The 60,948-nt window shown below is 42.1% G+C and overlaps 8 protein-coding genes and 1 long non-coding RNA gene across 12 annotated transcripts; 4 read left to right on the forward strand and 5 right to left on the reverse strand.

Annotated features, from left to right (window-relative positions):
- Positions 1 to 2,351: 2,351 nt before the first annotated feature.
- On the reverse strand, positions 2,352 to 4,601 carry LOC148883842 (thyroxine 5-deiodinase-like). Its single transcript, XM_089021386.1, has one exon. The coding sequence runs from the start codon at positions 4,437 to 4,439 to the stop codon at positions 3,642 to 3,644; it is 798 nt and encodes a 265-aa protein (XP_088877512.1). The 5' UTR covers positions 4,440 to 4,601; the 3' UTR covers positions 2,352 to 3,641.
- Positions 4,602 to 21,808: 17,207 nt separating this feature from the next.
- Positions 21,809 to 24,671, forward strand: LOC148883843 (uncharacterized). Of its 2 annotated transcripts, none has more exons than XR_016118376.1 (4): positions 21,809 to 21,906; positions 22,105 to 22,314; positions 22,403 to 22,461; positions 24,536 to 24,671. It is a non-coding gene; the product is annotated as an uncharacterized LOC148883843 (long non-coding RNA). The 2 variants fall into 2 exon arrangements; XR_016118375.1 differs by having other exon boundaries at positions 21,852 to 21,917.
- Positions 22,731 to 27,384, reverse strand: LOC148883844 (solute carrier family 25 member 47-A-like). Of its 2 annotated transcripts, XM_089021388.1 has the most exons (6): positions 27,245 to 27,384; positions 26,949 to 27,137; positions 25,668 to 25,711; positions 25,512 to 25,583; positions 24,230 to 24,485; positions 22,731 to 24,150 (listed from the first exon to the last, which is right to left on the reverse strand). In XM_089021388.1, the coding sequence occupies exons 2-6, from the start codon at positions 26,983 to 26,985 to the stop codon at positions 23,837 to 23,839; spliced, it is 723 nt and encodes a 240-aa protein (XP_088877514.1). In that variant the 5' UTR covers positions 26,986 to 27,137; positions 27,245 to 27,384; the 3' UTR covers positions 22,731 to 23,836. The 2 variants fall into 2 exon arrangements, with proteins under 2 accessions (XP_088877514.1, XP_088877513.1); XM_089021387.1 differs by having other exon boundaries at positions 26,949 to 27,278.
- Positions 25,197 to 36,403, forward strand: LOC148883845 (mitochondrial basic amino acids transporter-like). 2 transcript variants are annotated; one of them, XM_089021384.1, is made up of 4 exons: positions 25,197 to 25,300; positions 31,593 to 31,636; positions 32,586 to 32,669; positions 33,022 to 36,403. In XM_089021384.1, the coding sequence occupies exons 1-4, from the start codon at positions 25,234 to 25,236 to the stop codon at positions 33,775 to 33,777; spliced, it is 951 nt and encodes a 316-aa protein (XP_088877510.1). In that variant the 5' UTR covers positions 25,197 to 25,233; the 3' UTR covers positions 33,778 to 36,403. The 2 variants fall into 2 exon arrangements, with proteins under 2 accessions (XP_088877510.1, XP_088877511.1); XM_089021385.1 differs by lacking the exon at positions 25,197 to 25,300 and adding an exon at positions 27,531 to 27,873.
- Positions 36,404 to 36,838: 435 nt separating this feature from the next.
- On the reverse strand, positions 36,839 to 38,995 carry sod2 (superoxide dismutase 2, mitochondrial). The gene is made up of 5 exons (XM_089021389.1): positions 38,861 to 38,995; positions 37,848 to 38,047; positions 37,656 to 37,772; positions 37,333 to 37,512; positions 36,839 to 37,268 (listed from the first exon to the last, which is right to left on the reverse strand). Exons 1-5 carry the CDS (start codon positions 38,887 to 38,889, stop codon positions 37,123 to 37,125), a joined length of 672 nt encoding a protein of 223 aa, XP_088877515.1. The 5' UTR covers positions 38,890 to 38,995; the 3' UTR covers positions 36,839 to 37,122.
- Positions 38,996 to 39,715: 720 nt separating this feature from the next.
- On the forward strand, positions 39,716 to 44,477 carry wtap (WT1 associated protein). The gene is made up of 8 exons (XM_089022479.1): positions 39,716 to 39,880; positions 40,329 to 40,366; positions 40,450 to 40,505; positions 40,999 to 41,057; positions 41,179 to 41,297; positions 41,413 to 41,591; positions 43,122 to 43,276; positions 43,543 to 44,477. The coding sequence occupies exons 2-8, from the start codon at positions 40,337 to 40,339 to the stop codon at positions 44,148 to 44,150; spliced, it is 1,206 nt and encodes a 401-aa protein (XP_088878605.1). The 5' UTR covers positions 39,716 to 39,880; positions 40,329 to 40,336; the 3' UTR covers positions 44,151 to 44,477.
- Positions 44,478 to 44,856: 379 nt separating this feature from the next.
- acat2 (acetyl-CoA acetyltransferase 2) lies at positions 44,857 to 48,571 on the forward strand. Its single transcript, XM_089022104.1, has 9 exons — positions 44,857 to 45,014; positions 45,732 to 45,866; positions 45,938 to 46,119; positions 46,217 to 46,334; positions 47,223 to 47,366; positions 47,525 to 47,647; positions 47,721 to 47,875; positions 47,980 to 48,090; positions 48,149 to 48,571. Exons 1-9 carry the CDS (start codon positions 44,966 to 44,968, stop codon positions 48,317 to 48,319), a joined length of 1,188 nt encoding a protein of 395 aa, XP_088878230.1. The 5' UTR covers positions 44,857 to 44,965; the 3' UTR covers positions 48,320 to 48,571.
- On the reverse strand, positions 48,539 to 49,712 carry LOC148883849 (enhancer of rudimentary homolog). The gene is made up of 4 exons (XM_089022107.1): positions 49,575 to 49,712; positions 49,282 to 49,369; positions 49,033 to 49,153; positions 48,539 to 48,948 (listed from the first exon to the last, which is right to left on the reverse strand). The coding sequence occupies exons 1-4, from the start codon at positions 49,575 to 49,577 to the stop codon at positions 48,846 to 48,848; spliced, it is 315 nt and encodes a 104-aa protein (XP_088878233.1). The 5' UTR covers positions 49,578 to 49,712; the 3' UTR covers positions 48,539 to 48,845.
- Positions 49,713 to 49,842: 130 nt separating this feature from the next.
- LOC148883850 (uncharacterized) lies at positions 49,843 to 53,488 on the reverse strand. The gene is made up of 2 exons (XM_089022105.1): positions 53,422 to 53,488; positions 49,843 to 52,387 (listed from the first exon to the last, which is right to left on the reverse strand). The coding sequence occupies exon 2, from the start codon at positions 52,360 to 52,362 to the stop codon at positions 51,898 to 51,900; it is 465 nt and encodes a 154-aa protein (XP_088878231.1). The 5' UTR covers positions 52,363 to 52,387; positions 53,422 to 53,488; the 3' UTR covers positions 49,843 to 51,897.
- Between the last annotated feature and the right edge of the window lie 7,460 nt (positions 53,489 to 60,948).

A 60,948-nucleotide genomic window follows, 5' to 3' on the forward strand; every position in this document is an offset into this window, starting at 1 on the left:
CACACAGTAAAGTCTCGTTATATCGATATTCAAGGGAGTCCGAAAAAATATCGATATAACGGGACTATCGATATATCCGACCCTGTTTGCATGTAATTTTCTCCGTGCGTGCATAGAAATGGTATCGATATAACCGGGACTATCGATATATCCGATATCGATATAACGAGACTTTACTGTGTGTGTGTGTGTGTATATATATATATATATATATATATATATATATATATATATATATATATATATATATATTTTTTTTTTTTGGGGGGGGGGTCAACAAACAAAATTGACCTGTCAGCGAATTCGACAACAACCTTCAGTCTTTAGATTGCCCTTTCTCATGCGTTCACATGCATTTTGTTAATTTTTACCTCTGTTTATGGATTTATAGATCCCTGCCCCCCACCTATCCCACCGCCCCTTCCAACATGTCCAAAACAAACTATTGAACTTTCAGCAGGTGACTGAGTGGAGGGGCTGCGCAACTTGTCAAAGGTCAACTCGAAAGTGTGATTTTTGAAGCGTAAACAGAGAAGGATTGAACTATTTGCACTGTTGCGAAATTGATTGGAACTAGTCCATTGCAAACCCCCCCCTCCCAACCTTCCCATTATTTCTCTCAGGCCAAATGAAAGCACCGTGTAAAATGCTATTGTGTTACTTCTATTCAATTTTTTCTTCTTTTTTTTAACTCATTCACTGCCATTCACAAATTTATTCAGGAATTGAAAATATGACAGACACTCCCTAATTTGTTCGGGTTTTTTTTTTTCATGCTTGGGTGCCGAAATAGCGCTGTCCATGGCCTTTGGCAATGTTTTTTCCTTTCCTAAGGTGTCAGCATTTCCCTTTTTTTCCACGTTAGCGCTTTGTTTCACCTTCAGCTGTTGTTAAAGCGCGATATGAACCAATATGCATGTATTGCATTGTATTTTAGACAGCCACCCTCATTTCAAGCTCATATCACTCCAGACCCATATAATTTAAGAATTAACTCTTTTTTTATGATGATAGAATAGAGTCTAAGTTTTCTTACACTGCATTGAATGTTTATGTACGTAGTCCTAAAAGTCAATATTCCGTGGGTCCTGGAATTCGAGTGACAATGACAAAAACCCTGGCATTGGAGTGGACGCATTTTTGCACATCGTCTGCGCAGTGAATGAGTTAATTGAGCTGACCTTAATTTCGAACAATCAGCAAAAAGCAACGTAAACAACACTGTCTGTACGCGGCCTGTCTACTCTTTGGTCACACAGACATTATCAATAACGTCCCTTTTTTTGTTTTTACATCGCATTTTTTTTTTGTTGGCCGTTATTCATTAAAATGAATTGCTAGCATGTGTAGATGTTTATCTTTTCTGTGATTGTTCTTTTGTGTTGGTGTGTGGTTTTGGTCCCCCCCGCCGCCACCCCCTATCCTCGTTTGCCCGGCCTTGACAGGACAAGCCTAATGTGTGCAACAACGGGGGAGAAGAGGAATATCCAGGACGGTAGGCGAAGGCGTTTCAAAACCGAACCACCTGGGACCGATGTGAATCAAAAGAGCTCGGTAATCCCTAATCCTCTGTGCGGGTGTGTGTCATATAACATACACTGTATAAGGATTTGTATGGAGGGAGGGGGTGGGGGTTGTCGATGTATTTATTTCTGTTCATTTATCTCAAGAGTCCAAATTAACTCATTCACTGCCAGGCGTGCCAGAATGTGTCCACTCCAGTGCCAGGGTTTTTGTCATTTTTCACTCAAATTGCAGGACCTACAGAACATTGAGTTTTAGGACTACTTAAACATTTTCTGCAGCGTAAGAAACCTTAGACTATCCTCTTTCCTCAGAAAAAAATGAGTTAATTCCTAAGTTATATGGGTCTGAAGTTATTTATGCTTGAAATGGTGCCAGCTGAATAAAAGGCAAATGCTATTGGTTTATATCGTGCTTTAACAATAGCTGAAGCTGGAACAAAGCGCAAACATGGAAAAAAGGGAAATGCTGCCCCTGTGTGAAAGAGAAAAAAAAAACATTGCCAGAGGCCACGGTCAGTGCTTTATCACCACCCAAACGAAGAAAACAAACCCGAACAAATTTGGGAATGGCGCTCTGTCATATTTTCAATTCCTGAATAAATTTGTGAATGAGTTAACAGCGCTCTCCAAACATGATTGCGTGACCGTCGAGCATTTTGGGCCACTTTAATGTAAACTTTTTCAATTCCCTCAGCTCTCAATTTTAAAATAAATTTTCAAACTCAATTCACCTTTTATGCCGCTTTGAGCGGTTACCTAACCTCAATGTGACCCATACATCACACATGGTGAGAAACAAGAAAAACAGCATCATGATGTCATCACTTAAAATGGTTGAGTGTCCTTTGTTTATTTTATACCAAAAAAGTTTTGTTCATTTACACATCATGTCATCGTCGTCATTTACCCCTCCCTCATTTCTACTGTCATCCTGGCGCCCATGGGGACAACCACCCACCAACTAACTGAGGTGTCACAAACATCAGTATCAGTTCTGTGGCCAGGCCGTTGGAGAACTGAACTTCACACAGACACCCCAAGTTTACCACCCCCGCAACCCAACATCAACTTAATATAGAATCAGCTTTCTAGATTAGTGGTTCTCAAACTGGGGTCCCCGGACCCTCTGGTGATCTGTCAGGTTTGTACTGGCCCAAAATTAATTAGCAATCGGATGTTGTTTAAATAAATAAAACATATTACATGCTTTATTGAAGGACATTAGTGCCCCCCCAACCCCCCAAAAAACAGTTCCTCCTCCCTCATCAGGCTTTGGGCCAATTAAAATCTCATCTTTGATTGGGACATAACACTTTTAATCTGACATCACTATGTGAAAATGGCCGATCATTGTTTTAAGTATTTAAAAAAAGGGCATTGTTACACAAAGTAATATTTTTCAAGAACACAATCGTATTTTACGCCTGAGTTTTTCCAGGAAGAAAACAAGGCTTACTATTGCCACAATGCGATTGCATAATTGTTGTTGTTGGAAATGTTAAAGTGGGACTGTCTTCTGTCCAACTTTGACATTTTAATAAGCTGTGTTACTATTTTAGGGGGAAATAATAACATGACCATGACTGGCATTGTCTAGATGATGTGAGAATTTGGTTAAAATTTCTTTGTTTGTTCAGTTTTGACTTTAATACGATTATATTTCATTCTCATAACACTGCAACATTTCTTTTGTTTCAATATAAAAAAATGGGTGGGGGGCTGGTAATTTTTATTCCCAAATGGGCAACGTTTCTATTCACTCCTGAAACTGCTAAATCAAAAATAATCCTTTTTTTTTTTTAAAGACAACTTGGGTCACTTTGATGTATTTTGTTTTTGTTTTGTCCAAAACCATTTTTTGTATGACACAATTCTCCCAAATTGTATTATATATATTCTGTTTTTGTTCTGAAACACACCGTGTTTTTCCGGACCGAAATGAAGTTATTTTTGAAGCAGCAGTTTTCAAAGTCTTTTTTTGGAAGGTCCTTGTACCCCAAAAGTCTGAGAATCCCTGATTTTGCACATTCATCTTATACGTAACGCACAAAAACACTCTACATGTGCAGGCAAACTCAGTTTTTGTTTGTGTTTTTTTTAAAGGCTGCTCCTGGGTTATGCTTGCAGCACCGGACACGCGCTCATGTCCCTCCGGTACTGTTCCAGCCACTTCCTGAGTTCCGAGATTCGGTAGCCCTCCGGTCCTCGCCCTCCCTGGTAGACCACCCTTTGGTCGCGCACGATGTAAAGTCTCTCGAAGTAAGCTCCATAGGCGGCATTGGACGAGTTGTCCATGTTGTCCACCACCACACTGCTGCCGCGCACCCGCGTCAGCATCAGGCGCGCTGCGCTCATGCGGTCCTCCAGGCAGCGGTGCTTTAGAATCTGGTAGGGGGCGTCCGAGCTGACCCAACCGTCGGCCGGGTGCGCCTCCTCGATGTAAACCACCACGAAGTCGGCGATGTCGGCGTATTGGCTGACGACGCGCTGGAAGGCGGCCAGGCGCGTCATGAAGGGTGGTCAGGAACAGCTGCCGAAGTTGAGCACCAGCGGCCGCGTGCCGCGCATGCAGTCCAGGATGCGCAGCGGGCGCCGCTCGGGCACCAGTACCACCTCCGTGTTGGGTGCTGCGCGTCCCAGCCGCGCCGACTTGAGCAGGTCCAGCTTCTGGCCGTACCACACGGCCCGCAAGGACTCCAGCGTGAACATGCGATTGGAGTCGGACACGCATAGCGGCGGGTCGTCGGCGCTGTGCGGCCGCGCGCCCATCTGGAGTAGCACCTTGCGTCGGATGCACAGGAAGTCCAGGAGCCAAAGCGTCACCGCCGCGGCCAGGAAGCGAGGCACCAGCAGCAGGAAGAGAGCGGCGAGCTTCAGCGCCCGAGTCAGCTGCACGCCGCCGGAGTCGTGCATCGTGCGGCGGGCGTGGAAAACCCACAGCACGGGACCGGACGGGACGGTATGTCCAAGCCGGTCGTCAGTCGCTTCGACACATTGGGAACGGAACTCTCCCGACGTGCGCGCTCCCTCCTTTTATAGGGCCGGCACCGTTTGAGTCATCACCGCCTACCCTACTCACATGGTGGGGGATTACCTCCTCTCACCTCCTTTCACAGTCACCTTCACCCCCTCCCCCTTTGAAGTTGCATATTGGTTACATTCTGTTCTCTTTCTCCAGCGGAAGATGTGGGAACAAGCCAAGGGAGGGGGAAAAGTTTTTGACGTCAACATCAGCTGGGAACTCCTGGAAGCAAGTGCAGGGACGTTTCCCAACGCTGGACGGCGCCGGTTTGCCGCACAAAGTAGGAGCGGAGGTGAGTGGAACCGGGATGCGATTGGGTGGGTGACTCATTCACCATTTGGATGGCTCATTATCAAACAGCATGCAATTTTGTCTGGGTGCATTCATATTTTTTGGGGGGAATTTTAAGAGCTTTGATTGAATAAAAGGCGCACTGCTTCAAATTCAATTGTACTTCACTGTTGCAATTTATGACATTACTTGTTTTCATACATGGTACCAGGATTTCTTTTTTCAACCTGTTGGGGAGGGGGCTTACTTGGAGGGGTTTAGTGCCATGGATGCTTTTGATTCATTTCAGGACGGGGGGGGGGGGGGGTATTTTGCAATTTGCTGATGAAAAAAATGCTATCCTGCATATATGAAATGTTGACATAGGAATTTTTGTCCCGACAGGAACAAAATGTTCATAAAATGATAGATTTAATCCACTTCATTTAAAATAAACAAAAAATAACTTCTTTGTCCAGTTACAATAATTATTTGAATGTTTTGCAATGTTTAAAATACACTAGTTGGAAATGTATTACTTGCCCCCAGTGTTTAGTTTTAATCAAATGAATCAACTTTAATTGTGTGTGTCTTCCAACATATTCAATGTAGATGTTTGTTTTTAAAATGTATTAACTTGAGCGAAATTGTCTACATTTGACCCATTATTTCCATTGTTAGGGGGTAAGAAACAACTGAAAACAATTTACTGGAGATGCATTTTTGACCCCCCCCCCCATCCCTCACCCGCTTGCTTTTTATACACAACGTATAGAAGCACGAAACGTAATGACAGTTCTGATGCATTGCTCACGATTGTCATTCAGACTGTCGCCTGGCCAGACCCCCACGAAAACCCACTCACCCCAGCCCTGCCCATATGTTATGTGACGTCACCGCGCTCATCATTATGCCCCCCACCTCCCAACCTCGCTCCCACTCTCTCTTTTTCTTTCCTCCCTTCCTCGCTCACCACATGTGAGCTGGATGCGTCACCCGTTCGCCTCCTCCGCTTGAGCAGATGGAAGCACAAATGTTGGTTCCATGAGCGCCAGTTAAAAGGCTTGTCGAGAAATGCCGCTTGAGAAAAAATAAAATGAGCATGATTGGTGATGTGCGGGATGATACAGCCACTTAAATACAGTGTACGTGAAAAAAGGAAGATATTCAACCCATTGAGCAGCTCTTGTGGCACTTTGTCTTTTCTCGGAGGATGCGGTTTGTTGTTCTTTCAATAGCAGTCTGCAGCGTGTGAAACGACACAGCTTTTTTTATCGTTATAATTATGATGATTGACGTGTATCGAGAAGTGCTTTTTAGACTAGATGTTTATCTAAAATTAAATGATGAGGAGGTGATGATTGTTCTTGTCTGTCGGTGGCAATTGGCCTATTGTTCTGTGGTGACATGTACAGACGTGTTTATATTTTTTATACTAGTACTACGACTAATAATAATTAAAAAAAATAAAATAATACATTTCATTTATAAGCGCCTTTAAAAACCCTCAAGGACACTTTACAGTCACATGTTAAGTTTTTCTGTGGGTGAGCAGTGGCAGCCAAATGCGCCAGTGTTCACTCGGAAATAACAAACACACACACACACACACACACACACACACACACACACACACACACACACACACACACACACACACACACACACACACACACACACACACACACACACACACACACACACACACACACACACACACACACATTTTTGACCAATAATGGGGACTAGATGTACGAAGGATTTGCCCCATGGGAACTCAATTTCAAACATGAAAAAATGTCTTAAACTTAAAAATGTTATTTTAAGTCACATTTTTTAGCCTGTGTACACCCAGAAATCCCTTTGAAATGGCATATTTCTTGTTTTAATGTTTCCAGTTTTTGTACCTCGTGGGGACTTAATGAATCATGTCAGACCAAAACCAGACCTTGAGTCTTGAAAGGCACTTATTAATGAAATTTATTATTATTATTATTATTATAAAACCTGATGAGAATGAAGTTGTCGTTTACTTTTAGGGAAAAAGTTGGAATCTGAGGAGCTAAAGCAAATCTGCAAAACACCTGCCAAGACATAAAACATGGTCTTAAAAAATCTCAAGTTGTAAAAATGACAACAAACATCTTTGTTTTGTTTATACATTTCTCTCTCTCCGTCACTCTTCCTTAAAATGGATCGAACAAAATATAAACACAGACACGCAATATATATGAACTGAATGCCTCGATCGATACTCTATCCAACCACATATTACTTTTATACCCCAAATAAAAAGCAGCTACGATTAAAAGTAAACATAAAATGAACTCGGCTCCACACAAGTTCTCTGAGGGAACCAATAGATTTGAAACGGCTGTCATTTTGTAGCACAACATCAACACCAACACACACCAAGCACAACTCTAAACATCACACAATGAAGTCTATGTTATACAGGGTGTCACGTATTATTCCAATCCTAAAATGTAAAATACGATGGATTAACTATAAAGTAAAGCATTTTACGACACGATGTATAATTGAAACACACACAGGCTATTCTTAACTCCCTCACTGCCATTCCCAAATTTATTTGGCAATTGAAAATATGACGTAGCGTGCCATTCCCGAATTTTTTGGGGGTTTTGTTTTTTATTTCTGGGGTGCCGATAAAGCGCTGGCCAGACCTCTGGCAATGTTTTTTTTTCCTTCCACAAGGGGCAGCATTCACCCTTTTTTCATGTTAGCGCTTTGTTCCAGCTTCAGCTGTTGTTAAAGGTCTGCATATTTTCACCTCCGCAATATCAATCGTCTCCGTCCCTCTCTCACCCCTCACACCACTGCTATCCTCGTCCACAGTCTTGTCACCTCCCGTATCGATTATTGTAATTCACTTCTTTTCGGGGTCAATCAAAAATGTCTCCATAAACTCCAACTAGTCCAAAATTCCTCAGCCCGGATCATCACAAAAACACCCTCCTTTCACCACATCACTCCTGTCCTCCAACAGCTCCACTGGCTCCCTGTTAAACTCCGAATTGAATTCAAGATACTTCTGTTTACATTTAAAGCCATCCATAACCTTGCCCCCCCCTATCTGTCTGACCTAATTCAAATCTCCGTTCCTACTCGGGCCCTCAGATCCTCTTCCTCCCTCCACCTCTACACGCCCTCTGCCCGTCTCACAACGATGGGGTGCAGAGCTTTCAGCCGCTCCGCTCCTAAACTCTGGAACTCACTTCCACCCAACATCCGCAACATTGACTCCCTTCCTACTTTCAAATCTCACCTGAAAACCCACCTCTTTAAACTTGCTTACATGGTCTAATTTATTATGCTGTTTTATTATTTATTGCTTTATGCATGATTTTACTGTTTTGTGTGTTGTCTTTGTTGTAAAGTGTCCTTGAGTGTTCAGAAAGGCGCTTGTAAATTAAATGTATTATTATTATTATTATTAAAGTCCTCTATAATGCAATATGTATGTATTGCATTGTAATTTGGACAGCCACCCTCATTTCAAGCTCGTATAACTCCAGACCTAAATCATTTAGGAATTAACTCTTTTTTTCTGATGAAAGAAGAGAGTCTAAGGTTTCTCACGCTGAAGTGAATTTTTATGCAGTCTGAAAACTCAATATTCTGTGGGTCCTGGAATTTGAATGAAAATGACAAAACGCCTGGCACTGGAGTGAACACATTTTTGCATGTCTGGCAGTGAATGAGTTAAAAGTCGATTGTTTCTCCATAAACATCCAGTTTGTTGGCCATGTTTCGAACCCTGACTTAGTTTCCTCATGACTTGACTGAACGAGCGCGGCTTTGTGAACGAACACTCGACTTTTTTTCGTCCCTTTTTTTTGTCTCTTTCATATAAACCGTTGGAGGGCTTCTTTCATGAGTCAGTCTCGATGCTGGCACGAGACATTGGTTCATGTGAGGACATCCCAGAATAGGAAAGGCAGTCTGGAAAGAGCCGCCAGCAAAGCACAAAGTGTGGCAGGGATCCAGCTGAAACCACGAGTTGTATGACTGTATTGTGATTACTACATGTGTTGAATGTGGCGCTTGTGCACGCATGATGTGTGTGTCAAGGTGTGCCGTGATAGCCGGGTGAGTCGAGACTTCAACTTGTGCCTATTCAAGGCCCGTCTGCTCACCAGGCAGCGTTTGAGTGGGTTTGTAGTTGCTAGGCAACCATCCACATACTCCTTCTTGGCCTAATCCTTCCTGACCGCCATGGCTGCTGGGTATGCATCGGCGGGCTGTACCCACGGACCCCTCAGTAATCCACCCCAAACTACGTTGCGTGTCTTCTGACTCTCTTAGCGTTGAAGGTTGCATGAAGTTGGTGTCTTGTGCCTCTCTTCCAATGGGACAATAGAGACACTGGTTCTGTCCAAGTGTCTCGTGCTTTGATCAGTGATGGGCCGTGAATGTCACTGCTAGGCCTTCACTAGTGCTATTTCTTAATCACTCCACAGCTGCGACTGTGGTGTGATTTACTAGATGTCCACTACAGGGTGCCGTTAGCCAGGAAATAACTTGTGACTTGAAGAAACTTAAGAAATACTGTCATTAAACGGTTCAAATTTTTGCTATGAACGTAAAAGTCCGTCTTGAAAATAACTTCAACAGTAAGTCTCCAGCCAAATCCATTTCTTCTCCTTCTGCCATTGTGGGTTGACAAAACCGCTATTACATTAACACAACAATATATTTGCTAATGCCGCTCATTGCACTGTGCTAGCGCTGGCCAGTATGCTCTTGTCACTAGCAGCTAGTGATAATATCATTGGCTAATGACTAGCCAATCATACTTTGCGAAAACTCTGACTTATGCCAACGCCTTCCAGCAGGCCTTGAGTTGCCAACTCGAACGCTGATTGGTTAAAGCAACAGTTTCATCGACACTTATTTTATGCCCCACGATCAGCAGAACTGATTGTGACGGCGTCCAGGTAGAATTCGGACCCTGGTAACAAATGATGGCTGAAATGTGATTGGTTAAATGCTCAAATAAGAAAACACACATCTGGAAGCAGCACAACGGGAAAACAAATGAAAGGGAGCTGAAAGTCACTTTGGAATTATTTAATAAGAATATATGGACAAAATATAATTTAGATAAGTCTGTGATTCAGATACTTTAGGCCAGCAGAGAAGGCCTTGCAGGCCCTGACCCACCACCACTGGCTTTGTTTAGCATCCAGACGATTTGGAGACAAAAAGCCTTGCTCAAAATATTCCAAAATGGTGTCAGCCAAGTGGAAATAAAGCTACTTGCATGTTATTAGGATTGTATAATGTCATTTTTGCACTTTTCTTGATGGGTATCAACGTTTGCCAGTTTCAGTGAATGCATCAGTCTAGCAGAATTGTGCTTTTATTGTATTGATGGCACATTTTGGCTTCACGGGTGTATCCAGTTCGGAGTTCAGCCTTCAGTGGATTTTGCTTTTCCAAATGTGGGGAATTGCATCATAAAGTTCCTCGTGTTCTTGACGGCAGCATTCTTGACATTTACAATGGCTGCTACTTTTGTTGTGCGCTTGTCAGGTTTTGGCATTTCGGTGTCCGTCCCTTTTCAAATTTGACCTTAAGGGAATTTTTCGTTTAACTTTGCCGAGCGTTCACGTTTTTGTTCACACTGTTTGCTTTGGATGTCATTCACTTATTCTGTTTGGTGTGTTTTTTTTCTAAGCTAATACCACCTCGCTAGTGCGGGTTCAAACAGAGGGTGATGTGTATTAACACACAAGAGAGTGAGCAGCTTTCCCACATGAGGGGTGAGTGGTGTTGTGTGTGGGGGGGGGGGGGGGGGGGTGTTGAGGGGAATGGGGCATGTCAGAGTGTGATGAACGGTTAAACTGTGTGCCGCTTCAAGAGTTGACTCATGCTCATCAACAGCTCGTGGGGTGGGGGTGTCGAACGCAGAAAGAGGGAAAGGCGTGAACCATCCTAGATGTAATCACAGTCCAAAATTCCGGCCTCCTTTTGCAATGACGCACTCGCTGACCGATGATGTTTTCGAATGAATTCGTTTATCCAAAATGCGCAGGAACAGTTTTATCACGTAAGGTACAGGGTGACCCAAAAAGATGCGTACCCATGAAAACTTTAATTGTGGCTTTGTTTAAAAAGCTATTTATTTCAGATTACAAGCACAAATTCTTCAGTTTATGGAAGACCATTCACCAGAGTTTCAGCTATTTCGGGCAATTTTTAGTCAATTTATGGTTTTCCCAAGATGTGTTCCAATGTCCACCATTTCGTTGCAAGCAAAACTGTACTTGTCTGACAAAGTTGTCAATCACTTTTTCACACTCCTCTTTCGGGAGGAGTTGCAGGAAGGACTCAGTAGGACGCATCTTTTTGGGTCACCCTGTACACCCATGCGATTCAACGTTATACTTCCTCAAATGCATACGCTTGCCGATTAGATTAGTCACGGATGCACTTTTTAAGTTATTTGAAGAGCAGTCAAAACAGTTAGCACTTCGTCTTGAATCTGCTGCCGGTCACAACTCGCGCGCACACGAGGCCCCGCCTATTAAAGGCACATATTTTGTACCTTTTTGTCGTATGATATATATACAGTAAAGTCTCGTTATATCGATATTCAAGGGAGTCCGAAAAAATATCGATATAACAGGGACTATCGATATATCCGACCCTGTTTGCATGTAATTTTCTCCGTGCGTGCATAGAAATAGTATCGATATAACCGGGACTATCGATATATCCGATATCGATATAACGAGACTTTACTGTATATATATATATATATATATATATATATATATATATATATATATATAGTTATTGATATTGTATATTTTGTACAACATTTTTTTGCATGTAAAAAAACTTGATAGGAAATGTCAAAGTTCGATTATCGGATTCACGACCAATCCATTTCAATGTGAAAACATTCGAAGAACGTTCTTTTTGGTCAACTGTCCGCGTCATTAGCGGCGAGGCGCTAAGTGGTATGTTCGCGTTTAAGGCGGCGGAAGTAACACGTTTTTTTATCAGCCTCTCGAGTAAATACGAGCACGTGGGGACGCATTCTGCTAGAGCTCTGTCAGCGCGTGCTTGGATCATGCGAGGACACTCACACACACACTCACACACGCACTCACGTCTGCTTGGGACTCGCCAAAGTGATGCTTTCACAGTCGGTCGTGCGTGATGTGACCCGCACTTTGTTGTTGTACTGCTTTGCTCACTTTGTGTTCCTTCAAACGGAGACGCTGTGACGTCATTCGGGAAAAAAAGAAAGTGTAGTGTTGGTTGTTTGTGTGTGAGCGAAGGGTCAAACGTCATGCAGATAAGAATCAATAGATTTTTCGGGCATGTTTGATAAGTGTTGTTTTTGACTGTTGAACTTATTCACTGTGATTCACGAAATTATCCGGGTATTGAAAATACAGTGCATGACTCGGAGCGCCATTCCCGAATTGGTTTGGGTTTTGTTTTTTTCTTGTTTGGGTGCCGATAAAGCGCTGGCTATGGCCTCTGGCAAAGTTTTCCCCTTCCACAAGGGGGCGCCATTTCCTTTTTTTCCATGTTACCACTTTGTTCCAGCTTCAGCTGTTGTTAAAGCGCTATATAAACCAATATGTATGCATTGCATTGTATTTTGAACAGGTGCCCTCATTTAAAGCTCATATAACTCCAGACTCATATCATTTAGGAATTAACTCTTTTTTTTCTGATTAAAGAAGAGAGTCTATGGTTTCTTCCGCTGCATTGAATGTCTATGTAGTCCTAAAACGCAATATTCTGTGGGTCCTGGAATTTGATTGAAAAAACCCTGCCACTGAACTGGACACATTTTTGCATGTCTGGCAGTGAATGAGTTAACAGCTTATATGGTGCAGGGGCAAAAAAAGCGCTATTTATTTATTTACTGTTTGTTTGTTTGTTGTTATTATTGAAGCCTGACCTTAAATGCTCCGTGTTATTTGTGACAGGCAGCCACAATTTTCATAGTCCTGCCGTCAATAGTCCCGCACAGTGTGCACGCCTGTGCCCTTTTGCTCCTCGCGCATCTGAGAATCCAGCCTGTGTATTTTCTTCGCATGTTGACGTGATGCAAGCGTTATCAGCCGCTAAGTGGCGAAGGCAGCGAAATGCTCCTTCTAAAGTTTCCTTGCCGTTAGAGTGCCTCATCGTTGGCCCAGAGTATGCCTCTGTCACAGAGAGAAGGTGTAAATATACTTTAAACACCCAACCACATACGAGCTTGTCAAAGTTGGAATTTTACAGTGCCGTATTACACAATGTAAATTTACAGGGCTTTAAAGGTTAGCGTTACACAATTTAGGAAAACGGTTTGCCTTAACATGTCGATTTATGGTCACCACCTGCGCAGTTAAGGGAAATGTTGACACTTAGTTTTCCACCTGCAACTAGTGTGTGCGTGTGTGTGTGTGTGTGTGTGTGTGTGTGTGTGTGTGTGTGTGTGTGTGTGTGTGTGTGTGTGTGTGTGTGTGTGTGTGTGTGTGTGTGTGTGTGTGTGTGTGTGTGTGTGTGTGTGTGTGTGTGTAGTACTTTTCCAGCTGTGAGCAGCAGGTGCTTTTCAAAGTGTGACTCATTCGATGAGCACGCACGCCTTTGCAACACTTCTTCTACTCTCCTTCCCGCTGCCGTCAAGTTTACGGGAGCGCCGTGTCCTAGTTTTCGGAAGTGGGGGGTTGACGTTGCCGGTTTCCATTGTTGCGCCACATGACCCGGTGTTTGTGTACCACCCGCTTTGTAAACCCCCATCGTCTCTCATCGTCCCGCGTCAGACAAGTAGGAGCCTCTTGTAAAAAAAGTTGTTGAGTGAAAGCGGGATATTGGATCTTGGTCAGCTTTTTCTAGAAGTCATCCTTTGAGATGTTTCCACGAATGCTCTTCTAGGATTTGACTGTGTATCGATCTATCTATCGATCTATTGATCTATTGCTCGATCGATCGCTCGATCTATCGGCCGTGCGTGATGTGATCCAATAGATCTATCGCTCGATCGATCTATCACTCGATCTATCCATCACTCTATCTACCGCTCGAGCTATCGATCGCTCGCTCTATCTTTCGCTCTAGCGCTCTCTCTCTCTCCCTTTCTCTCTCTTTATACAGTATATATATATATATATATATATATATATATATATATATATATATATATATATATATATATATATATATATATATATATATATATATATGCTAGCTATCTTCTAGCTAGCAGCTTCGTGTTTGCTTTCAACATTTAGCTTGTCGTAGACGTGCACGTTGCACCATGATGTCCCTGATCCACTGCTGAAAAGGATGCTTTGATCTTCTCCTCTCTGTGTCTTTGTGTTGTCATATTATTATTATTTTATTTATTTTTTGTTTCCTTTCTTTCCTTTCCTCTTCCTTTCATAACTTTGCTGCTGTTTTACTTCCGGATAGAGTGAACGCTGGCCCGAATGGCTGCCGCGAATGGCTGCCGCTGCTCACCTGCACAAAAAAAAATCCAGTGACTGTATAGTGTCCTTGAGAGTTTTGAAAGGCGCTTAGAAATTAAATGTATTATTATTATTATTATTATTATATATTAGTCAAGCAAACATTTCACTGCAGTGTTTCTGTACTGATGTAACCGCACAAAAAATACGATCAAGCACTCATTTTGGACGTCGGCCATAGAGCAAACGTTCCCTTTCCTCTTCCTCCTCAATGTTTTTCTTTTTTTGATCTCCAATCTCATTTCTTTTTTTTTAGCTTCTTCGCCTTGCCAATATCATGTCTGTCCTCTTGTGCACTCTCTACTTTTCATATCCTGTCCTTGTTTCACCTTCCCGCCTCCCCTAAATCCCCGCCTCTTGGCGCACCAAACACTCTCATAACTCACCGACGCGCCGTGTTTGGTTCGGCATGAGCGCTAAAGCTATGCGAATCATTTTATCGCGGTATCTGTCTCATGAATTATTCGCAAAAGATTGCACTTTCGACCGCACTAACAGACACTGACTTCAACGACGTTTTATCCAATCCGACGCCATCATCAGTTACCATCCTTTGACGTACAACAAATGTATATCATTTGATGAATAAAATTAAAGATTCTTCCTCACTGAAAAATTAAGTACAGTAAAGTCTCGTTATATCGATATCGGATATATCGATAGTCTCGGTTATATCGATGCCATTTCTATGCACGCACGGAGAAAATTACATGCAAACAGGGTCGGATATATCGATAGTCCTGGTTATATCGATATTTTTTTCGGACTCCCTTGAATATCGATATAACGAGACTTTACTGTATTTGATGATATATTACTGATTGGGGGAAATGCTGCTTTAATAGTACTGGTCAATAGTACTTTAATAGTACTGGTCAATAGCGAAGATGAATCAGTCATGGCTTGATCTTAGTTTTATTCCGTGGTGCTTTCTACAGATCTTTGTGACTGCTTTATTTCCTGTATATGATAGTTGTCCATGTTAAGTGCTTTGTTATAGCTTCTGCTTTTGTTAAAGCGCTATATAAATCAATATGTATTGTATTTATATATCCTGAATTCTTTCAGAGATCGCCAAAACTTTGTCTTACAGATTCTGTAATTGTACGTGAATAATATTAATAATAATACATCTTTTTATTTATAATATGCAAATGACACAAACATCAGGAAGGGGGCAAATACTATTTTATAGTAATATAGAATAGTTGGCACCTCTGATTTTCAAATTTAGCAGCAATGACATTCCGGAAAAAAATCCACCTGTTGGTAAAGTACACCCCTAATTCTTAAATATTGCTAAATGTATTATTATATTACACACGTTTCATTGCAGGGAAAGAAATAATCATCTTGACACATTGAATTGCATCTCTGATTTATACAAACCTTTTCAAAAATTGATAACAAATGTTGTTTTTTTATTATCAATTGGTAACCTAACCTATATGATGCTAATTCTCTTCTGGTGAGCTTTGTGACATTCATTTTAACCTAAATTTGCCAAATTCGTTTCACTTGTTCCTTACCTTGTAAAAAAAATATATGTGCCCAAGTTACAGGAGTAACAAAGATGGTCGGCGAGATAACTTCCTGGGCCGAGGATTCCCTCTGTTGGTGAAGGGTGGTACATTCCAAAACCAACCGCTTGATTATTATAATATTATATTTATTTCTGACAGTTTTTAAAATCCTAACAGGAGTAAAGATATTCAGTTTATTGACTGAAGCATCTCCCTTGTATTTACAGTACATTATACTAACAAGAAGGGCAAATACGTTGGACTGATGTGATCCCAAGGGAACACATGACTCACCGGCGTTCATTATAAAGACAATTTTGGGCTTTCATGTACTTTTGAATTTGTTTTTATGGCACTTTTTGAAAGGGAAGGATGACAACACAGCATGCCCATATTTGGTACTGGTGTCCAAGTGACCAAATGGGAAGTGACCTGATGCGTTTTTTTAAATGTATTTCTTTATATTTGAATGCTAGTTTGGACATAAAGTAGGCCGCCGCTCAGCAAATATGTCAGTGTTGCAACGGAATGACGATGAGGTTGAAGTGTGGTATAAGTTAAGCATGTGTGCTTATTCAATATTTAAGTTTAGGCTAATATTTATCATGTAAAAAAGTTGCATCCAAAGCTGTGAGTCAACATTTGCTTACTGTCGCAGAGTTCAGCACTCCACATTTATATATATTTTTTCACTTGTACAAGTTTTAAAAAAATGTCACATCTTCTCCGATTGAACTGAACGTTTTTCAAAATCGGTCATCAGCGTCCACAACCCTGTGTTTGTATCACGGCAGCGCGTACGCAATGACCGAGTCGCCCCAATGGCCGCAACGCTCGCAGCTAATGCAAAGCGCAAATCCCTAAATTGTGATACGAAATACCACTTTCGTACTTTTAGAACGAACCGGATTTACGGTAATACTCAATAATCTCCCTGGAGTTGAGTTCTTTTCCTCAGCTGCGCAGTATATGTCTAAATATTTGCATCCCGGGGGAACTTATCCGAGATGTATACGCCGTGTTTCATAAATCAACGTAATCGGCTTGCATTCAAATTTCCATTGACTTAAACTTGTTCCATAAGACTCACTCCGTCAAACGGTTTCGCGCTCTTTGCTATCTTAGAGCCTCCATCACATTTTATTTTCGAGGCGAACCATTTTAAAGGGTAGATTTTAGTCTGTATAAATCACTAGCTAAAAACACTTTTCCGTTCTTTTACTGTCGCGGTCACTCAACGTATTGCACCAACGTACAGCGAACCGCATTGTTGTCTTTGCACCTCATGACCTCCACCGTGGCCAATCGCTTGCTGCAGTGTTTAATGAGATGCATTTGGACTAATCCGAAAAGAAACCGAATGGCATTTTCCACTCAGACGTTTGCTTTGTGACTAATTGCAATTGCAATGCGCTACGCAGCTTTCTGGTCAGGCTGCCGAGTCAAGCCACTTGGCCGGACATTTTCTTGGGAAATAGAGACGTTGAACCTGGCCCGGTGGTTCTGTTCCGCGGTGTCCATCCAGATGTACGAGCGCTGATTGCAAATATACACTGATGAGAGTGTCGAAAAGGGCGTTGTCACTTACTGTCTGCTTTTTGTTCCCCTCAATGACACCCCTGGGTGTTTAGCAATTACAAACATAGAGTAGGGGGAAAGATGGATGGAAGGATAAGGGAACGGCCGTTAATGACTGGCTAAGAATGATAAATGATGAAGTGACGGCTGCAAAGAGGGGGTAAATGGATGTTGGATAATGGATGGTTGGGCGGATGACCGGATCGGCCATCTGATGTTTATTTATAGATATGGAACGGACGTTGGAAACACCATTATCGTCCATTTTGTGCTTGCTTCCAAACGCGACCTTCTTAACTTATTCACTGCCGTTCACAAATGTATTCGGGAATTTAAAATATGACGTACAGCGTCATTCACAAATTTGTTGTTTTTTTTTTCCATGCTTGGGTGCCGATAAAGTGCTGGTTAAGGCCTCTGGCAATGTTTTTTCTTTTCCCTTTTTTTCCATGTTAGTGCTTTGTTCCAGCTTCAGCATTATTATAAACCAATATGATTGTATTGCATTGTATTTTGGACAGTTGCCCTTATTTCAAGATCATACAACTCCAGACCCATATAATTTAGGAATTAACTCTGATGATAGAGGAGAGTCTAATGATTCTAACGCTGTATTGATTGTTTATGCAGTCCTAAAATTCAATACTCTGTGTGTCCTGGAATTTGAGTGACAATAACAAAAACCCTGGCACTGGACTAAACACATTTTTGCATGTCTGGCAGTGAATGAGTTAATATCTTAACAATGCCCTTTTTTTCTCCGCTTGTGGAAAACATTCGCGGGGTCCAATGGCCGACGGGCGCCTGGGTTGTAGCAGGTCAGCGGATATGGCGGCTCATCCAGAGCAGCATCGCGCAAAGAAGCCCAAAAGAACCGAATGCGGTCAAAGTCATTGAGTGTTGCTATTTGTTGTGTGTACGTGCCAGCTCTCCAGATGGATGCTGACAATTAGGCTTAATAAGGCCCCCGCGTTTGTTCTCATGACCCCACAATGGCATCAGCGGGGAGATACTTCATCCACAACGTCCAGCGACAGTTGGAACCCCTTTTGCCACAAAAGACTTTAAGTAGGGCATCTTTTTTTTTAATCTTCATTTGGAGCGATTACAACTGTTTTCTGACATCCAGAGAATACCAGCACGGGGGTTCTGTGATGCTAGCCTGCTGTGTCCAGCCTTTTGTACAAGCAGGAATACTTGCTTGGGTGACCTGTTTACCCTTTGCTACCATAACTAGCGGATGGGCGGGCGTTGGGCTCCTGTGTGCGTTCGAGACCTGATGTGAACTTTACTGTAAGCAAACTGTGTTAGTGTGTGAATGAAAACCGGTGGTAATTGTGTAATCTCGCTCAAGTGAAATGACAAGACTGTAAAAAGAAACTAAAAATAATGACAACTAAAATGCACTTAAAACTAAATAATGTTATTGTATTTATTATTTTATGTAATTATTTTATTATAATATTTATATATAATATATTCATATATAATATTAATATTTATAATATTTATTATAACCCGGTGTGCCTTATATATGGAAACAGTTCTAAAATCCACCATTCATTGGGGGTCCGCCTTATAATCGAGAAATACGCTAATTTTTGAAGTCATTTAGTTTTAACCCATTTATGTGTTCATATGCACCCGGATAAATTCTTTTTCAAATGCATGAATGATGTTTATTGCTACATTACTATTATTTTTAATTATATATTATTTCACAACTGCCCATGTTTTTATATTCCTGTTGTGTTTATTATTTTGCTTTGTGTTGATTATTATGTAACGCACTTTGTTACTTACTAATGGCTGCTCACCCGTGGAGAAAACAATTCTTCTCCTGTGACTGTAAAGTGTCCTTGAGAGTTTTGAAATGCGCTTGGAAATAATAGTACTGTTAATGATATACTATATTTGAACCTATTTGATACTCTTTTTTTATCGGCGTTCATATGAACATGCTCGGCATATATGGGTTAAGTGCTTTTTAATTTTCATGTTTTCACATACAGTTATAGCGATATTCAAGGGAGTCCGAAAAAATATCGATATAACCGGGACTATCGATATATCCGACCCTGTTTGCATGTAATTTTCTCCGTGCGTGCATAGAAATAGTATCGATATAACCGGGACTATCGATATATCCGATATCGATATAACGAGACTTTACTGTACATAAATTACGCGACCGTCCAGAGTCCCTCAGAGAGAACGTTGGTCACCATTATTCTGGGCCAACATTCGCCACATTTCCCATATCTCAACTTGAATGCTTTGCAATCCATGAGAATGACATTGTTTGTTGTGGACTAAAAAGTTGGCCTTCCGCCCCGTCAATTACAAAGTAGGCTGGTGTTGTTGGACAAACACGACTATGACGCAGGTCCGGACCGGCACTCACCATCCATGGGAATGGCGGACCGCCGTAATGCAAATATAGCGGCCTTGCGCAATTGAGCATCGCGGCAAGGCCGACAAGACAAACGGACGATCTGATAGGTTACACAATTAATTGGGTCCTGACTATTATTTTGATGTCAAGGGGAGGTCGGCGTCGAACGGAGGGTTTGATGCTCCGCCGGCGTTAAAACAAAAGCTTGCGGACACAAGGCTTCTTTTGTAATAAGCCCAATGTCCTCCTGAGCTTGGGGGCTCACCGGGGTGGACTGATAAGGCACGCTGTCAGTTTTTGACAACAGAAAATGCTTTTCGGGTGCGCCTAATAATGCAAAAAAATACCCTTTTACTTTGACTATTGAGTTCGCTTTCAGGCCAGTGAAAGAAGAGAGTATTTATTTATTTATTTATTTATTTATTTATTTATTTATTTATTTATTTATTTATTTATTTATTTGAAACTTGGTGTACTGCCTAGTTTCTTTTGAATCCAGATTACAAGAGCGCACCCACCTGCCAACACGCGCAAACACAACCCCCCCTCCCGCATCACACGTTGCTGTGTAAGCAGCATAGGTAAAAGGTCATGGTGCATAGGCGGTTAAGACTGTGCATGTCGAATATAAATCCCTAATCTAGCGAGGAGACATACACAATGTACACGGTCACCTATTAAGCGCTACTTACGCAGTTTGCATAACTCAACACATCAAGTGGTGAGAACCTCCTTTAAGATGTCCTCAAATAAGCTCAAACAACAACACGACTTTTGTTTGGGTTTTTTTTTCAGCCAGGTCACCAGCGAACACAGATACATAGGATAGACAAGCACAGTCCAGTTGATCGGGTCCCCGAGTAATGGCTTGGGGTGACCTTTTTTTTTATCTGATGTCAAACAACACAGTGGTCGTCAATCCTGTACAATGCTCATTTGCAATTATTATTATTATAATTATTATTATAGCTCATTATTTTTTCAAGCGTTTTAACCCATTCACTACCATTCACACATTTATTCGGGAATTGAGAATATGACAAAGCGCCATTCCTGAATTTTTTCGAGTTTTGTTTTTTTCATGCTTGGGTGCTGATAAAACGCTGGCCATGGCCTCTGGCAATATTTTTTTCTTTTCCACGAGGGGGCAGAATTTCCTTTTTTTCCCATGTTAGCGATTTGTTCCAGCTTTAGCTGTTGTTTAACAGCTATATAAACCAATATTGCATTGTATTTTATACAGCCGCCCTCATTTCAAGTTCATGTAACTCCAGACCCATATAATTTAGGAATTAGCTCTTTTTTTATGACGACAGAAATAAATCTAATTTTTCTTACACTACATTGAATGTTTATGTAGTCCTAAAACTCAATATTCTGTGGGTCCTGGAATTCAAGTGACAATGACAAAAACTGTGGCACTGGAGTGGACACATTTTTGCACGTCTGGCAGTGAATGAGTTAAACATATGTGTGGTTGCCTTTGCCTGCAGTACATGTGATATACATAATGAGCATGAGCTCAGTATGGTACTCAGTATGCATGACGAATCCTCTATAGGGGTTTCCTATGGAGGCTATGAAAAGGCTTTTCTCCATATCTGTAAATTGCATGGACGGTTACCCTTGCCGCTCTGTTCGTTGCTCATTAACTCTTTCCGGGACAGCGGTTAGCACAGTGGAAAATTAAGTTACAGGTCATTATTATGGGTGCATGAAAGCGTGAATGTCTTTCAGGGCAAAGATCTGGTCTCAGCATCCGCTGTTCTTTTTGAATCCTTGCTTGCCGCTTATCCATTACATCTCAAGGGCATTTGATGAAGGCTTAACCTTGTTTCTAAGTATGTTGAAAGGTGCACAGTCTCTCAAGGTTCCCCTCTTTGGTAGTCCGTAATTTTCCTTCTTGCGCTCAGTCGTCTGGTGTATTCGTTTTGCTTCCCGCGTAAAAACTGGTTATAACAGCTCTCGTCTGTCATAAATTGTTTTCCTTTCAGGCCCGATACTCAATCCGACAAAATGTATTGTGCCTGTGGGCGGGATTTGGCGCCGTCGTGTGGCTCTTTGGAGTACTACAGAACGAGCGCAAATTGTATGTTTACTGTACGTATATTGAAAAGAAACTGAATAGATTGGGCTTTCCTGTTTAATAATGTCTGTCTGCAACATATTATCTTTAATAGTTGTTCATCTATGCCTTTTCCAACATAAATAATCCTTCAGTAACTCATCTTCTCCCATCTGCTCTCTCATCTTCCATCCGTTTCGCCCCCCCCCCCCTTCTCTATAGATTGACGCCATGTGAGTCTTCCGCTGGGGCCCAGGGTCGCCTGAGCTGCTGCATTTTTTTTTACCCAGCAGCACACGTCACCGCCGTGAGAGCGTAGACCTCCCAAAATAGCCCAGACAGCAATCGGCAGGAAAAAAGGGGGCCCCCCCCGACTGTTATGAGCGTTACGAAAAGGACAGACAGTACCCCGACGCGATGCGGACCAGGCAGGCACGACTGAACTTGTTCACATGATTGCTAGGCGTGGTCATTATCAGCACGTTTTATCACGTTTTTATCATATTTTATTTCTCCACAGCTGGTGCTCTCTGTGGAGCTTTAATGTCAAGCCGTGATGTCAGCGTGCTGCTGTGAATGGTAATGATCTCATGCCGCCACTGAATCCATAAAAAAATACCAACAGTTGAGTTTATATACATATCTATACACACACACACACACACACACACACACACACACACTTTAATTTAAATCAAGTGAAATTGCATGATGTAAGAGCATAGAAACTATGGTAAGAATGCACTTCATTTTCAGCCTCTTCTCTGGTCGCCAAATGCATATTGACCAGTGTGAAAATTACCAATCCGTCTTGGATACTGCACAGGGAACTTATTTACGAAAGAGAACTTCCCTCTTTATTGTGCTATTTATCGATCAGACCACCCCCGCAGTCAGCAAAGCTGCCAACCTCGAGAAATTGACTTCCAGAACATTTTGTCCTAATCATTTACATTTTGTCAAGAAATTTTCCGTGAGATTGTTATTGCAATAAATTATGGAATTGGACAACATTTTTAATATCGTTCAATTGCACAGACAAAAAAACATTACTGGATAACTATAGTTGGTAATGCATTCTGTTTTTTAGTTCTTTTATTTTTCTTACAATATAAACAGACTTCAGAGTAAGTATTATGCCCCCATCTAGTGGTCAAAATGAAAATGCAGTACGTATGCCTCTTCTAATGGACTTTCTCGTCCCCTCAACAGTTCAGTGTGTAAATTGCAGACCACTGTTTAATGAAATACAATGAAGGGGGGCATGATTATGTATGCACTGTTACCCCGGGCCAAATGACAATCAGGCTTTCAATCAAAAGCAGCTAACAAAAGGCAACATTGAGTTTTTTTTTCTTAATTGCTTCGCAGTAACAAGTCAGATTCGTGGAATTTTTAGCAGGGTTATACAATGTGAGAGAACTTGCTCTGTAACAGCCGTTGAAGTCAGCGTAATAGATGCGTGAGATCATCAGAAACCGATAAACACATTTTAAGAGGCGGTTTGAAGCTTCTTTTCTGCGTAGGGGCGTTGAAAAGCACGATACGCCTCTTGTAAAGAACCGTGAAAAAATATTTGAGGGTTGTTATTGTAGTATGCATGTCTCACCATGCCCGCTTATGCAATGAACTCAAACGTGAGTTTGTTCTCGTCTGATTGCTGCCTGACAAATAGAAACATTTGGGGTAATAATGCATGCAAACACAAAATATAAATGTAAACATGGCACGTATGAGACTTTAAAAACGTGATTAGTTTGACCTTTCCCTCTGCTTTAGCCACGGTAACAGAAATAACGCGAGCGATTCTAAAACTATCCACCGGAGGGCGCCATTTCCCCATAGAAACTCCACTGAACATCTTGGGCGCATGACTTATTTGTAGTGTGTGTTGCAGCAGAACCCCAAAGTTCAAGATAACCCCTGTCTTAAAAAGTCAACAGGGTGCCTGTTGTCATTCCAAACCCACCTTAGGGGTGTCCGCACTGTCCGATTTGGCCTGCAGAAGGCCAGTCAAGAGCTCATAGATGACAAACACCACCAAGTTGACGGGGAAAGCGCGTAGGCAGTTGATGCCCAGACTCCGGAAAAAGATGCCCGCTCCCTCGGTGCGCGCGGTCTCCGTGATGCAGTGGACCATCCCCCTGTATCGCCTCGTCCCCCGTGAGCCGTCCATTTGTAGGCGGGCCTTGATCACGTCCATCGGCGTACTAATGGACCACGCCGCCGTTCCAGCAAAGCCGCCGGCTAACATCACTGCGCTCCAGGCTCGAAGAAAACGCAAATGTTATTGCCGTCAAGCTAGCATGCAGTATTATAACCTAGTTTGTACAGAAAAAAAAATCACCTGGCTTCTTTGTTTTGCTCTCCGTCAGCAATTCACAAATGGTGTTGTAGGTCAAAAAGTACATGGCGAACGCAGGGCCGTCCCTCAGCGCCAATGTGGCGCCTCCCCGGTAGGCCCCCCGAAGGCCTTCCTCTTTGAGGATGCTCAGCAGACAGTGGACCGGTCCGCGATACTTGGGTTTGCTACCTTGTCGCACAGACTCTGTCTGACATTGGAGGCGCACTTTGACAATGTCACCGGGCGCTACAAACCACACCTTGTCAATAAAAACAAAGCATGTGTGTCACTTATTGTTTTTATAATTAGTCTGTCCAGGTTATGTCAATGGATGGCGGTGGCGGTGAGGAACGCCCAATAAAAAATGGAAAGATGGACCAAAACAAAAAAAAGTATGTCGCTTCCAAGCTATTCTGAAGTCTTGGGCAGTGATGCAGATGATGGCAATTTGCCTTTGAAGAAGCCATTTTTTTTTTTTTTTCGGGAATTGAAGCTATGACGGGGGGGGGGGGGTTCATGCTTGGGTGCCGATAAAGCGCTGGCCATAGCCTCTTGACCATGTTTTTTTCTTTTCCACAATGGTGCAGCATTTCCCTTTTCCATGTTAGCACTTCAGCTGTTGTTAAAGCACTATATAAATGAATATGCATGTATTGCATTGTATTTTGGACAGCTGCCCTCATTTCAAGCTCAAATAACTCCAGACCCATATAATTTAGGAATTAACTCTTTTTTTTCTGATGAAAGAAGAAAGTCTAAGAATTGTAACACTGTATTGAATGTTTATGTAGTCCTAAAACTCAATATTCTGTGGTTCCTGGAATTCAAGTCGCAATGACAAAAACCCTGGCACGAGAATGGACACATTTTTGCACGTCTGGCAGTGAATGAATTAATAGGTTTTGAAGTCTTTTTAAACCTACCATGCACTCTGTAACTTGATATGTAATCGCCATCCCTGAAAAAGTATTTTTTATCTCTCTTTCGCAGAATTTCACTTGCTACGAATGGGTCTGGAACATGATAGTGTGGCCCCACTGCAAGCGCACCGACAGACATTTCCACCATCAAATTGTAAGTCCTTCCTTGTCTTATTCCTCTATAATCAGTCATATATATGCTTATTTATAATTTGCTTACGAGGTTGGAGATAATTGGGGGATGCACACTTATGTTAAATTGTGTATTTTCATTGAAACTGCTTCACACCATTGGAACACCCACTCTCGTCAAAATACTTTGTTCGGATTGTGTTCATAATGAGACTGTGTGCATATATTCTCACCCCTTCATTGGAAAATGTGGTGGCGACACATTGCCATATTCCCGTAAATTGTCTTTGGGTTTGTATCCGGACCTGCAGAATGAAAGTGCTAAGTTTTTACATGGAGTTTCCAATCATATTTGCAAATTTTTAACAATTTAAATCAAAACCGGCCACCTTCACAGTATCCAGGGGGTATCCCACAACCATGCCACAGGCCCCTGCACAAAGAAAGGAGAGCAAGGACACATGTCACACATTTATTCTTGCAACATTACAAACACGTTATTGTTTTTACAATATAATTCGCATAACTTTACAACTTTTAACACCTCAATGACTGTAGAATTGCTGCTGTTATTAGCTTGGAAATTAATGCTTTTCGGGATTTAAGCAAGCTCAAGAAATATGAGAATGCCGTTATGTAGTTGTTACATATTTGTACAACCATGAATTTGTTTATAAAATTTCTCCCGAAATTGAAAATATGTAGTATTAAGGCAGATTTCCAATAATTTGCAGATGTGATCCGCAATCGGCAGTACTTTTGCACCTAAAAGCTAGCAACCACTCATTGAGGTTAAAATCTTTGCGAAAGAACATAGATGGTTTGAAAAGGGGGTAAAGGAAGCGATTCTTATAAAACAAAATCCTTCATTAAACCGGTCTGGTGGGGTGAGGTTCAATTCGGATCGTTCATACAGAATCAGAATCAGAATTCAATTCGTCCCGCAATGGGGAAATTTGCAGTCAATTGAAGAGGGATGGGGTTGGGGTGGGAGTGAAAGGATAGAAAACAAGTCTAAGCATACAATATGTCAACTGTATACTGTGCAAATGTAGATGTGCAAAAACATACAATAGCCTGCTTAGGCAAAACAGGTTAGGCAACATTCGTAATGCTGATGAGGTGATACCTGTGGGAGTGTGGGAAATGGGCCCGTCGTGGCTGGACATTAGGGATATATAAATAAGGCCGATACGACCAGTCAGACTTTAGTTCGCTGACGAAGCCTCTTGGATAGGAGGCGAAACGTCCGAAACCTTCAAATTTGTACAGATGACGGCTGAAGAAACCTTCTCATCGATGGACCACTCCTGTACGACTGAGAGCTTACACAGACGTGTTACATATTTGTTAAAAATAACTCACCTTTTGTTCAAATTTTAGGTGAAGAATTACGTTTTATCTCTTGTGAAAGTGAAGGGCACCCCAATGACTATCTAGCTACGTCCCTGAATAAAATACCACGGAAGTCGTACAGTTCATTGCACAACTTGTTTTACAATCTGCTTGAAGAATGACAGAATACAAATGGCGAAAGTGAGTGCCGAGCAATTTTCCTTACCCACGTGTTCATTGACCGTTCATTCCGCCCAGTACGATGTCCTTACTAGTTCATACACACAAATACCGCGAAAAAATGCCCGAACCTCAATGTTGTTTTTGGCTGTTACCTGCCAACGAGCCGGAGACGAAATCGACGACGTGCATCCTACCACTATGTCAACAGAACCCGGCGTGAATTCATGTCCGAGCTATAGTCATTCTCCTTGTCACCAATGCTGCTGCTGCTGTTTCCTCGCACTGCACTCGCTGACTTCCTTGCAGGCGTAACAATTATGTAGCGTCCACCGGATGGAGCGCTTGTTCATGAAAAACAAATACATAATTAAATCGAGTGGGGTTGAGCATAAACGTCATCACCGTTTCCGGCTTTGACTGAACGTCAAATAAATTGCTCGGCTCTCACGTGTATTGTTTTCGTCATCTCGATAAATTTGCTCGAGACATGACGCTGTGGAGACTCATGACATTTCCGGGTATTAGCCAATCCCAGCCGAGAGCGGCCGACGTAATTCATACATTCGGAGACTCTCCCACCACCTCCAGCATTAGCCAAGCCTAGGACATAAACAATGGTAAAAAAGCAGGTGTTGGCTCAGTTCCCGACCTTGGATTGGTCCCAAAGCTGCCAAGCCCCGCCCCTTGCGACTTAACCTCCTATCACGCCCACTGCTCCAAGGCAACTTCGATGAAGCAAGCACACAAGCTGTCAAGTGCCTTCCTGTGAGGACGAAAAGGTCACGCGGTGCTTGGCTCAGCATTTATATTTACAAATTAGTAACGCAACGTGGCACAGAGGCCGCCGGGAAGAGAGAAAGACCAGCCCCGCCAAGTGCTCGTTAAACGTCGATGAAATAAATTCATCAAACAAATTACAGACGTCACTACGCGCCTGGGCGTCAGCTAAATCGATTAACTGGGTGTGGAAAAAAAGAAGCGAAAATAACGTGTTTTGAGTAGAGTGGGTATCATTCAAACGCAAGCAGGTGACTCGGTGTTGAGCGGTGATGGACTTTGTGGCTGGCTGCATCGGCGGTAAGTGCGCCCCCTCTTCCCGCTGCCGTCCTTTCCCGTTTAATAGTGATGCAACCCTGCGTTCAGATTACGACTAAATGCAAATTAAAAAATTGATCCGCGGGCATGCTTAAACGCATTGAGATCACCCACTGAGACTCTTTGACCCGTCACTCCAGAGTGTGAACATTGGACCCCGTGCTTATTTTACTATTAAAATAACGAGAGGAATACAGTATTTATATTCGTTTCATGCACTTCTGGGTGGTTTGTGGATGGTCATGGGACACCAAGGGTGCGTTAAATGCCAGCTGGAATGGAACGTCACTGGTGTTGAACAATTCAAATACGTAGTCCCAATTCATTCAGTTGCATCGAAAATGTTATTGGAAAACGAGTTTTGAGGTTAATTTTGCTTTTATTGATTTTGTTTACATCTTAAAGTGCACCAATAGGCGATGAAATGAAGGCCAAATAGTTTAAATACGGTCACGAGAATGTGTTTTGTGAAAATAAAGGCAATCATAAGGGAGGAATTTTTCAACAAATTTGTATGAGGGCAATTTAATGTGATTTCAGAATGTAACAAAAACAAAGTGTTGGATATGATGACACAAATGTAATTTGAGGGTGCTTTGTTCTTAAAATAAATGTGTATTATCAAGTCAAAATCACTTTAATATTATAGAAACAGGAAAAAACAGTTCCCTTTCTCTGTCATATAAACATTGCACTTTTTTTCCGATTATTTTTTTCCTCATAATGCCACCATTTTATATCGGATCATTTAGACTAAGTTTATGACTGAATTCCTTTGTGACATCACTTTATCCTCATCACATTGCAACTTTATACTGGTAACTTTGACTTTTTCCTCCTCACGTCACAATGTCTCCATAACGTTGACTGTATTTCTTCTACATATTTTACTTTTTTTTTTTAGTTTTCACATCACTTATGTCACAATTTGCATTTTTTTGTTGGGAAGTTTAATTTTGACTAGATCTTGAAATCACCACCATTAGCTGCTGGTCCACCATTACGCGGCAACAAGGAGAATGAATGACACTTTGTCAAGGATAAGCACTCATTAAGCCTGTGGTGAGCCCAAAATGAGCAATTGAACTTGTCAACTACCAGCGTGTGTGTGTTTCCAAAGTTTCCAAACACACACACACAGGGGCATACACACACCCATATGCTGACCAATTGCAACATTTTCCTTTGGCCAACTTTGCTGCAATGTGCCAAAAACAACATCAACTATAAATGTCACATTTGAAAAAGTAAGCAGTGAATGTAAAATATATAAACTTGAATTGCTAGCTTAATGCTATCATTTGGTGTGAAACACCATAGACTGGCTACAAGAAACTAGCATAGGTGTCATGGTAGTTTCTAAAACTTCAAACTGCTACTTAAACATGGAGGAAGCAGCAAAATATTTCAGGCACTTATTAACATCCTCAGTTGTATATTTTTTTATTTTTTTTATTTTTTATTTTTTGATGTGACGCACAGGCTTCCTAGTACAGTTCATTGAGTCATTTGAGTGCTTCTGTTCGTTTCCTGGCGCTGTCTTTGCAAACGGGTCATGTGGTCAAGCTTCTGCTTAGTTGGGGATTAGCTTTCAGACATTTGTTTACATCTGAGGATGGTAAGCGCTTTGTCTCTTTAGGCGTCCTTCCGCAATCCCTTTTAAGACAGCGGTTACCACAGTGGACAATGTATCATGTTACCAGCTTGCAGGTTGTCATTATTGGTTTATGAAAGGGTTAAAGTGCTCCTGTTTTTTGTTTTGTGTCCAATTTCTTTCACTTGACTTTTTCCCCCTCATGTCCTTGCAGTGCCTCTTAGTCACACGTGGGAATAGAACATCACACCTTATTTTTATCCGCTGTGAAGGTGCTTGCGTACTGGTTCCAGATGCTGTACGAGACCCGGAGGGTGGCTCGTGTCAGAAATGACAGCTGTCACCACTTAGAAAAATAATGACATCATGAAATCGCTCTGCGTCAGTCAACTTAACATTTGCATTCTGAGTAAATAAGGGTGGAGTTCTTTTTTTTATGTATTTTTTTTTTTTTGGAACGAGAGTCTTGATCGGGCTGTTTTGTATTCATGAACTTTGCTGCTGTGTTACTTCCAGGTAGAATGAACGCTGGCGTGAATGGCTGCCGCTGCTCACCCACACAAAAAATAATCTTGTGACTGTAAAGTGTCCTTAAGAGTTTTGAAAGGCACTCAGAAATTCAATGTATTATTATTATTTACTCATGGTGAAGGGGAAAAAAGGTCGGTTGAGGAAAAAAAGGAAGAAAAATATTGTTCTCATAGTCTTAATCTTTACTCATTCACTGCCAGCCTTGTGCAAAAATGTGTCCACTCCAGTGCCAGGGTATTTGTCATTGTCACTTGAATTCTAGGACCAACAAAATATCTCCTTTTAGGACTTCATAAACATTCAATGCAGCCTAAGAAACCTTAGACTCTTATTTCATCAGAAAAAAAGAGTTAATTCCTAAATTATATGGGTCTGGAGTTATCTGAGCTTGAAATGAGGGCGGCTGTCCAACATACAATGCAATATTGGTTTATATAGCGCTTTAACAACAGCTGAAGCTGGAACAAAGCACTAACATGGAAAAAGGGAAATGCTGCCCCTTTGTGGAAAATAAAAGACATTGCCGAAGGCCATGGCCAGCGCTTTATCAGCACCTAAGCATGGAAAAAAAATCGGGAATGGCGCTCTTCGTCATATTTTCAATTCCCGAATAAATTTGTGAATGGCAGTGAATGAGTTAAAACGCTTGAAAAAATGTCAGAGATATGACAGACAGACACCGTGGACAGAGACTCAGAAAGATTGTCCCCACTGCCGGCAGGAGACGCAGTCATCAGATGACATACGTCTGAATTCTGCGCCCCTCTGCCAAGCTATTTATTGAGAGTATATGTAAATTACAATGATATATTAGTAAACATAGTTTTCTTGATTTGCATACCACGCCTCTGGGCGTTCTGAGCAACAACAGATGTAAGCAGTAAAACATATACATTTTAATTGGTTGTCTTTTCCATGAACTGATAAATTTGTAATCTGGCGCTTGTGCAGGATGTTTAAGCCGTAAATAACTCCGGTGAAAAAGGAGTATCTCAAGCCCTAAATTCTGTGCAAGGCCGGACCTTCTAGAATCTTGATGGAGACGACGGTTCATCGTGCCGTATCTGTTTCACTCAGATTTACCATCTGCGCTTTGACTGTAGGCCCATTGTTTAGTTGGTCAGCAAAGCACGGCACTTTTAAACATGATAAATTATTATTCTCCATCAAAAAATAATGTTGCAAAAAAAGTTAGTGGTTAGAATCTTTTAAAGGGACAAACTGCAAGTCAAATTATTTATTTCGGACGCCAAAAAAATAGTAGTCTAAATGTATTAAGTGAACCAAGCATATTCATCACTTTCATCACTTTCCTGCTGTGAAATGTAAATTTCTCCACTGTGAGACTAATAAAGGCCAATCCAATCCAATGTACTTAAAATCAGGAATTTGACAATTATCTTAATTTTTTTAGCAGAACCTGTTTTCAAATGTTGGCTGGGGGAAAGAAAAAACTCTTTGTTTTAAGGCTTCGCTTTGGCACATGCCAGCCAGTCGAGTCAACAACATTGATGGTGTGTATCTCCCTGGAACAAATTTAAATATTTTGACTGTCTCGTTTGTGGTTTGTCCTCAGGTGCTGCTGGAGTTTTAGTTGGTCACCCATTTGACACAGTGAAGGTAGGAAATAACACCTGAATAGTCTTTGACACTTTTTGAGGGGGTGGTACCCTTCGGTTAATGGAAGAAAAAAAATCCACAAGGGTCACTGAAATAGGTTAAATTGTATGTAGTCCAGGAGAATATTTAAACTGATTTTTTTAAATGACATTTTTACACGTAACATTTTCAAACGGTCACTGACTTGATATTCTTTAGATTTAAATGTACCCTGCACAGATTCAAGATACTCGCCTATGCCTGATGAAGCAAAGGTGCTCCAGAATATACACAAGCGTCCCCCAAGCTTCCTGGTAGGGACAGTACTAATTTTCGCTCCATTTGTATTTGTTATTACTTTTTATTGGATTGGATTGGCCTTTATTCGTCTCGCAGTGGATAAATTTACATTTTACAGCAGCAAAGTTATGAAAGGAAAGAAAGAAGTAGAAAATCAAAATAGAGGAGCTCCTGCCATTCTCGCAGCGCCATCTTGAATCATTATCAGAGTCAGAATCATCTTTATTGCCAAGTATGTAGAACATACAAGGAATTTGTTTCCGGTCGAACACGCTGCACTAGTATCATCATCAAAAAATTGCAAAGAGGCAATTTTGAAGTCAAAACAACAAAAAAACTAAATAACAAATAATATGACTACACAAAGACACATTTATTTCACTTTAAATGAGTTCAGTGACCATTGGGGTTTTCTTTCATGAACAGAAGTGAACAAACGAGCATAGTGCAGCCAAATGGCCTGACATGTCCATCTCACTGATGCGGGAAATGGCGGTCATTGTTCTGGCTACAAAATGCAGATGTGTGTGTGTGTGTGTGTGTGTGTGTGTGTGTGTGTGTGTGTGTGTGTGTGTGTGTGTGTGTGTGTGTGTGTGTGTGTGTGCGTGCGTGCGTGTGCGTGCGTGCGTGCGTGTGTGTGTGTCTGTGTGTCTGTTTTTTCTCCTCATAGGTCAGATTGCAGGTCCAGAATGCGAATAAGCCGCTGTACCGGGGCACCATTCACTGCTTCCAAGCGATCATACGGCAGGAGTCGGTACGTATAGACCAGGGGTGTCACATTGTAGATATGGTTTCCACCTGAGGGCCATTATGAATTTGGGGAAGCCATTAGAATGTTTAATCCCCGCCACATATTACATACAGAACGCTGAATAAAATAATAACTAGTTTTCAAATCTGAAGTCAAGAAAAAATGACTTATTGTGGTTTACATCCAAAAATATGACATTTTGGTTAGGATTTTAGCAAGTTCACAAGCGGGCCGAAAAAAATTATGTGGCGGGCCGGATTTGGCCCCCGGGCCTTGACTTTGACACCTGTGGCATAGACAAACACTAGCGTACTCCGAAGATTACACTAAAGCGCTTCTTTCTACTTCCTTCCAGATGTTTGGCTTGTACAAAGGCATCGGCTCCCCCATGATGGGCCTGACCTTCATCAACGCCATCGTATTCGGCGTGCAGGGCAAAGCCATGCGCATGCTGGGCCGTGACACGCCCACCAATCAGTTCTTGGCGGGCTCGGCGGCGGGCGCCATCCAAAGCGTCATCTGCTGCCCGATGGAGCTGGCAAAGACGCGCATGCAGATGCAAGGCTCGGGTGAGAAAAAGTCCTCGCGGAAGCTGTACAAGAACTCCGTGGACTGCCTGCTGCGCATCTATCGGCGCGAGGGCGTGTGGGGCGTCAACAGGGGCATGGTGACCACCTTTGTCCGCGAGACGCCGGCTTTCGGGATCTACTTCGTGGCGTACGACGTGCTGACGCGGCAACTGGGCTGCGAACCCGATGACCGCTATATGATTCCCAAGCTGCTGTTCGCCGGCGGCTTGGCGGGCGTGGCCTCGTGGCTCTCCACTTACCCGGTGGACGTGATCAAGTCACGACTCCAGGCGGACGGCGTCGGCGGCGTCAACAGGTACGACGGCATCGCCGACTGCGTGCGGCAAAGCGTGCGCAAGGAGGGCTACATGGTGTTCACGCGGGGGCTCACCTCAACGCTGCTACGGGCTTTTCCCGTCAATGCCGCCACTTTCGCCACTGTCACCCTGGTGCTGATGTACGCGAGGGAGCCCGAGCAGGGCGCCGGTGACTGCGAGGCGGCGCCCCGGCCCGCAAGTCGTCACCAGACTTCCGGCTTGTGAGGGCTCTTTCTCCGGCTGTGTCATGCTGAGATTGTTTCATCCATATTTATGCTCAGGAGAATATTTAAATATCCTGCCCCAGATATTCTTGAAAAAGCCAGAATATTATTGCATTATCGCAATAGTGCACCTTATTTTTGAAACAACTTTATGTCAATATTTTATTTTAAGACTACCCGGAATATTACATTTGATCATCATAAATGTATTGAAATTATTCTGGGATTAGTTTTTTTTCTGGGATCAGGTTATTTTTTCCCCAGGGAGTTAAATTTTCATTGCATTAATACAATCATAAAAATCAAGTGTGATTTGATGAACACTATGGGACCAAAAGCGCTTTAGAAATGCACATCAAGGATATAAAGTGGAGGGATTGATAACTGGGACTTTTTTTTGCGTACACGGTTTTTACTTCTAATGAATGTATTATACTATAATGACACCTATTTATATTTTGGAAATTATCAATTGTTTTTACAATCCAGAATGCTGGATTTGTCGGGAGGGAGGAAAAAAAAAACAAGTCAAGCTATGCAATCAGCTGAGCATCCAATATTTGTATATTTTGTAATTTATTTATGCTGTTACAATGGTGAAACCTCTTTGATTGACATATTTTTTTTCTTCCTCTGATCGAGTTAAAAAAGTAAGAAAGGAGTATTAGACACATGCAGAAAGTGGGTCAAATATGATAAGACAGTAATCCCTCGTTTTTCACAGTTAATGGCGACCAGGACCACATGTGATAGACGAAAATCCGCAAAGTAGAGTTATTTAATACTAACCCACTTGATAAGAAGGAGGGGGGTGCTGGGCGGGGCTAAGAAGATGCACAGCAAATTCACAAGGCTTTAAAGGACAACCGACGCCTTCGGACAAGTTGTGTCCATAATTATTAAAATGGCTTCAAATGACTTCTACTGAGCATATTTTACAAAGATTTCACCGCATATAGCTATATTTTACATTTTAAGACTCGCGCTGAATATTCTGGAAGTTTTGTTTTTGAGTTGGTGACGAGTCCTCACGTTACGTCACGGAAGGAACGGCCCTGACCGAGAAAGGACACATTGTAGCAGTCCTTTCATCACGTCAATGCATTTTGCGGTACTTTGTTTCGTCTGAAAACTTTGTGTTGATCCGTGTTGATTAGAAGGAAAACACATAAATAACGCGATGGTGAATCGTTGTGTGTTGCACCGAGCGTCTATTTGATATTCGCTGACAAAAATTCTAAGGAAAAAAAAATCAGCCCGTTTCCACGGAGCTTTGTCGCCATCTTCTGCCTCTTTTGGGTCCTACATCCCCCCCAGATACCTCAATATGACACGGAAAAAAATCTTTAATTGATTGCAAACATTTATGCTTTCCTCTTCAGAACTATTTGAATCATATTCATAACTGGATGAGTAACAAGAAAGCATCTTCTCCAAATCTGAAGCCATTGTTTTGATTCTCGAGTAAAGCAAGACGTCTTGGCGTGACAGCACGAACAAGGGGGCGGGACCATCTGAAACGGGCCACTTCCGGTTTCAAATTGAAGTTGTTTATAGACACTTTAAGTCATTTTTATTGGTGTTTTGCATTTGACTAAAAATATCATACTGCGTGTTTTGGGTATTTTAGATGCTATAAAACGTTTTTCTGATGTCAGTTAGGAAACAAAAGTGGTGTCGGTTGTCCTTTAAACCATGAGATATTGTGCTGTCATTGGGTGACATCAGCGCTGGGAACCAATCCAGCCACAGCCATGTAAAAAAAAAAAAACTGAGTCAATCGGCATTTTGTTTTATTCTGAAAGTTTTTTTCCCCGAAAAAAAAATCCACGATGCACTGAAACCGTGATAAGTGAACCGCGAAGTAGCGAGGGATAACTGTACTGTATCTGAAAAATAGATTTTTTGAATTTTGTGGATGCCTACTGAAGGAAAACTGTTATTTAAACGATTTTAAAAAAACATTTCACATTTTTAGTCTTTTTAGGAAAAAAATGATTTTTAGTATGCAGTGCACGAAAGCGTGAAGTCATTTATCTGTGAGAGCAAAATCGAAAACTGTCAAAATATTACAAACGTGATGTAAGGGTATTACTGCCCATAACTGTTCAAGTTACATTCATCATGACTGTCTTCCATTTGGTACTGTTAATTTCTTACGTTTAATCGTAGCAGATTAAAATGAATGAAACATTTCATTTGAATGGGAACTTTTTGCCCAAAATGAACGCAACAAAACGCCTCAACAACTTTTTTCCCCTTTCAGTGTTTCCTATTACTCCTTGGTAGGCTGAATTTGATCTCGTAGTAGCCACGCGACTATTTTGTGGCTTGAGAGTACCAATCTGCTTTTCTTGCCTTGTTACACAAAATCGCGTTCATGTGACGGAAAAAAAAATGTTTTGGAGAACAGTTTCTATTGTACAAAGAATCTATATATATATATTTGTAACATATAAAATTGTTTCCTCTGTCACATCGTGATGTGACAAGTGTGCGATTTGAATATTTTATTTGCTTCGTGCAGTTGTCTGTGAAAGTTCAATGTAGACATGATAATGTATCGATTTTATTTTGGCAATAAGGATCTGCAGAATGTGATCAATAAATGTTTTTTCATCATTCCATCACATCGGAAATGAGACATTTCCTACCTGTTTTTTTTATATATGCATGTCTACCAAATCTACTTATTAAAGGGGAAGTTTGGTGAAACAGCGTTCCTGAGGAAGAACAACCTTATCTGATGGAAGGGTATATCACAAGTACATTTATTGCCTATTTCACTTTTAACGCTAATGTACATCTCATTTTGTATTATGAGGCATGTTTCCATTGTCAGCAGACCTTGGTGAATGACCTCTTGTGAATGTTTATGGTGCTAATGTTAGCTTGGCATTGCGATTACCAAAATTATGCACTTTTATAATAGGGCATGTTTTCCACTTTGGCGTTATGTTCAAGTACTGTTAAACTTTTTAATTTCATGCATTTTTTTTGAGTGGAGGCTGCCTTTCCCATCCTGACTTGTGCCTTGCACAACAACCAAGAATGAAAACCCATACATGTCATGATTTTATTTGACAAAAAAAAAAGAATATGGACTGCTTTTTCCAATTGCAGATTCCAACATGATTGCATCATTCCACCTACGGCCATCAAGATTCAGGTAAGCAGTCAGTTTTTTGACATGAAGTCACTTTTTGTGCGCTTTATCAACAGGAAAAACCACCTTTGGTAATAATGTGTTTGCAATTAAAGTCAGTGCAAAGTGTTCATGATACCAAATTGGACAAACGCATGTTCAAAGACTTAATTTCCTCCATCCACCTAACGGATAGACGAGTTATTTCTTTGCATTCTGGAGACGCTCGCTCACATTCTCCCAGTTGATGACGTTCCAGATGGCCTTTACATAATCAGGCCGGACGTTTTTGTACTGCAGGTAGTAGGCGTGCTCCCAGACGTCGATGCCCAGGAGAGGGATGAGACCTGAGGAGTGAAGCATTTGGTAAAGAGACACTCGAAAGGAGGACTTGTGTGAGATATGGCTGACCTGTAGTCCCTTGCAGAGGATCCTGGTTCGCGCAAGCTGCGATGCAAAGTCTTCCGCCTTGTTTGTCGTAGCCCAGCCAGGACCACCCTGAGCCTTGAACTGCCACCGCCGCGGCGGACATCCTTTCCTTCATGCTCTGGAAGGAGCCAAAGTCCCGCTTGATGGCCTCCATGAGCTCCCCTGATAAACAATGGTGCTTAACATCATACGCTTTTAATTCAGTGTTGTGGTCTCACCATGAGGGGATGGCAAAAATTTCCCAAAGACTAAAACGTAAGAGCAATGTAGCTAAAGATAGAATAGACCTTATTGGATAATGTTACCTTGTGGCTCTCCGCCAGTGTTGGGAGAGAGGTTAGTCCAGAAGATGGTATGGTTAATGTGACCGCCTCCATTGAACTTAAGAGCAGCCTGAAGGGCAACCTGAGCAGTCACGTCTCCTAAAAACACACAACGACCCAAAAGGGGGTTTGGGGTGAATCGTTCTAATTCACAAACTACTTTTCGTTCGCTACCTTTTGCAAGTGCCTCCTTATACTTCTCCTCAGTCACATTGAGGTTGTTGACATAGGTGGCGTGATGCTTGCTGTGGTGCAGCTGCATGATCTCCGCGTTGATGTGTGGCTCCAGGGCGCCGTAGTCATACGTCAGGTCAGGAAGTGTGTGCTTCTGTCTGTGCACCTGCTGCACGGCTTGATTCAAACTAGCACAGCACCTGAAACACACAATAGCCTTCATTAGAGCTACTGTTACGATACAGTGTTATTTATTTTGATTTGAGATTTTATGTCGTGTCTAGTGAAGTGCAGTCCACATTTTTATGTAGCAAGTCATGTCACAAGTTAAGGTGATAATCCAGTGTTTGCATTAATGTCGCAACTCACCACGATGGGGTGCAGAGCTTTCAGCCGCTCTGCTCTTAAACTCTGGAATTCACTTTAACCCAACATCCGCAATATTGACTCCCCCCCCCCTACTTTCAAATCCCACCTCAAAACCTATTTGTTTAAAATTGCATTCATGGTCTAGTTCAATCAGCTATTTTATATGTAGTTGTATTGTTTTGTGGATTGTTTTTTTTTCTTTTAAAGCGACCTTTAGTGTTCTGAAAGGCGCTTGAAATTAAATGTATTATCATTATAACTCTATTTTACCGATGTTTACGTCACACTTGTTTGGTAGCTGTGTAAAGACTGAGTTAAGCAACTATTGGATTTTATATTTTATTAAGTCCTTCATGATGATTTAAAACTGACTAGTCACAAGTGATGTGAAATGAATATGCAACGTCAGCCACAGCAATGCATAAATGTTACTAATGCACAACATTATAAGCGCAATATTTACCAGTCTGGTGCGTCTTTCATAGTGTGCGCAACAAACTAACCTAGCCGGGCAGCTCCTCTGTGTTAGCATGTGCAAGGCTAGCTTTAGATAAGCAGCACATCGGTTTTATGTCGTGGCTCTTCCACGAACCCTGTAGAACAAGATCGCAAGGACCCGCCGACTAGTGAAGTTTTCGCTTTACCTGCGGATCCGAGAAACTCTGCAGAGCATGTCGGTGACGATGTTTGCAAGACACTAGCGGATTCTTTTCTGAGCTTGCTCAAGTGCTGCCCTTGAACTCAAGTTGGGCTGGTTGAATTTGACAGCAGCGTGCGACCGTACCATTGTCAAAACACGGGGGTGATGGGGGATTGTCGAAAAGGGATACAGTGAAATAAATGAAAACTTATTGTAGAGATGTCGTATTTCTGAGTTAAAATTAAAACCTTATTCATTGTGTTATACACGCGTAAATGTTTTCACGTGTGTATTTTGTTGAAATAAAACGTATTTCTGATGTTTCATGCCTATTTAAAAGTCAAAAATTTAATAAGCGCTGTAGAGAAAACGAAAACTGTTGTTTTTATGAATTAAATATTTGATAAGATTTTCTACGCAAAAGAGCAAAATCGCAAAAAAACGTCAGATTGAAATCTAAAGATCGTGTATTTAGAGGAACTGACTCCAAGAGAAGCCAACAGTTTGATGTTTGATGTAAAACAAAGTTTGATAAAACCAATAGATAAATGTGTCAAATAATATATAATCTGATTTGTTTATTTAGTAAATTTGGACGACACGAAAGAAATATCCATGGTGTCTTAAAAGAGCGAGATGAAATAGTTTTAGTGAATTATGACCCAGAAAAAATACTTATATTGAAATAAGAAACAGGGAATCTGTCACACAATTAGGACTTGCGAATAATACTTTAAACTTGGATCGGTGTCCAAAATACGGAAATGTTCATTGTGCGTCACTCAATGTTAAGAGAGTGACACATCTTCCCTATTTCCGTGCTGTGCTCTTTGTGTGACTCGGCAGGAGGTGGCCGCCATCCAACTCGCCTGTACCATTCCGCTTGTGTCCTCCCCTCGCACAACAACATGACAGAGCTCTTCGCCTAAATATAACCTCGCATTTGACGCTACGTCGTGAAGGAAACGTTCCACCCGAGACGCCCGGAGACCACCGCCACAAACGGGAGGTGGAAGGGGTGCTGGTAAGTGGCGTTTCGTGCAGCCCGACCGTGGGCTCGTTTTGAGGGGAAGGAGTAGGCGAGGGAGGGAGTCGTTTCCTTCACCGCCATTTTGTGATAACAAGGTGCAGAGAACGGAGGTGATTTGGGCATGAATATTACTTTCAAATCGGTGGTTGTGGAAGCCACGCGCCGCGGGGGAACACAATGGGTGTACTCGAGCAGTGGGGGGTGACGCGACGCGGAATCAGCGTACGAGCATGAACATTAGCTTAGTATGCGTGTCGTGCCAACTGCTAGCTGAAACACTCGCTCTGTGCTAGCCGGTAGCTTTGCCTTAGCATCCCGCTTAATTGCCGTGCTGAGAAAAAGTGCATTTCTAAACATCAAAACAAACATTTCTAATAGGTTTCTCTGCATCGTTGTGTGTTTAAAGCGTTTGTTTATCAAACTGTGCATCCCTTCCCCGCAGAGTTCACAATGACCAACGAGGAGCCTTTGCCCAAAAAGGTGAGTTTATTTGACCATAATCATGTCCTACATTAATGTTTGGCTCCTGAATATTGACTGTTGTTTGTTGTTACTTCTTCAAGGTTCGCCTCAGTGAATCTGATATGAAAACCTTGACCCGAGAGGAGCTGTGCACCAGGTAATATGCACACACATTTTATACACATGCATTACAGTGATCCCGCTTTTATCGGGTAGGCATATTTTACGCAGCCATGGACTAATTATCAAATTGAAATCAATATTCCAGTGTGTTGATTGTTGCTATGCCACTGACCATTTTGTGTTTGGGAGCCTTTTACTGAGCGAGTTGCTTGTTCTGTAGCCACAAGGGGACATAAGTCTTCCTGTGCCGGTCCCAAGCCCGGATAAATACAGAGGGTTGTGTCAGGAATGGCATCCGACGTAAAAGCTTGGCCAAAACAAACATGCGAATCAAACCTCTGAAGATGGAGGACATTGATTCGCTGCGGCGACCCCTTGAAGGCAAAAGCCGAAAGGAAAAGAAGAAGATTGCAGTGTGGTGGAATACAATTTTCTAGTAGAGCAAGGGTTCACTGTATTACATTGCTGGTGGGATATGCTGTGATTGGTTCGGGGAGCTCTGAGTCACTTACATTCTCCTTTTTTAGGTGGAAACAACATGAGTCGTATATGCAGGTCCTGGAGGCCAAATATGCAGAGCTTTGTTGTAAGTACACAAACACTGTCACGCTTGTGTGGCTCTTGATGGCAGTCAGACATGTGTCGATGGTTGGTGGCCGAGAGTTAGTTTCCTGACTCTTTTACTTTCTTCTCTCCGGGACCTGCAGCCAATGATGTAACAGGGCTGAAGGAATCTGAGGAGAAGCTCAAGCAACAGCAGCAGGACTCTGCCCGCAGGGAGAACATCTTGGTCATGCGGCTTGCCACTAAGGAGCAGGAGTGCACAGTACGTATATCTAATCTGCTCTTATCAATGGTAGCGTTTAAATGGAGTGGGCACAATGGGCTAAATTCTCTCCTCTGCAGCCTAGTAAGCTTTTTGTTTCCCCCCTCCCCCTCAGACGCACATCCAGTACCTGAAGCAAGCCCAGCAACCCAGCGCAGCCCAACTGCGCTCTTCCATGGTGGATCCGGCCATCAACTTGTTTTTCCTCAAAATGAAGGCGGAACTGGAACAGACTAAAGACAAACTGGAGCAGGCCCAAAATGAACTGAGTGCCTGGAAATTTACACCTGATAGGTAACGACAATCAAAATAACACCCTCCCCTTCCAAAACCGCCACCTCTCCCAATAGAAGTCAAGACTTCTGCACGCCCCCTCTCCACATTCACTGCAGCAGGGGGAACTGACTAAAATCAAACTACCAAAAAAAAAACATTGGTGATTTGGATCTGTGCTGCGGGATCTGCAGGTCATAACTTCATTAAAAAAAAAAAAGATGTGCAAAGACAGTATGGTCAGGTGATACTTTTATCCCACCCCACTGCACACCTCTCATCGGCATCACAGGGCCCAAGGAGTCTGGAACCTTCCTGAAGACTTCCCCCTTTACCACCTGGATATGCCCACCCTAACCGCCTCCTCCACTCAAAGCAGACAATCAACAACTTAAAATAGGGGGCGGCTAGCCAAAAAAAGTGCAATTGGAAGCCTATAAAGACAATTGTCGTCCTAAACCGCGGAACGGGCCACACGTGCCCGAGAAGCGTACTGACTTGTGGGACAGTCTAGATACCGCAGCAGCGCAAGTTTAAAAGTAAGACTTAAAACTGGGCAGGCCCACGTCCTCGCCCGCAATGTACTTTTGGGATCGAGGCGCAAGTGCCCCATTCCTCCCCCCATTTTCCCCCACCCTCTCATTCATGGTAGTGTGTTATCATGCTTTCTGTTTGTTGCAATTTTTGTGACTTGTTTTCCTACCATCGAGCTCGCCGTCGTCGAGGCCGAGCAGCGTGTTTTTTGAACGCGGAGGCGAGTGCAAGCTGTCAATGCAAAATGTTCTTGGATGATGTACCGCTTCATTTTGTGTGATTACTCGTGAGCGCATGATCTTCTCTCTCGCAGCTATTTTGTGCCCCACCCCCTTCTTCTTCTGTGACTTAACATTTTCATTTGGTGACATAACCTCCAGCGCCTTTCGGGTTTGAAAGCCAACATCCTCCATTAAGAATGTGGTAACAACGCCTGTGGGTTGCTTAAGGACCAGTGATGCCAGCATCCGTTGTTTTCAGCTGCATCGGGGGCCGCTTGGTTCCTCAGTAATTCTGTTTTTATAATTCTTTGTTAAATTTTGTTAACTATTGAAATGTATGTGGTGCAAGATTCATATTATTGTACAACCTACAGGACTGTTGTGGCATTGTTTTGGCCCTTTTGACTGTTTTGTGCTATGTTCAAAGCCATGACCTCACAAAGCTGGCCCACAGTAATCTTTTTGATCCAGTTGACTTTTTGGGAAGGGGGGGTGGCCAATATGACGCAGCCAGATTGGGAACGTGGTGAATTCCTAAAAAACTGAGGTGATTACTGTTTCATCAAATTTCATCCAAGTGTACCGGCTTGTTTCTGTTTACTCTCAAGTCTTTCCATTTGCAGAGGCTTTATTTAGTTTAGTTACGTCCAAAAGTGTTTTTGTTTTTTCCCGAAATGACCAATTTCACTCTACGTTCTTGATAACATTTGATGGTCGTTTCTAATGTCGCTGGAATGTGTCTGCTTGTTTTGGTTTCCTGGTTCCTCATGTGATGTCAGCCCTGTTTCCCTTGCAGCCAGACGGGCAAGAAGCTGATGGCCAAGTGTCGAATGCTGATCCAGGAAAACCAGGAGCTGGGGAAGCAGCAGTCGCAGGGGCGCATCGCCCAGCTGGAGGCCGAACTGGCGCTGCAGAAGAAGTACAGCGAGGAGCTGAAGAGCAGCCAAGATGGTGAGAACACTTAAATGACTATTTTGAAATTAAAATAAGGAATGTCTCTTGAGAGTGAACATTTTAAAAACTGATTCTGACTTGTTCGGTCAGATATTTTCCGCCGGTTCATTTTGACATCTAAACATGACCGCTATTTTAAAATGGCCGACAAACTCATAAGTGAAATGAAACGGACATTTTCCTGCTCTTCAGCGTCCATCACCGCTATGAGCCCTTTGTGCTACTGACGTTATGATGCCGGTTGACCCCCCTCCCCCCTGTAGAGCTGAATGACTTCATCATCCAGCTGGATGAGGAGGTGGAAGGCATGCAGAGCACCATCCTAGTTCTGCAGCAGCAACTCAAGGACACCCGGCAGCAGCTCACCCAGCCTCCTCAGGGGGTCTCCGCGGGGCCCAGCAGGACGTCATCGGCCACCGAGCCGGCCACCCAGCCAGAGTCGGCCACTGCCCCCTCCGACCCCGCCGCCAAAGACTTCGGGAGGGTGTCCAACGGGCCCAGCAAGGGGGCACCTTCTCAAAAAGGCGGTGGCCTGTACCGGGAGGTCAGCAGTACCGACGAAGACTTTGCCATGTCACCCATGGCATCCAGCCCTGGAGAAGCTGAGACCAAACTGTCCAATCACTCGGATGAGGTGTCGGGGAGCCACAGCGGCCGGGTGGGGGCGCCTGTCGTTTTGAGTGCAGGGTATGAGAGCGTGGACTCTCCGACGGGCAGCGAGACCTCATTGACTCAGCACTCGAACGACACGGACTCCACCACTGACCCCCACGAGGACAAGGCTGCTGCCCAGGTCACCAAGGGCACCAGGACTTCACGGCATGCTCAAAACGGCCTGGACTCCACGACAAGCGACGGTGCCGTTTTGTAATGTACCCCGTCGGAGGGGACATGGTCTCATTTTTTTTTTCCTCTTGTTTTTTTTTCCCCTCCCTTTTTTAATACAGAACACAATGACAATTGCATAGTGTGTAATGCTGAATACATGTCAGGCATTTTGTTTTCCTGCCCTTCTTTGCTTCTTGTGAAACATATTTGGGAACATGGGAAATGGTTGATGTTAGATACAAATGAGTGGATGTTTCATTTCAAACAAAACTTCATCAACTGCTGTTGATTTGTGTTGGCCACTCACCCCCGCTGTTGTCATTCGTCAAGTTCATCACTTAAGACATAAACATCTCACTTAAGCTCTTGACCTGTGTTCATAGTTTTATTTCAATTTTAAACTTTAATTAAAAAAAACACATTCAAAAGATTCTGTGAGTAGTTCAAGAGAGATTCTGACTCCAGTCCTTTTCATGTACTGACCAAATAACAATAAAGAGTTTAAATACTGTACTAAGAAAAAGCCACTTATTAATTCCTCCTGATCAATACATTGACATAAAACACATTTCTTGCTTAAAATCGGCTACTTTGCCAAGGGATTATTTAGTGCTATTCCAATAAATTTGTTATTTTGTATTTTTACGACAAAAGGTATGTGCACGACTGTGCGCTATAAACTCCATAACACCTGATGTCGCGCTACCAACTCCACAACAGCAGATGTCGCTGGCGTGTCTTTCCACTCCAAATAATCCAGGCGGGGTCAACTAGGATTTGCTGCAAATGTGTTCACAACAGGACAAAGTACAGCCCAGAGAAAGCAGGTGACTGCATCTTCTGCAAGATTTCATCGGCATGAATAAGGATCCTGTTGTCATCGTATCTGCCGCGCGGACACCAATTGGTAAAGTACACACTTTCCACACGTCTGTCAAACGCCACTCACTTCCACCATTTTCAGTATTTTTCTCATTGATTTGATCTTAACTGTGGCTTGTTGTCCTCTCAATTTATTCGCCTGGAAGGTAACTCGAAATTTAATGTTAATATTATATGTTAATTTGTTTTCGGTGTATCCTTTTATTGAAATATTTTGTCTCCTCGCAAAATTACTGAGTTCATGACATTTGGTCACGCTGTTTTTCTATTGGCAGCATTCAAGAGTCCGTTCTGTGTCGAAGGCTGTGATTGGTTAATAGTCATAGGCCACTAAAATAACACGATGCGATTGGTTGCTGACAACACGCGAGGATATTGGACCAGGAAATTAATGACGTTTTAAATGACTAACTACAACTATTTGCTTTTTCTATTTTGTGGAAGGAATACATGCTTGTTTTAAATCATATATGAAATATATCCATTATATTTTTTGTTTTGTGTCACAGTTTAATATTTATACATTTGCATGCTTTTCAGTTGACATTAAGTCGTGGTAAGTAATGTAAACTATTGTATTTTCACAATTGTTTAATTGTCAAGTGGTTTATTGATTAAAAAAACAATAATTGTATCATATGTCTAAGATGTACTTGTCTGACCAACGACCCTGTCAACATACAAAAGAAATTCCTTGTGCAGTGGGATATATTGCATTACATTTCCGTTTTTCCCACCAAAGGGTCCTTGAACGGTTCTCTGTCCACGGTGCCTTTGCATGATCTGTGTTCTGTGGTGATAAAGGATGTCCTAAAGCGGGCTGCAGTGCATCCAGAAGACGTGTCGGAGGTCATTATGGGGCATGTCCTGACAGCAGGTACCACCACTGGCCAAGTTAGCATGGTGAACAACTACTTACTAATATTTACTTTGCCATCGGTCTTGGAGGGCACGGTCAGAACCCGACACGTCAGGCCAGTGTCGGTGCAGGGATTCCCTACTCGGTTCCAGCGTGGAGCTGCCAGATGGTGTGCGGCTCCGGGTTGAAAGCTGTGTGTTTGGGAGCTCAGTCCATCATAACCGGGGAGTCCTCTGTGGTGGTGGCAGGAGGCATGGAGAGTATGAGCAGGGTGAGGATTGTAGTGGCTGATAATATAGTAGGAAAAAAAATATATATTGTTCTTTCAGGAGTTGTGTGACATCACATGAATCGCTTTCCCGTTTAAGGCTCCTCACACGTTGCACATGCGGGCCGGAGTGAAAATGGGAGACACTTCCTTGCAGGACTCCATGTTGGCCGACGGTTTGACCGATGCTTTTCATGGCTACCACATGGGCATCACAGGTGAGATGGTGGCGGTGCCGAATATACAGTATATAAAATACAGTGACCAAAATAGAACTGTATAGTGCCTCCATTTTTTAAACATTTTTTGAGAACAGAAAGGTAACTGTTACCCATACACATAAATCACATAACCATCTCAATAAAACATTTCTTGCAATTCTGCTAATGCAATGTCCTGTTCACTGTGCCATATGAGAAGGAAAAAATGAATAATGAAATAAAAATAAGATAAAAAAATAATAAATAATAGAAATAATGATAGCAATAATTAATTTTGAAACAACTTGAGTGGATATGGGTTAATAGGTTAACTTAGAGGACAACCGACGCCTCCGGCCAAGTTGTGTCCACAATTCGTAAAATCGCAATTTGTAAAAATGAAAGGACTACTACAATGTGTCCTTTCTCAGTCAGGGGCGTTCCTTCAGTGACGTGAGGAATCGTCACCATCTCAAAAACAAGACTTCCTGAATATTCAGTGCGAGTCTTAAAACGTAAAATATAGCTATATGCGATGGAATATTTGTAAAATACGCTCAGAAGTCATTTCAAGTGATTTTACAAATTATGGACACAACTTGTCGGAGCCGTCGGTTGTCCTTTAAATATTGTTATAAGCACTTAGGTTGCTGTAAAATTTTCACAGGTATCCCAGTCTATCAAATTTCTCTCGCTCGTCTCGGACAATGAATGTAAGCTTTTCCATTTCATAAATTTCCACCACCACCTTAATCCAGTCTTTGACTGTTGTCCATTTTTTGATACTAGTGCAGCGTGTTCTACCGGAGACAAATTCCTTGTGTGTTCTACATACTTGGCAATAAAGATGATCCTTATTCTGATATATGAATATATATGACACCAAGATAATGTTTTGATATTAAGCGGAGAATGTGGCCAAGCAGTGGGATGTCAGTCGAGAGGCGCAGGACGTCTTCGCTGTTCACTCGCAAAATAAGACGGAAGCGGCTCAGAAAGCAGGATACTTCCTTCAAGAGATTGTCCCAGTTGTGGTTCCATCCAGGAAAGGTAACTTGGTTATTGTCTGTTTGAAAATCCTTTGATTTATCTCTTTGTATTCATGTTTGAGTGATTGTGCTGATTTTATACCCTGAGACTGAATACAAAATTCAAACATCACTAATGTAAACCAAATGGAAGCATAAAAAAACATCAAACTTCTTCAGGCACAGTGGAAGTGAAGGTGGACGAGTTCCCTCGGCACGGCAGCAATCTTGAGAACATGTCCAAACTTAAGCCGTGTTTCATTAAAGACGCCAGCGGTACCGTCACCGCTGGCAATACTTCAGGTGAGCATCACGTCACAGTCAAATAAACTCTTAAAAATTAGATATTTGCCAACCCCACTTCCTCACGCATTAGGCATTAACGACGGCGCGGCCGCCGCCGTGCTCATGAGCCAATCAGAGGCCTCGAGGCGGGGCCTGCGGGCTATGGCTAGAATCGTGTCGTGGGCTCAAGCCGGCCTCGACCCAGTCATCATGGGCACCGGACCCATACCCGCCATTAGGAAAGCGGTGAGAAGTGGAAACTTTACATTTAATCTTCATCTTGAATATTTCTTGCCACCAAAATTCATGTTATTGCCAAAAAGTTTTTTTTTTAATAAGACTTATTTTAGATCGAGAAAGCAGGGTGGGAACTGGAGCAGGTCGATCTCTTTGAGATCAACGAGGCCTTTGCCGCGCAGTCTATCGCCGTTGTTAAAGAGCTTGGACTTAAAGAAGAAAAGGTACCCTTTTCAAATCAATCAACGAGACGCGACCACGAAATACAATTTCCCGATGCAGGTGAACGTGAACGGTGGCGCCATCTCACTGGGTCATCCCATCGGCATGTCGGGCTGCAGGGTTCTGGTGACGCTGCTGCACGCGCTCCAGAGGACCGGCGGCAGGACGGGTGTGGCGTCCCTGTGCATTGGAGGGGGCATGGGCATCGCCATGTGCGTAGAGATGCTCTGATGCCGCACTATTGATCCCTTCAGCGTAAGCGAGTACTTAACGGTAAAGCATCATCGATGGGCCTTCTTGTTGCGCTTCAAACTTAACATTGCCACATCCATTTGCTGTCAACATGGAATGCGTGATCAGCTATCCACTGTACTATTCTCCCATCGATAAGTGTGGATTAAAAAAATAATCATGCAATGATGTATGCATGAGGGCACAATTTGCAAAAAGTATAATCCCATTAAATGTGTTTATTAAAGAACAGTTCTAAAGCCAACATGATTTTTGAACCAAAAGATCTGATACATTTTGTGAAGTTTATAAAAAAGGGGAAAAAAAACAGCAATTTAGTTAAAAAAAAAAACAAAGGGCTGCGGCCAGTTGACCCAGACTGTCCCCGAAAACAAAATAAACATCCTGTCATTAAAGTATCCCATTGTCCTCAATCACACTAATCTCAGAGAAGTGTTCAAAATGTAGCTGTGTTTCATCTACTCCTTTGGGATGTGTATCGAAGGACAATGGTTACATCACCCCACTACTTCCCTGCTTGGTGAGCTTGACGTCTCAACAGGACATAAATCTTCTCCTTGATCCAGTCTTTGTTGTACGGCTGGTACGTTTGGGTGTCCGCTCTGTAACTGAAAAAAAACAACATTGAAATATGTAGAAATGCAACATTTTAAAGGCTTTCTGAATCTGAAATTGAAACTTGCAACACTTACACAAGACAGCTCAGGTCTGCCAAATCGTCAATGAAGTCAAACAACTGGCTAATATCGTATGTGATGGACGGGCTGTTGGGATTCATTCTCTTGAGATGCTCTTCGTACATTTTGCACACACCTGGGAAAAAGATGCAGATGTTAAAAAAAACTGCGATTGTGGCCTTGAAATAAAAAAATGGCAGGGAAAATTGCAAGATGGCAGTAATTTTGCCAACTTAAAGAGGTTCTGAAGGAAAGCGTCCAGACCTTCCATGCATTCATTCACCGACTCGTAGTCCGCGTATGTCCGGCCCTCGGGTCTCTTGGTGGGCTGAACCAACAGGATCGTGTGTGACTGGGAAATGAAAGGGGAGATGAATTTCATAAAAATATGTATGATCAATACAAAAAAACAATATTACTTTGTGATTTTTACGTTTGCACACCACATTTGACTCAAGTTAGCCGGTAGCTCGTTAGCCTGGCTGCAGTCGCACATCCGATTGATTGGGTTGCACAACGTGTGTTTGTTCGAGCATAAAACAATAGAAATCACTCACCATGTTCGAGTTTAATTAAATCAAAGTCAAAATTCTGTAAGAAAAAATATGGGTTTGAAACAACGCTATGCTTGAAAAAAAATGATTGTGCTTAGTAGCTGTTTCCGGTAGGCGCAAGAGCGGAAAAGATGTCATTCTATTTCCGCTATCAACCAAAATGGTTTCAAAATAAAATGTGAGCAGCCCTGATTGTCGCTATTATTTTCGGGTGAACAGACGCACATAAATTTCCAGATTAAATGTCGCGGTACTATTTATTTCCAGCTGTGTTTTCTCTTCATTTCATAGCTTGTGTGGTGGCTGCACGGTTTTCAGTCGTTTATGGATGTTGTATATATTTTATTGTCTCCAATCATTTCTGCTTTGGTGTTTTCACTGTTTTGCCATGCACATATTTTACTTAGTGCATTTAAAATCTCGAGCGCTGGCAACCTAACGCCAAACCACGAAAACATTTCATTCGTTCTTTGAGAATATGCAATTCCAAAAATAACGAAAACCACCAATGGTGAATTATTGCAACAACAAAATGACTAACCGTATATTATTTTCCATTTTCTTATCAAACTAATATTTTGCAGGTAAAAATGACAAGCCTGAGACATACGTCAGCAAATTGTTGCAGTCGAACGATGACGCCGGTTCGGGAAAATGGAGTCAATTCATCTCAATCATTGCAAACAATTCTTGTATTCCAAAGGGACCATGATATCACCCAACACATGTCAAGGAAAAGTGACGCAAAGGTCAGTAAACTTGACTTTCCAAAGAGGTATTTTGTTTGTTTAGGTTATTTTACCGTGATTGCATAAGGGTGGCTGTAAAATAGTTATTTTTGCATGATGAGTTGGGTGTCTGGAATTGTTTGTTGTGAGTCATTTACTGCGGGTTGACGCCACTAGCAGTCTAGCAATCACATTTAAACGGAATCATCAATGACATTTGAAGATTCGCGTGTCTCCATGCAGGTAGTACACATTTTACATATTTTCAAATGAGTCATCTACTTTCTTAAATGTAGAACATTTATCACCACCGCCTAGCAGGTGCGACTTCTTCACGTCCTTGCAAATAATTACTCCAGAGTGAGTGGATTAGGAGAATTCGCCCATATTCAGCCATGCAGTAGTGACCTGAATGCACAATTAGTGATTAATAAAGTGATGGAAAAGTCTTAAAATCAAAACACACAACAGGAAATCTATCCCTTTTAATGTGTAGAGTGATTGAGCTTAATTTTGCCACCTGCAAATGAGCCATAATTCATAACTTAAAACAATAACAAAAACAGGTAATAGGACAAATCTGTTGAAACAGGCGCGAATATTTTTTTTTGTGTGTGAACAAATTATTGACATGTTTTTTAATGCAAAGTTGAATGAAAGGCAACGTTGTACTCTCTACAGAATGAATGCACAATGTATGTCATCTCAATCATATCATACACACTTCATACAATTCAGCATTTATATTTTTGGGATGTAGCCTCACATGCTCTTTGACACTCCTCAAGACAAGCAAAGCTGTCAATGTCGAGCTTTACATGCTTGCATTTTAATACAATCGTCTTTTCCAGGTATCCCTGGGGCTCTTGTCGCGTGGCCAGAAGCATATGCTTTGTGGAGCTGGAGGCGCTGTATCTCCCAAGTGCTACGTAGGAATCAAAGGTAAATCGATTATGTTTCATATCTACAGTGGGAGATTAATTAAGTGGAAATAAATCCAGTTCAAATGTGCAGAGGTCGAAATCCTCACAGGTCATCTAAAATGGCTACTTCAAAATAAATTAGCAGATAAGTAAATGTACCGTGTAACTTGATTAAAAAAATAAATGTCAATTGTAGCCACTGCGCGTAAAAATATAATATAAGAAAAGCTGTGTTAGCTTCCAAACTAAGGTCAACTTAAATCTTCTTTTCCTTTCGGCGTTTCCCTTCAAGGGGTCACCACAGCACAACAGTGTCCTCCATCTTTAGAGGTTTGATCCGCATGTTTGTTTTGGCCAAGCTTTTACGTCGGATGCCCTTCCTGACACAACCCTCTGTATTTATCCGGGCTTGGGACCGGCACAAGAAGACATATGTCCCTTTCAACTTAAATGTTATGTTAAAAAACATATTTACTCACACAAAAAAGACAAAGAAATTGGGCTGATATAGTTACACAAACACACAGAATACAAAATGAGCCGTCATTCATTTTTCTGCTGCTCAAAATGGAAATAAGATGCTCATCATGCCATTATTAGCCTTCCAAACAATAATGAACACACTCTTCAGCTCACACATTGAAATGATCAAATCCCGATATCACTCTGTGTCCTTCAAAGCTCCTCGCTCAGCTTCTCCACATCCTTCTCTGTGTCCTCAAAGGCACTCTTGCTGATACACAGCTCCTCCATTGCCTCCATGGCCTCCATAATCTCTTGCATATCCGCCGCCAGCTCCTTGTAGCTCTCCCTCAGCTCATCCTGCTGTTCTTTCAGCTCCAGGGCAGCTTCGAGTAGCTCTTTGGCCTGGACGCTGCACTGGCTCCTCAGCTGCTCCACATCGGACAGCATTGTCTCCATGTTCCTCATCAGCTCGTTCAAACTCTCAGCCGTCATTTCCAATGTTTCCGAGGCGTCGTCAAATTCACTGTCCTCCCCCTCTAACGTCCACTCCTTGGGCATCCCCTCCTTGGACGTCTCCTCCTTGGACGTCTCCTCCGTGGACTTCCACTCAGTGGACATCCACTCTGCCGATGTCCCCGCCACTGCTTCGGCTTCTGGATTTGAGTTTTCTTCCATGGCCCTTGAGGCTCGAGTTGAGTCGCTGAAAGACAAGTCAGTCGTTCAGCTTGTGGCTTATGTGTGCTGCTCAGCCGCTGTTGGTTTTGAACCCCTTGGGTGAGGTTGGAAAAAGGAATTCCGTGCGTAATCTGTTGCGCTTGTATGTGGCACTGGTCCTTGTGTTTCCTGAACTTTCGTGTCGAGCAAGTGATGCAATGTGACCATGGGACAATGCGCCTTCTAAACCTACTTGTTTCTTGCATGAGCATCGCATCTTTTTTTTTTGAGATGCTGACTTTTGCTTTTATCGTGTATGCGCTCATTTGTTAGCTGGCAGACAGACGGAATCATCTACTGTGAACATTTGTGCAATAATATCCTTTAGTTTTCCCTTTCGTTGTGCATAGGGTAAAAAAAACACAGGTGCAGCAAAATGGCGATTGAGATAAGGACCCTCGCACCACTTCAAGTCTCTTATCAAGGCAAGACATCTTGCTCAGCATGGGGATGAATGCCACAGCCCTTTAAATACCGTCAACAAAAGCTGTTCCAAAACCATTTTTAGCAATAAAAAAGTATATATATATATATATATATATATATCAGAATCAGAAAACCTTTATTCATCCCACAATGGGGAAATTTGCATGTGTATGTATTGTGTGTGTATGTATGTGTGTATATATATGTGCATGTATACATATGTATATATACATGTATATACAGTATATTTGTATATGTGTGTATGTAGCTATGTACATATATACCTGTGTGTATGTAGATATGTACATGTATATATGGGTATATGTATATGTAGATATGTGTAGTTATGTATGGATATACATATACACAAACATAAACAAACATTCATTTTGCACGCTGACGAATGAAATACGGTGTTAAAGTTTAGCAAACAGATATGGTAGCAATCCCCACCAATGTCACAGCTCCATCCAAATTGTACATATAGCATTATAGTAATAAAAAAATAGTGAAGTGATTTCAACTAATCAATGCGGCAGCGGCATCTCAAATGTGACAAAATAACAAATTTGGTAAAATGAAGGAAAGCCTTACTTGTTTCTCTGGTTGATGTATGTGAGTGTCCGCAATGTATCAACATGTAGACTGAAGATAACTGAATCCTTTAAGGAACTCGCCCACTTTTCACTAGACACACACTCGCTCAGACGGAAGTAGGCACACATAGACAACAAAAAACATTTTTAAATTATTTTTTCAATGAAAACAACATTTGTCAACAAGCTTTACCTCAGTAATTTTTATTTTGCTACTTGAACTGTAGACTTTAAGATCATTTTTTTGCTATTATTTAAATACTACAATATGTTTTTGCCAGGCTTTGTTGATATCTTCCATTGTGTCACAGAGTGAGCTTGATGAAAAATAAAATATTTAGGGTGATGGTAATTTTGCCAACTTCATAGTTTGGGGATGTCTCTTGACTTTCATTATTGGCAAGCGGAGTTGTCACATTTGTAAGTCCCTCGAATTTTCTCACGAGGGCGACGTTGCACTGTTGTTTTTTGGATTGTTCCATAGGCTGCATGTGTTTTAATTTAAGGATGAGGTCTGAATAACTTGTATGATGAGGATGGTGATTATTTATTCATATAATTATTTTTAGTTGAGTATTGCCGTTTATCCAAAAAGCTGCCCAATGCATATGACAATTCAAAATTTTCTGTGCATATATGCGTGTGTCTGTGTGTGTTATGAGAGTGTGTGAACGCTGTGTGGGGGGTTCACGAGTATGGATTATTTACTATTCAGGGAGCCCAGCCAAGCGTGAGGCAGTGAAGAGAAAAGGATCATTGTTGCGGTCCATCTGAGTGTCAATGGTGCCTGATGGAATAGATTCACACGTGGGGTAACAACAGCCCGACCCCCGCATCAGATGTGGACCATTTTAGATGTTGTCCTTGTTTTGCTCAACACTTGTCTCTGAGCTCTTTACTTTGGGCTCTTTTGTTTCCTGGGAGGAAAAAAACACATCTGGGACATCTGTTGAATATTTTTAGACATCCCGTTTCCCCTTTCCGTGATTTGCTTATATTAATGAGAGTAAAAGAAAATATGTCTGTCACTCTTAGGATGGGAGAGGATCACATGCTAGCACTTTAGAGTGGTGGACACTCACTAGAAGGGGTCCCTTAGGATTTCTTATCCCACTTAGGGACCCAACTAGGGGTGCCAATAAGATTTATAGCTCTCCCGTAGCTCTTGTGGAATTGTGCTTGAAATATGAAGTATTTTATTCCAGCATCACAGCTAGACAGTAACTTATTTTTTTTCCTTATATATAGGATATCATCTAACCTGGGTGGTCAAGCAAAATTACAAGAGACAAATGCCTCCAGAGAGAAATATGAGTAAATGTGGTTGCACCCACAAAAACGAGATGCAGCTCGAAAAATCCCCAATAGCCAACCTCACTAAATAAAACAGACCAAACTCGAAACTAAATTCCTCAAGGGTGTATTTGCTTCAAAGGGGAGCTTGTACACACGGTTTGCGGTCGAGCTTTTTTACATCGGGATCACTTTCATTCTTCTGGTAAATGGGAGGGATTCCGCATCTTGTCCCTCGGGGTGGGTGGGTGTGGGAGGGGGGGAGGGAGTAGTACAAGTGCATGGATGGCTAAATTCCCCCAAACAATGGCACCTCTCTCGCTTTCAGAGAATCACACTCCAAAGTCCCTAAAAATGATTGAGTATTGACAAAAATAAATGAATAAATCAGTGAAAAAAATGCAGAGAATGTAGTGCAACAACATTGGCACCTCTTCTAGATGATCACCCATCTAACAAGTCAGTTTTGATACTTTAACATAAATAAAGACCATTAAACTGTCAAGCACATGTCGGGAGCTGTCAGAACACACGCACTTATGCGAGGTGAAAGGATAAATAGGAGTACATATATATTGCGGGGAATTTACAAAGCTGTCCTTTAACCCTTTCATGCACTATGTAACTTGATAACATGATTAGCTTTCCACTGTAGTTGCTGCTGTGCACGGAAAAGTTAAGTCCCAATGCCCCAAATTGACTCGGATTGGATTGGATTTAGCCTTTATTCGTCTTGCAGTGGAGAAATGTACATTTCATAGCAGCAAAGTGATGAATGTAAGAGGAAAGGGAGGGAAGAAGTAGAAAAACAAAATACAGGAGCTGCTGTAAAGGTAGCCACTCTTGCTGTGCCATCTTGAAGTCAAAACAACAACAAAATACATAAATAACAAATAACGTGGCCAAAAGACACACAGTCATTCAATTTTAAGCACTTTCTGCACCCTCTTTGTTGCATGAAGCAGTTCTAGATGAAAGAGGAGAGGATCAAAGCCTCCTTTTCACCAGTGGATCAGGGACGTCATGGTGAAATGTGCATCTCTGCTATTTGTGCATGCTGTTGAAAGCAAACACAAAGCTGTATCACCCACTGACAAAAAGAGTCTGTCTCACAGCTCCTGTCCCACGTACTGTAAATCCGCTTGAATTCCAAGCTGCGACAATTCCAAATACGCATCGGCAATCTGCACTGATGCTGCTTTCTTCTCAGCGCGGGCTCCGCAAGCCATGCATCCGTCCAGGCGCAGACTGTCCAACAGCACCGACCTTTCCGCTGAACAAAGCAGAAATCCGCTTCAAATACAAACCGCAACCGTTACACATACATTGATCACTTATCCTCATCGTTTACCCGCTTAGCTTGTGAAAGCTTTAAAAAACAGAAATCGGCGCTTGAGCAGGAATGAGCGATTTTTTTTTTTTTCCTCCACCCTAATAAATATAATTCCACATCGACCGATTTCAGCCTGTCATGCTTCGCTTCGGATGTCGTCCCTGCCCTCTTGTAAAAGACCTCATTTCGTCTTTATCGAGGCTGCCAAACGGGTTTTCAGGCACCGGGGGAAATCTGCTTTGTCTCCTCTTTCCTTACAGCTCATTATGGTGTGAACTAATTGTGTGCTAACTTTAGTCAAACCGCAGCCTACTTGCAGCGGGTTTCTCATTGCAAAGTAGGGTCGTGTCGTTTCGGATTAAAATGAGGGGCACTCAGTTAGCCTAAACTTCATAAATGGACATGATGCCCAGCTTAAAATGAATAATTCACTGTCAACCAGATGGTCATGTAGCAACTAATATGCACTTTATTAAATCTGAGCTAATTTGCTTCTCAACCTTTGCAAGATGAATGCATTTTTTAGCCATGTTTTAAATTCCGTGAGAACATAACCAACCACCATCTCAACAGCCTCTAGCAGTTACGGTGTAACTTTAAACCTACAAAACAACAAACATCTCCCGCCCCCGCGTCTGATGTTTAAACCTGTGAGATTTCCACGTCGATACGCAGACGGGAGAGGCGCTTTGTTGTTCACGTGGAACCAATATCACGTACAAAAATGATGAAATACTTTCTGTTGAGCTCACATCAAACACTCTCTGCTTTGAAAGTCACATGATGAATGGTTGAGCTCGCAGCTGTCAAGCCGCTTTGGCTCGGTCAAATATGGTCACGTAGCTGTTGTCGAGAATTAAAAGAATCATCCCGCAGTCTTAAATCTAATTCAATAGATCACGATTCCTGTTATTCGGGTATGTTGGAGATTACCCGATGATGAGATTTGGCCTTAATGGGTTTTGGAATTGGGCCTATTGTTGCTGAGAGAGGTGATCGCTGCTTGTTTTTACAAATCTTTGCTTAGAGGCAGGACGGCGAAGCTTCTCTATCCGTGGGGTGGGGGTTGTGACCTTTCACCTGGGGCTGGTAGCCTTCCCTGCTGGCATGTCACATTAGGGCAGAGGCGTGACTGAACTGATGGAGGGGATGGCGGAGACACAAAGTGGGAAGGTTGACATTTATAAGAAGTTTTTTTGTATTTGGATATACTGTATATATACAGTATATAAAGTTTTTGTAATATTATATTATAGGTAAAACATAGTACAAAGCTGCTGTATATAGAATTAAAATAATTATGGGGGAAAAACTCACAGTTTGAAATTTCCTTGTAATATTTTGACTATTTTTATCTCGTCACTTTTTTTGTGTGTGCCAATTTGGCGGATAATTCCTTTCTTCCAGTGACTCCAAATCAAATTAGTAGTCGTGCGCAAGTGCCATAAGCTGCAGCCCATCCATCATCTCGTGCTCCTTCCCGCTGCACAGTTGACTGAGTTTTCCTGCTGGCCACACAGGAAAAGGGGGAAATGATTGGTCCCGACACAGGCTGGTCGTCTCGCTTTCCGCTCGTTCATTGATACTTGCTCCTTGATAAATCCTTCCTCTGAGTTATGTTGTTCACCTTTGGTGAATGGAGTGCCTGTGAAGGATCAGCACTTGGACTGTTAAATCTTTTCAACACAACTCGGCGATGACGTCAACGTTTCTATGGCCATGCAAGAATTGGATTAGCCTTTATTAGTCTTGCAGTGGAGACATTTACATTTCACAGCAGCAAAGTGATGAAAGTAAGAGGAAAGGAAGAAGTAGAAAAACAAAATATGGGACCTGCTGTAAAGGCAGACACTCGCGGCACCATCATCAAGTCAACACAACACGACACAAAAGACAAATTCAATTGTAAGCACTTTTTAAACCCTCTTTGTTGGATGAAGCATTTCTAGATGAAAGAGCAGAGGGCCAAAGCGTCCTTTGCACCAGTGGATCAGGGACGCCATGGTGAAATGTACACGTCTCCTTCCAAGCTAAATATTGAAAGCAAAGATGAAGTTGTAGCATCCATCGACTAAAAGAGACTGTCTCATATCTGTTGTAAATCCTCTTCAATTCCAAGCCATGACAATCTCATCCTTGATGAATGTCGTGGTCGCAAAAATGCGGAAAAACAACCCGTATCCGTTCCACACTACACACAAAAACCCAAATTGACAAAAGAAAAGGCAAAAACAAAAACAAAAAATCAAGGCTTCTGAGAGCATTGGCGACAGCTGCCTACCCGGGCGCCATCTTGTACTTCCTTTGATTATTAAAAGATATTAGTCTTTATTAGAACACAACAACCCCAAGATTCTTCTAATTCCCATATTTGCTAGCTATTGGAAAGAAAAATTGACTGAATTTTGACAATCAGTCCATGTTGTCATCTGCCCGTTTGCTGAAACTCAGCTGGGATCGATTTCAGCTCAACTGTGACCCCAAATAGGTTAAGCTGGAGAGAAAAATAAAACACTGGGTGGTTTTATTTTCATAACGTTGCATTTTGCATGACAATCCTCCTTCGTCCAAATAATCCTATTTGGTTGATCCGTTTATTTGCCCCGATGGATAAGCACATGCTTATTGTGTACAGAATGTTGTTTGACTTTCAAGCTCCCGCCGTAAATGTTACCAGACGACAAAATAAAACCCAAAGCAGACATGGAGTGACTTTTATGATTTTGGCCTGCTGTTTCACATTGCATCTATGCTAATGCAAAAAGTCGCACTGGAAAACAGAATGTTTAACACCCTCTCCAAGACCTCCTATATGCAGTTTCTTCTCTCATCTTATGTCGACATTTGCCATGAATACGGCAAATCTATTCCCGGATTCCACATTTGAATGTACGGAGCGTCATTGCGACCATAATGTGCAGTATCAAAAAGCAGCGGCAAGCTAGCTGGCAAACATTTCAACGTTATTTGTTTAAATTAGAGAGTAGGCAGACTATGTGAATATGAAGGAGCTCAAATAAATGTTTGTGAGGCTCTGGTGGCAAATGTTGACATATTTTTTTATTTTTTGGGTGCTTTTCTCCTTGCAGCTGGCTGCGTGGGTAGCGCAGCTGTGTTTGTACGTTGGCACGAATGCGGTCTATTCGAGCATCAAAACTGCAAAATTAAGTTTTAGGTGGCTGCTATGGAGAATGAAACCCCCTTTTTTATTGTTATTCTCAAACTACCGTATTTATTTGAGTATAATGCGCACCCCTAATTTTCAATTGAAAATCGGTATAAAATTTAGTTTCACTTTTACTCAGCTTAGACCAAGCATATTAAGCAACAACACATGCGTCCATGATAAAAATCATTTATTGACAATGTAAACCTCTTCACTTTCTTCGGGTAAAAGTATATCAATTCAAATATGAAGAACGCTGAATTGAAACTCTGGATATTGGTAATTGTGCAAAACACCAATGCTTAACTCGCGTTTCAGTGTTGGCCCGGCGAGGAAAGGAAATGAAGCGTAGCTAAAGAAATGGTAATCAACAATCCAAAAAAAAGAAATGCGCGTGATCCTAGTCTTCCCGAGACTCGGAACTGCAGGGACAGAATAGCCATGGAAATGCTGCCCCCTCTTGGAAAGGATCAAACATTAAATATCCGGGTATATGAGACATTTTTCCCAGGCCTCGTTTATAACGCGCACCCGAACTTTGAGTTCTTTTTTAGGTAGAAAATTGTGCGCGTTATACTCGAATAAATCCGCTAACTTGATAAATCGTCTGTTTTCAGTCTTCATTTTAAAGATTTCACCATCGCTTGCTTTTGGCGAGTTAGCCTAATGGTATTGTGTTGTTTCCCCCCCCCCCGCCCCCTATGAAGACGGGTCCGATTTGGGCTTTGTGGTCTTGTCAATGTGTTGCGTGGCTTGGCCAGGGGCGGTGGTCTCACCCTAACAACAAACATAAAAGTAATTTATCTCCCCTGCCAGCTTCCCTTAACCACCCCGCCGCCAACTCCCCTTTATCCAAGTCTCCCACACAGCAGCTGTTCCTCTCACTTTCCGCACTCCCTCAATTCCCTCCCTGCTCAGCACCAGTCGCACTCAGATGCCTTTGTTTTATTGTTTGGAAGCATTTTTGGCCGCATCCCCACCCCGACCCCTCCCTTGTCTGGAACAGGACAGGGGTCCGACTCCCTCAGAGCATGGATGCTTGGCTCTGAGTGTCGAATTAGGAACAGCGGTTGGCTTCTCAATAAGCTTTTTGAAAGGCATCACTTTTTGGCATTCCTTCTAATCATGCTCACTTTAAACACCTGTTTATATGGTGCAATGCTTTTTGTGCAGAGGTTGCACTTATTAACTCATTCATTGCCAGACGTCTAAAAATGTGTCCACTCCAGTGCCAGGGTTTCTGTCATTGCCACTCAAATTCCAGGACCCACAGAATATTGAGTTTAGGACAGCATAAACATTCAATACAGTGTAATAAACCTTAGACTCTCTTCTTTCGTCAGAAAAAAACAAGTTAATTCCTAAATTATATGCGTGGAGTTATCTGAGCTCGAAATGGGGGTGGCTGTACAAAACAGCTGGAGCTGGAACAAAGCGCTAACATGAACAAAAGGGAAATGCTGCCCCCTTGTGGGAGGGATAAAAACACTGCCAGAGATCTGACCAGCGCTTTATCGGCACTCAAGCATGAAAAAACAAAAACCCGAACAAATTCAGGAAATGGCGCTCTACGTCATATTTTCAATTCCCCAATCAATTCGCAAATAGCAGTGAATGAGTTAAAATTACAACAATTTTGATGACATTATTTGTTATTTAGTTTGTTGTTTTTTTTACTCCATGTTACTTCCAGGTTGAGTGAACGCTGGCGTGTGTGGCTGCCGCTGCTCACC

This window comes from Hippocampus bargibanti, linkage group LG19 (genome assembly GCF_051943395.1).
Source record: "Hippocampus bargibanti isolate YZ-2025 linkage group LG19, ASM5194339v1, whole genome shotgun sequence".
Classification (NCBI taxonomy): domain Eukaryota; kingdom Metazoa; phylum Chordata; class Actinopteri; order Syngnathiformes; family Syngnathidae; genus Hippocampus; species Hippocampus bargibanti.

What these genes read in the sequence shown, in the direction of transcription:
- LOC148883850 (XM_089022105.1), bottom strand. Translation starts at nt 52,362, where the DNA reads ATGGAAGAAAACTCAAATCCAGAAGCCGAAGCAGTGGCGGGGACATCG.
- acat2 (XM_089022104.1), top strand. Translation starts at nt 44,966, where the DNA reads ATGAATAAGGATCCTGTTGTCATCGTATCTGCCGCGCGGACACCAATT. An exon ending in TGTGGTTCCATCCAGGAAAG is followed by an intron (nt 47,367 to 47,524) that starts GTAACTTGGTTA and finishes AAACTTCTTCAG; the next exon opens with GCACAGTGGAAGTGAAGGTG. An exon ending in TTGGACTTAAAGAAGAAAAG is followed by an intron (nt 48,091 to 48,148) that starts GTACCCTTTTCA and finishes TTCCCGATGCAG; the next exon opens with GTGAACGTGAACGGTGGCGC.
- wtap (XM_089022479.1), top strand. Translation starts at nt 40,337, where the DNA reads ATGACCAACGAGGAGCCTTTGCCCAAAAAG. An exon ending in CTAAGGAGCAGGAGTGCACA is followed by an intron (nt 41,298 to 41,412) that starts GTACGTATATCT and finishes CCTCCCCCTCAG; the next exon opens with ACGCACATCCAGTACCTGAA. An exon ending in GCTGAAGAGCAGCCAAGATG is followed by an intron (nt 43,277 to 43,542) that starts GTGAGAACACTT and finishes TCCCCCCTGTAG; the next exon opens with AGCTGAATGACTTCATCATC.
- LOC148883849 (XM_089022107.1), bottom strand. An exon ending in GGTGAATGAATGCATGGAAG is followed by an intron (nt 49,154 to 49,281) that starts GTCTGGACGCTT and finishes TCTTTTTCCCAG; the next exon opens with GTGTGTGCAAAATGTACGAA. An exon ending in GCAGACCTGAGCTGTCTTGT is followed by an intron (nt 48,949 to 49,032) that starts GTAAGTGTTGCA and finishes GTTTTTTTTCAG; the next exon opens with TTACAGAGCGGACACCCAAA.
- LOC148883845 (XM_089021384.1), top strand. Translation starts at nt 25,234, where the DNA reads ATGGGTCTGGAACATGATAGTGTGGCCCCACTGCAAGCGCACCGACAG. An exon ending in ACCCATTTGACACAGTGAAG is followed by an intron (nt 31,637 to 32,585) that starts GTAGGAAATAAC and finishes TTCTCCTCATAG; the next exon opens with GTCAGATTGCAGGTCCAGAA. An exon ending in CGATCATACGGCAGGAGTCG is followed by an intron (nt 32,670 to 33,021) that starts GTACGTATAGAC and finishes ACTTCCTTCCAG; the next exon opens with ATGTTTGGCTTGTACAAAGG.
- LOC148883844 (XM_089021388.1), bottom strand. Translation starts at nt 26,985, where the DNA reads ATGCACGTCGTCGATTTCGTCTCCGGCTCGTTGGCAG. An exon ending in CGTCTCCGGCTCGTTGGCAG is followed by an intron (nt 25,712 to 26,948) that starts GTAACAGCCAAA and finishes TTCTTTGTGCAG; the next exon opens with GGGCCTGTGGCATGGTTGTG. An exon ending in CCACATTTTCCAATGAAGGG is followed by an intron (nt 24,486 to 25,511) that starts GTGAGAATATAT and finishes TTTATTGACAAG; the next exon opens with GTGTGGTTTGTAGCGCCCGG.
- sod2 (XM_089021389.1), bottom strand. Translation starts at nt 38,889, where the DNA reads ATGCTCTGCAGAGTTTCTCGGATCCGCAG. An exon ending in CACTGGCGGAGAGCCACAAG is followed by an intron (nt 37,513 to 37,655) that starts GTAACATTATCC and finishes ATTGTTTATCAG; the next exon opens with GGGAGCTCATGGAGGCCATC. An exon ending in TCCTCTGCAAGGGACTACAG is followed by an intron (nt 37,269 to 37,332) that starts GTCAGCCATATC and finishes TTCACTCCTCAG; the next exon opens with GTCTCATCCCTCTCCTGGGC.